Source organism: Prunus avium, chromosome 6 (assembly GCF_965620075.1).
Source record: "Prunus avium chromosome 6, drPruAviu1.hap1.1, whole genome shotgun sequence".
Lineage (NCBI taxonomy): Eukaryota > Viridiplantae > Streptophyta > Magnoliopsida > Rosales > Rosaceae > Prunus > Prunus avium.
The window spans coordinates 27,830,182-27,901,388 of NC_142289.1; the positions used below are offsets into that span (position 1 = coordinate 27,830,182).

Consider the following 71,207-nt stretch of genomic DNA (forward strand, 5'->3'; position numbering starts at 1 on the left):
CGTCACGTGTCATCTCTATCTTTTAAATCCCTCTATAAAACCAAAGGCTCAACTCAGACATCTCATACCATATCCTATCTATCCTTTCATTTCTCAAATTTTAGATTTCATAGTCCACTCTCAATGTCGAACATGAGGAGATGCTTGGAGAGGCAAGAGCGAGAAATTAAAGTAAGAAGGCGCAGACAAGCTGAAGAAGAAAGGGAGGAGGAAGATGATGATGAACAAGTTTCCATGGCAATGGGTATGCTTGATCTATCAAGGCAAGGCCGCCACCGTGGTTCACAAGTTAGCTGTGGCCCGAACGTGGACAAACATATGCATTCTTGGGGTAAGAATCTTTTGGAAGATTACTTTATCCCAAATTCGTTGTACTCTACTGTTTATTTTCGAGGGTGATATAGAATGCAGCCCCATTTGTTGAATAAAGTCATGCATGATGTTTGCAAAGACAACGCATACATCGTTCAGAAGTGTGATGCTACTAGGGTTTTGGGGCTTCTTTCGGAGCAAAAATTTACAACTTCTTTACGGGTGCTGGCGTTTGGTGCATCTGCAGACCAAGTAGATGAGATTGCTAGGATGGGAAAGTCCACTATCCTAGAGAGCTTGGTCAGATTCTGTGATGCAATCGAAACTCTCTACATGAGGGATTACCTCCGCAAACCTACGTCTAGGGAACTCCAAAGGCTTCTACAAAAAGACGAAGCTCGAGGTTTACTAGGCATGATTGGAAGCATCGACTGTATACATTGGCAATGGAAGAATTGTCCAATTGCCTGGCAAGGAGATTATGGGAATAGGAAAGGGCAAATAAGTATCATTCTGGAAGTTGTTGCTTCATTTGATTTTTCAGAGTTGCGAGATCTCAAAATGACCTCAACTTGTTCAATCAATCCCCGATGTTCAATGATATGTTGAGAGGTCAAGCCCCTCAGATCACCTATGAAATCAACAATACCGTCTACTGGGGTGGGTATTACCTAGCAGACGGAATCTACCTGAGGTGGACAACATTCATCAAAACAATTCCACATCCCCGATTGGAGAAGGAAAATTATTTACTGCCTATCAAGAGAGTTATAGGAAAGATATGGAAAAGTGTTTTGGTATCCTTCAAGCTCGGTGGGCAATCATTAGGGAGACTGCTCGTATGTTTAATGAAGAGTTGCTTCAGAGCATTATGATGACGTGCATCATCCTCCATAACATGATTGTGGAGGATGAGTATGATTATGATGCTCCAGAGTTGTTCGAACCCGATCCCATGAACACAACATTGACAAGAATTTATGAAAGGCCCATGGGAGCAAATGGACAACCACTGGAGCACGAACCGTTAGTTAGGGACGATCGTTACAATAACCGTATGAATGATCGTTATACGGAGATGGAATCTTCTTATATTCATGAACGACGTCAAATTGACTTGATGGAGCACCTATAAGGTGAAGGCTTATAAGCCTAGTAAGCAACATATCTTGGTGAGGTGGCAACCTCCTCCGAAGGGCAGATACAAATTAAACACTAATGGTTTTAGATCTGAGGATGGTGCCATTGGAGTTGGGGAGTTGTCAAAGATTACTCTAGTGCCTGGCTTGGTGGCTTCTCTGCAAACATGGGCGCTGCAAGCTAAATTATTGGCTCTTTACCATGGAGTTGTTTTGGTGTGCCACAAGGAATGATTCCCACTTGATATTGAATCTAATTCTAAAATTGCTGTGCAAATGCTTTCTTCAGAGTTGGATGAAAGGCATCCATACTACAGTTTGGTGACTAGCTACCAGAAGATGCTTAGGTCCAAAGACTCTAGTATCTCATTAATTATAGAGAAGGAAAATGCCTTGCAGATAAATTGGCAGCTCTGAGCTCAAAACTAGAAGATTTGAGTGGGGTTGCTAGACCCAGAAGGTTGTTTATGTAATTTTGTTTCTAAGCTTCGGCTCCTTTAGAACCACACACAAAAAAAAAAGTGGAATTTGAAACATGCATTTAGATTCAGCAACACTTCTTTCATATATTTTTACTATTATTATATAAAGTTGTATATAGATATTTGAGACAAAAAAACAAGCATAAACCCCATGCTAAAGCCTAATAACAAGTAAAACCTGTAACTCCAAACTATACCCTATTAACAAGAAAAACAAGATGAAGAAAAATCATAGAAAAAGAAAACTCAACGAGGAATTGATCAAAGAAAAAATTGGGAGTGTACCTTCACAGATGGAGAAAGGATGTTCGTCTTCTGCAGAGAAAAGCTAGGGTGTATGCAAAGAGAAAAACTAGCGTCTGATAAAATCCTTAGGGGAGAACACACTACACCCATATTTGCATGGACTTTTTAAAAATTCATACAAGTCTAAATTGAATACACCCAGACTTGTAGAAACTCTTTTAAAATTCGTATAAATCCAAATTAAATACACCTAGGATTTTTAAAATCTTTACACTCTAGAATCCTAATTGAACACACACCCCAAACTAATCTTAACTTAGATAGAGGGGGAATCAAACTTGAGTGGAAGGAAGCGAACACACTGCGTCCTAACCCACATATGCCTTGAACATGCAGATTGAGCAAAACTATAGATTACTAACCAAAACTAAAATTAAAAATTTATTCAAGATGTATAGGAAAATTTGGACAAATCATCAGCCACACACAAATACTATTCAGTTTAGGAACTCAAAGGCAATGGAAGGCTCTCGGCCCTTCCATCAGTAAGAACATTGCTGTATTGAATAAGTCTATAATAAACGCACAGAAAGGACAAACCAAAGTTTACAATATACAAAATCATTACAGGGGAATTAAAATGAGTGACAAATCGATTGTCCATAGATTGAGTTTTCTAATAGAGTAGAACATAAAAATGTGCGAAGCTTTTCAAAAGTAGTAAAAGAGAATATTGGATGGATGCGAGTCACAACCACAGTAAGAATTTACAGGATTATTACTGGAACCGAGTATACGTATTTTTCTTCCATGTACACCTCAGAAACTTGAACCGTTGAATACAACTAGCAGGAGTTAAGATTTATAATCAATGATAATTTCAAAATCCCCAGGCGTAAAGAATACAAAGATGATATGACACTGTAAGAACAACTTGACAGGCTTGCCAAAAGAAATCTCAGCAATTCACTCCAAATGCAGCAAAACAAAGAATCTGCAGGATTCCTCCTAGAACATTGCAAAGTGTTCCGAAATTTTACTTCAATATACACCAAAAAGATTTGAACCCTCAACCACTGGAACCCCCTTTCATATAGATTTACTTTGATTTTCTCAAAAGTAATTGTTCCTTACCACAGTAGAAACTATAACAAGAAGCGAAGGAGTCAAGATCTGCAGGAAGGTAGCGTGACGCCTCCACAACAAACAGCAATTATAATGTACAGAAGCACAACAATCAAGCATGTCAACAGGGCCCTGTCACAATTAGACAACCTTCAATGCACTGAACTGGAAATGGGAATACTAATCAAACAAGTCAAGTAAATATGATATATATCATGTAGCTTTTATCTTTACAACATTTGGCAAGCACAAGGGCCATAGCAGAGTGAGTAAAATCATTTAGTTTTTTATGTGCCTAGTGATTTCGGAGTTGGATATGTAATCAACATATTTGATCTTGTTGTGAAGTCGATATCTTACTCCTTACCACTTAATTAGAACAGAATAATCATGTTCAAATTGAAACACAAAAAAAAAAAAAAAAAAAGCTGATGCATTCAAAAAATTGCAGTGGCCACAACTTGATGATTTTGGGGTTAAACAAAACCAAAATGTCATTTTCAGATGGCACTGGGCATAATGGACTATAGCTTCATAATAAACTCAAGAGCGTCACATTGTCACTTGTGAAATTAAAATTCATATGCATGGGGTGATAAGGAGGACGTGTAACCTAAGAATGTGTCTTTTTCGATAAACTAAGAAAATCCCTAGTCACCATTAGGAAAAGAAAAGGTTAGTTATCTTAAGAAAGATAAGACCGGAAAAATAAAATTCAGCAAGATGGTTTGAATTCACTTGAATTGCAAACTATGTTTGGTCACTGAAATCAGGGATGGAATGGATTTGAGATTCCATGGAAATTGTGAGGAGTTGGTTAGACAAAGTATAAGAAAATGAATTTCATTCCAAATCCCCTCAAAGTTGGGGGAGAGCCATTCCTTCCCTGAGTGGGATAACAAAGTTCCTTAAAACAAAACCAAAGGTTGCTCGACAATTCCTACACCCCTCTTCTCTCACCTCCACCTCGCCTATAACTTTCCCCAATCAGTTTGCTGTTGATTCTCCACCACTGAAATTGTTTCTACCTTCAACATCACTTGGGTCCACAGTCCACTCCCTTCAAATCTGCATCCCATCTTCAAATCCATCCCCCAACACCTCAGTTTCAAAGCCTAACACTTTTTCAAAAAAATTCCAATCAACATAATTAAAGTTATGGCCCCAACAAAGGTAGGAGTTTTCTTTTCCTTTCCAGAAAACAAAGGTCGGAGTTTTTTGCTGTTATGGTTATTGATTTCAGGCTAGTGATTGCAAATGTATATTAGTATTAGGGGCCTAACTCCCATGCAATTGGCTTTCCTGTTTTCCCCCCTTTAGAAATTTTCACTTCTGTACTTTATTTCTCAATGAAATATTCTTCTAACCTTTATTTGGTCTGAGGAAAAGACTTCATCAAAGATAAATTTTATGTGAATTTTCTTAACTTATTGTTGAATTCAAACTGCCCTTTTTCTTTTCTTTTCTTTTCTTTTGGGTCGATAGGATTTTAAGTTTTGGGTCATTGCTGTTGCATTCAGTGTATTCAGTTTCTTACCTTTTTTGTTTTCAAATTTGGGTTTGATAATTAATAAATTTTCTCATGGGGAAATTATCATTTTGTTTAATAAATTCTCACTACACAGATGAAACTTTCCCATCACCGGGTCTTTCTCTTTAACTATGTTTGTTTACCTTTTCCCGGCCTTGAAATGGTGAGCTGATTCAAGGTACCATTAATACTAATCATTTCCTATTATTTTCAAAACTTGAACATATTCCTAAAGATATAAGTCTATGTCATTTGTGTAAATCAAAATAACTTACAAGAGCTTGGCATTTTTCATCCACAGAGCTCGACGAAGCCGTTTGGACTGCTTCTTGAAGTGAAATGCACTATCTTGCATAGTTGCAGTTTTGTCAACAAGAAGCTCAATTCGGTCACCCCTCTCCAATATCTTTTCTATGTTGTCCACCATTATAGTTCGTATCTAGACATACCAAAATTTAAGTGACTGTTAGAACAAACCAAACACAGAACAAGAAATGCATCAAAGGATGAAACACAAACCTAAACAATAGAAGAAAAAACGAAGGGGCAGCAAAATCATAAATTTATTGAAAAGGGAAAACAAAAAGTTTATAAAGCCTACGAAATACCAATATCACTTGAATGCTACAAAGCATATAACTACTTTTATATAAAATATAGTGCATTGAGACTGCAAACTAGCTGTGAAAGTTCAATAAACAAGTGTCTAAGAAATCTTTGAATGGACAACACCAATTGACTTGCTTTCTAAATGACACATGTGTTTTCCTCAAATACTTGTTTAAGCAACAGGCAAAAATGACATGTAGCAAGTGAAGCTTCCTTATTCCCAGACAAAAATAATTGGCAAATAATAGAACAAACAAGTTAGAAAGACCAAATGACAATCAAAATTCCAGAGAAGCACATAAGACTTGCCTCACCAACTTCGCCTCTCACACGGTTGAGAGTATCAGCGCTAGGATTGCTGGAGAAAAACTCCATCTGCTGATGCAAAACCCTCGAAAACTCGTCGTTCATTGCATAAGCAGGAGCATATGGGGCCACTCTGCCATAATTTTTCATAAATCTCATATGAATATCCTCCAAGTATGAAAAGGGTATTCTCCCTGCAGCAAAACAAATACACCAATATACTCAAAATCCAGAAAAAGAAAGCACCAAAATTGAATTCCCAAAGCGAAATTGAAGAACACAATTGAAGAAAATACGTTACGCACTGCCGAAGGTGTCGTTGGCCATGCAGAGAAAAGTGAGGCCATCGGATTTGAGTATGTGGAAGATGTACCGATCCTGAGAGAAGCAAACCCTAGAATCGGCCTCCGATGGAAGCTTTTCCAAGATGCGCCGAGCCACTGCCCCTGTGTTCCCTGTGACCGCGCTGAACTCGGCCAACACGATTGTTCCTCGAGCCACCACCGCATAGAGAATCGCCATCGCTGCTTCGGATCTTCGGGGCTTAGGGTTTGAGGCTCTGAAAGCTCTCTACTTCGATCGCGATCGAAGTCTCATGGAGCTGTTTGAATTCTGATTTACTGCTTATTTTATATTTATCTTTTTTATATATTTTTTTAATTTTTTTAATTTTTGTTTTGTTGTTTTGCTAATGTTATTGGAAGAGGAAAGGGAAGTTGAAAGTTGAAAGTTAAGGCGGTGAAGGTGATGAAGTTTGTTGTCACCGGTGAGTCCACGGGGCGTTAAGGTATAGTGCTTGATAAACTAACAGCGGATCGTACAAAGAGTTGGTGGTACTTTCTCAAGATCGAAAGTAGGGATGGCAACAGGCCGGTTCGGGAATAGGTATGGCAATATCATCACCGTCACCGCTCCTCATCCCCACACCCATACCCGCCCCAATCTATGGTAAGAAATTTCGGAGAATTCCCGTCCTTGTCCGTATCAAGAGATTGTCTCTCAAACCCGCCCCGAATCCCTAATTTTTATTTATTAAAAATATACTGCACTCAATTTTGACCAAAAAAATCAACTCAATTAAACCATAAAATTCAACTTAACTACTCAAAATCATCTCAACAATTTGACAAACTACTAGAAATCATATTATCCACAATCAAATCTAAATATTTTGTCCCAAAATTCTTATTCTACCGCTAAAATTAACCAATAAAAACACATTAAAAACCTACAAAAATAAAAGATGAAATAAACAAAAAAAAACCCTTGTAGCACTGTAGCTTCATCAAACAATATGGGAGGAAGTTCTAATAACAAATCAGGGAGAGCACATTAAAAAAAAAAAAAAAAATTCCATATGTTTCTTGGTCAACCAAGAAAATCATGAATTATTTCCCATATGGTTTGTTGAAATATATATTCTATATTCGATATTTATTATTTTAATATATATATATATATATATATATATATATATAATCGGGCCGGGTTTGGAGATGAGGATAACAATATCATCCACGGCTCATCTTCAACTGGGGATTTTTAAAATTCGGGATCCCCGTACCCACCCCCAATTTTCCCTGAAATCTTCGCCCTTTAGGGACAGGTTTTGGCCACTTTTTCGTTAAATTATGGCACATAACAGGACAATGTACTCTTTTTCAAGGGCATTCTCGTTATTTATCTCAATTAGGCATTCTCTTCACTACATTTGTTGGCAATATAGTGCATGTTAACGAAGCAAGATGTTTCAGGTACTGTATTTGTTAAAAATGATGAGATTGCCCTTGAAAAGGGTCCCTCATGAAGTTTGAATGCCAAATAACGACAATGTCATGAAGTTGGAGTGATTGATTGTTGGTATACGAAATTAGAAAAGTTATGGCGCCATTTCTTTATTGAAGATGTTGAAAAAAAAAATTTAATAACAGAAATAAACTATACAAAAAACACAATTGTACGAACTACTAAACTTGTTAATGTTTTTTTTTTTATATAATAAGGATAATATGATTACAAAACAAACCCACGAGGACAACCCACAGCTAAAGAATTCCAATTACCAGCTCTCACTGCACGATTCGGTAATTGATCGTGCCAGAGATGACGGAAAGGAATATGATGCCCAATGCATCTACATTCCAATCCCTCCTTCTCTAATATCACTTTGTATTAGAAATATATATATCCTATATAGTTTCTGATGCCTCATGCAACAATATGAGTTTTCTCGAATAAATAATCTCATGTTTACCTACCCCACTTTGTCAAACCCAAGCACAATATGCACAAAGACGTCGCCGTGAAGACATGGACAATACCACCATGGCCAAAGTTGAGTGGAGAAACTGCCATCACCCAAAAACACACTACAACAAAAACGTAGCCGCACATATGGTGATAATGATTTGAGCAAGTGCATTTCCGATGTTTGAATGCTCACAGAACCGAGCACATTTGTGTGGATCTATCTTAATGGGCTTGTGAAACCTACTCTAGTGTTCAATACCTAAAATGACTATAATCATTGAGGTGTTCAATATACACTTACAAAATGTCCTAATTAGCTCTACAATTTTCATTTACACCATAAAACCAAATGATCCCTCCTCTCCCCTAATGAAATAATTTTAAACTTAAGAGACTTTAGAAAAAACTAGAGTGCTACTAAACGAACCCTAAAATTAACCGAGTACTCCCTATAATTTAAGTACACCCTAATATTTTAATCAAAATATAAAATTAACTGAGTACATCCTATTATAATATCAAAAATACCCCCGGTACACCCTAATACACTCTATCACACAACACCTTAATACCAATCCTAAACCAGGTTTCTCTTTTTACATGAATTCATGCCCTCTTTTCATATTTTGAGTTTGCATCAAAATCTTTAATTTCGTATTAAACTGTTGTGGAAGTAGATTTGCTAGCTCCTTCAATTCAAAGCTTGATTATTGTAAAACTATTTTAACAAAATATACAGGACAAAACCAAGAGGAAACATTTGAACGTATCATGGACTTAATAATGATGGGGTATTCAACCAAATATCACATCCATTCCATTTCTTTATTGAACTGAGTACACCATCTTGAGAAGTCCATGGCTAATCTATAATGTCTAAGTGAATACCCCATCTCCCATTTTCTCCATTGTAGATTTTCTAGCTTTACTGCCAGACAAAACCAAGAAGAAACATTTGAACGTATCATAGACTTAACAATGATGGGGTATTCAGCTCCAAGAATTGCCTGGTTCTCCTCAACTTGGGTGATGGCAGAAGACTTTTCATGTTCGGTAAAATTATCAAACTTGGTTCTCTTCCGTTTACAACTAGTCAGTCAATAAAACATCAACGTTAGATACTTAAAGTAATTAAGTACTGAAGCTAATTAACAAAACATTTTAACGAAATGTACCCCATCGTTGCAGAACTTGCTGCTTAACCCACCAAAACTTCTCTATATTTCATTAGGGTTGAATATTGCGAGTAGAGTGCATTTATTAAAATTATATTTGTTTCATAATTCAATATATCCTTTATGGTCATTTATATTAGAGTAAATTAGAAATTCAATAAATAGTTTGGTAGTAGGGTGTACTCAATTAATTTTAAGGTTTGTTTAGCAACACTCAAAAATATTATTCAATTGCAAAGGACCCACTAGTGTAGTGGTTTGGAGTATTTATTCCCTCAGGCAAGGTCCTAAATTCGAGTCCTAGCATCCGTGTAGTGTGTGTGAGTTTAGTATGTTATCGCCCCTTTCAATAGGAAAGGTCCTCAAAAAAACAAAAAACAAAAACTATTCAATTATGAATATTAGGGGGTGTATCTAATTCAAACTTTTAATGACTTTTACAGAGTTTAAAAGTTTGGAGATATTCAATTTCGATTTTTAAAGAGTTTATAAAAGTCTAATGGTATTCCAATTGTGACTTTTAAAACGTAGTTAAAAGTATTTAAAAGTTTGGTAGTATCCGATTGTGACTTTTAAAAAGTCTTTAAAAATTTGGTGGTATCCAAAAAGTTAATAACTTTTTAAAAACTTATTAAATGAATGACTTTTCCATACTTTTCATGCTAACTGTTAATAGTAAAAATCTTGCCAATTTACAAGTGACTTTTATCAACTCTATGAAAGTATTTAAAAATTTGTCAACTCTATGAAAGTCACTCACTTAAAAAAAATCTTTATAAATATGGATTGACTACATCCCCTAAATAAAGTAGAAGAAGAAACCTAGCAAAGTCAACCCCCCTCAAAGACCCAACGACCTCCACCTCTCACAAGCACCACCGTCACGCACTAGCACATTAATCTAGAGTCATTTATATATATAAAGCAAAAGGCAGAGAATGGTAAAACATTCAAAATACCAGAAAATGCCATTGGTTAATGCAAACATTAAGAATTGAAATTATTAATTAAATGAGGATGGTATGGTAAATTCACACTTTTTCATATTAAAAAAAAATTAATTAAAAGAAAAATTAGATAATATATCCTATTTTTATGGAACACAACTACCCATTATTATTTTTAATTCTAAAATAAATTTAAATTTAAAAAAAAAAAAAGCCTCTTACAAGCGTGGAAGCGCATGCGGAGAGGCTAGTACACTCTAATTGTTGTGATTCATCACTTTTCAATTAGAGATTAGTCATGCTAACAACTTTTATCCATACTCTAAAAGGCATATACAATTGTTTCTGAACTGTATTCAATTAATATTTTAATGGTATTTAAGGGAGTGATGGACTGTCGTTGAATTTGTGGATTTTGATGGATTTCTATCACTCCGCGTAGACTTTGGTTGAGACTTTAATGGAGTTTGGTTGATTAGTTTAAAAGACCATGTCAAATGATTTTTATAGAATTTTTAGTGACTTGGGGGTTTGTATCCAATCCATGCTTATAAAGATATTTTTTAAGTGAGTAATTTTTATAGAGTTTTAAATACCTTAATGAATTTGATAAAAGTCATTAGTAAATTGGCAAGACTTTTGCTATTAACAATTAGCAGTCCCGTTCTCCTGGACCCCTGTAATCTAAGGTGTTTGTGGTCATCCACCCTTGGATCTAATCTAAGGGTGGAGAAAAAACTTATTTTAAAATCCATATTTTTTACTCTATTAGTTAAAAAACACATTTTTTGGAAAAAAAAAAACAAAAGAATGAAAGAAAAAAAACACGTTCTGAAACCTTGGAGTGCAGCCACTGTGGAATTCGACCCCTTTATCACCTTCTGATTCTTCCGACATTGGGGCAGCAGATTCTTCTGATTCTTTTGCTCTGTTTTTTTGGGTTAGTTTTTTTTAGCTTTTGTGGATGGATTGTAAAAGAAAGAAGAGCCAATTTGGATGTTATGACTTTTCTTGTTCTTCTTCACCACTTTGATTCAATTTTTCTGATTTGAAATCCTAGATTTGAATGATCGAGGAACCCATATTTGAAATCATAATTTTTCTTGCTCTTCTTCACCTTTGATTCAACACATCATTGATTTATCAACCAACCAATATCAATTTCTCAACCTAAAAAAAAAAAAAAAATCGTTTTCATATGAAGATTACTCTCTTATTAATCAGAAAACAGTAGAAAAAGCAATAGAAGAATAGAGCAATAGGAGAGTCCATATGAGATTAAAAAACTAATTGGCAAAAATAGAGCAAGTTTCCAGGCTAAGCTAAAGAGTCGACCTCTACCATGGGGTCGGAGGAGGTTGGGCAGCGACTCCGCAAGTTTCCAGAAACTTGTTTTGTTTTTGGTTTTTTAGTTAATATATTGTTCAGTAAAAGAAAATGAAATAACCTTTTATGTGTTTTAAAATAAGTGTTTTCTCCACTCTTAGATTAGATCCAAGGGTGGGTGACCACAAACTCCTTGGACTACAAAGGTTCAGGAGAACGGGACTGTAACAATTAGTCTTAAAAATATGCAAAAGTCATTTGTTTAATAGGCGTTTTAAAAGTCATTAACTTTTTGGATGCCACTCAACTTTTAAATATTTTAAACTACCTTTTAAAAGTCACAATTGAATACCACTAAACTCTTAAATGGAAATAATTAAATACATTGGTTTTTCAAGTAAAATAAATGGGCCAGGTCGCTCGGTTATTCGGTTTGTCGGGTGAAAATACCAGTCCTACTTTCCACTAGTTCTAATTTTTTTTTTTTTTTTTTTTTTTTTTTGGGTGCAAAGGAGAGCTAGCGCCCAAACAAAGAAACAGCAACTATAAGGGAATTAAACGAGAACTAGCCACATTGCTAGTATCAGCAGCAAGGACAGTACTAAGAAAGGCAGGCTCCGAGTCAAAAATATGAGGTCCAAGAGGGAGATCATAGCTTTTGGTAGCCAGAAGATCAGCAGCACGATTTTGCTCACGGTAGATATGGGTAAGAGAGCAAGTCCAGTCATCATGAAGCTTCAGATGACAGCAGTTTAGAAGACTAAAAAGAGGATGATCAGACACAGGAGCATTCTGAAGGAGGGCCACCACATAGCTAGCATCACATTCAACTTCCACAACTCTGAGACCCATATTCCAAGCCAACTTGAGGCCCCAAAAAACACCCCACAGTTCAGCCTCTAGGATTGTCCCAACCCCAAAATTCACAGAAAAACCATTTAACCACTTGCCAGTGGAGTCTCTCAAGATACCACCAGCACCAATACAACCCGTTTCAAAATGATGACAAATCTTCCAATCAAAATTAATTTCTAAAAGTTTTGTTGAATTTTTTTTTTGTGAGGAAGAGGATGGAAGTTGACATAAAACTGTTCAATAAACTTATGTTTTTGGGTAAAAAGGTCTAATAAACTTATGGATAGTCATCACCCTTTTTGTTGGATGAAGAGCAGCATAAAGGTTCTACGTAACAACAAATATGAAAAGAATTTCAAGATTTTTCATCATAACCATTTTCTTCTTTTCTTTGAAAGACAAAAGGGATCTAGCAAAAAGGAAATGAAGTAGGAAATAGAGATGATATAATTTGAAAGCAAATATATATGCTTTAATGTGTAACACATGTTTTAATATTACGTGGTTGATACAAATCTGAAAATAAATAAATCAAACAAGAAGTGAAAGGATAAGACAATCTGAATGACAAGAAGATTAAATAAAAAATGGTGATTTAGCCCATACCGCCTCTTTTCAATCGGTAGTTGGTTTGGTTTACATGATTGAATCCCCATAACATTTAACAGATTAACTAACGGTTTGGTTAACGGAGGAGGTAAATTGTAGGATTTCCGGGAGTTTGAGTATGTACTGTAAATGTCTCTAAAATTGGGTATGAATTTGAAAATGACCCTATAGTTTAGGGGGTTTTATGTAGTTTACCCTAAAACAAATATAGTGATTTAGCCCATACCGCCTCTTGTCAATTGGTAGTTGGTTTGGTTTACATGATTGAATCCCCATAACATTTAAACTTGTTTAAAATCCACTAAAATTCCTATTGAATGCACTTATAAAGATCAATTTATCAAAGTCGTCAATATCAATGCTAACTAGTAATTGGATTCAATTTTTTACGCGTTAGAGTATCTCTAAAAACCTCTTCAACTGCTTTAAAATGCTAAAATAGATGAGCCATGTTAAAAAAAACTCCCTTCAACAGAATCGCCAAAACAACCCCCTTTTCTGCACTGAGAACTACATAACCTTTTGTTGGTTGAATATAAAGCTAGTGCTTCTGACCCCCTGTCTTTTTCTCTTTTGATTTTTAAATATTTTTCCTCAAGGATTCTCATTTGGTTGAATGCGTCAAGGATGCTCACAATTTTAACTTTCAACTTAGTGCTGTCACTTTCCAACCAAAAAAAAAAAATTAGTGCTGTCACCTGTTAGAGGTCGTACAAGCATAGTCCATTTTTACTTATTTAAATTAGTTTCATTTGTCCACAAGCATATTTCCAAGTCCTTTTTCTTGGTCAACTGATTTTTCATTAAAACATGCACAGATTTCAAATGAGAAAAGCTTTTGAACTCTACCAACTCTTTTTTATTTAATTTTTATTTAATTAAGGACAAAATACAGCTGGCCATCTTCAAAGTAATGTGAATAGAAAGTCTATCCAGGAAGAGAAATCAAATGAAGTCAACAGGCCATGGTTCTCCTTCAAACATTTTTATTCCAAGAATTAAATTTTTACATTTAAATATAACTATTTATTTCACATATATACTATGACCATGAGTGGTTACAAAGAATTCAAAAATTTAAAGAAAAGAGGAATTTTTCTTTATCCTCGAGATTTTACTACACTCAAGATCGCGTGTTCGAATCTAACTCCTTCAAATATCTTTTTTATAACAAAAAATTAATTAAATTAGGCCTATGCTTGCTTCCTCAAATGGATTGATATTGACTTGATAGCTATCCACTGCTGCAGGCTTAGATTAAAGCAAATTCAATTGTTCCCATTCCCATAGAGGTTGTTCAAAACCTTCAATAATCTCCCAATTAATACAATTAATCCCTGCAGACGTCTCTGGGAGATCAGCAAGCTCTCCTGAATATGAATAAGTTTCATCCGATGAGCTTGCTTTCTCCACCATTGGAGCCTTCAGAGAAAAGGTGCTTGTTCCACCCATAGACTCACCCAATTGATGCTTCGTCTCTCCACCTCCTTCTAATGGTCGTCTGTCAAATGCTCGACAACTCCCAGATACCACGTACACCCGGCACAATCTGAATTCATTCCTCAAGTACTATAGAGGAAAAAAAAAATTATATTAGAATGTGATGTCGGGATTCGAGCAGGCAAAGTGACGAAAAAATGGAGGCTAAATTTCAAATTTTGACCAAGTTAAAGGTAGAAAATGAATTTTTCAATTCAATTCAATCCTAAACACCAAACGTGGCGACAGTTCATACCTTGGGGAAACTAGTACTAGTGGTAGTGGTAGTTGGGTTATCTGCTTCAATGGCTCTGTACTCATTCATCTTCCATTTGGTTTTCCTTCCAGTTGGAGCTTTGCCTTTATAGAAAACCATGGTTTTCTTCAGTCCAATGACCTTGTTATCTGAGGAGTAAACATACCCAGGAGAGCCTGTGGCCTTCCAGTACCCAGAAGCTGTGGTCCTGTTGGGCCTTCCTCCTTGGGCTTCTCTTTGTTGTCTTGGTGTGAAGAAAAACCATTGCTCTGTGTCTCCATGGCACAACTCCCCTGAAAACTCTGCAACAGAAAAACAGAGTGAACCATTACATAAGCTCTACTTGTACCTTTTTTTAATGCCCATGATTAAAATATATATATATATATATATATAACAGGCCTTGCTGTGGCTCCGCCCCTATTTATTTTAGGCCGAACCTGGCAAAAAAGAAAGAAGAAGAAGAAAACAATGCTGAAAGGTTAATGGAGGGGAATTGTACTTGGAAGGTCCCATGGCTCTTGGCTGTAAATGTCTACGACTGGGATTACGCGACGAGTATCGTCTCGCTTCCCTTGGAGCTTGTTGGGGAGGTAGAAGGAGACCAGTTCTTCTTCCGTTGGGTAGAAGCGATAACCTGGTGGCAGCTCCGCCATTGTATTTATTTGAATTTCTCTCTGTTTGTGTTTGATTAATGATACCATGTTTTGTGTTTGGAAGGGGAGCTATTTATAAATAGAGGGAGCACAAAATTAGATATGATGAAGAGAGAGAGAGAGTTTCCGAGTGAAATTGGAAAAAATGGGGCTTGTGTGGAAACTTCCACGCGTTTATGAATGGCAGTTTTGTCCTATTTCTTTATTTTATTTGTTTATCACTTAAAAAGGTGTTTTTGAACTAGTCAGCTACTCTATTATCTGCATCATTAAAACCCCAACAATTTTAAGGGTCCAAATCCAATGGTCCATATGACGTAAACTTTTCCAACATTATTACCGCTCATTTTAATAAAGAAAAATTTGTTTACATGCTACAATTGAAGTTCATTTTGTTTTTATTTAGAGTACTGCTATTTCTACACACCTGTCCTATTTTTTCATTCACCTTAACTTCTCACCCATCATGTAAATTTGAAAAAATAAAATTCTATCTTTCCACTCACCTTTTATTCATAAAATACCTTTTAATTATTAATTCAACCAAACACCATCAACTCCTCTTTGGTAACATAAGATTTAATTGTAGAAAGAATCATCCAAACCATCTTTTTATCGATATTCCTGGTTACTAACCAGGAAATCCCCATTAAACAAAATAAAAGAGTGAATTCTTTCTTCCGTGAAATTAGTTAACAAGGTCTTGCATCTTTCTATATCTCCCAAAAATCACCCCCACTAAGTTTGTCGAACTGCTCATTTTGGTTCCTCACATTCAATATCGATTTAAGTCGACCACCAAGTTATGATTGCACATCAATAATATTGTATTTATTGTCAAATTTCGTCAAATTTCTCGTTAAAAAGGTCACATTTTTTTTTTTTTGTCAACGTTTGGTTTCAAAGAAACCAAAACGGGATAGATTGCAAACTGAGCCGGAAATACACGAACCAGGTAGAAGCAGCTAGACCTCAGTACAAGGCTAGAACCAAGCTTCTTACCCAGTCAAATTAAAACGAACAACAAACGCTAAGAAACAAAAAGAAAAGCCGTAAAACAGGAAGCTGAGAAAAGCCACACCCCCAATAACCAATTGGCAAGGCACCCAACGCAAGACCAAAACCACCAGAGAAGTCACAGAAACCAAAGAACCGAGAGGAAGATGGTGATGGATACGCCATCACAGCTACAGAGAGCGCTACCATAATCCGAGAGGTAAGTGTCAAAAGCACTTTAAAAGCATCCTCAACAGCAATAGTATTACTGAGGAGAGACGCACCAGAACGTAACACGGTGGAGAAGATCCAACAACGAGACAAAGCCGCAAGGGATCGGAGGAGAACATTCACAGTAGGAAACAAAGACAAACGCACAAAAGCATAGCTGCCGACACCTCCAAAAAGAAGACAGAGGCATAGAGTAGAGGGGCTGATAGAGCATAAAAGCATCTTTCTGTGAGGAATTGTCAGGAAAATGCCCCAACCATGACAATTCCAAAATTGTAGATTCATGGACCTCTTGTGGCTGTCAAAGGCCAGCCACCACCGCCGTCAATAAGACCATTCTTAACCCTCAGTTCAAGGATTTCCAACTCTTTGGATGGACTCACCACTACCTCACACAGCGATGAGTCATTGATTGCAGACTTAGCCACACCAGTGGAGCCGTGTGCCCGTTTGCGCCCCCCTTTAGCACCAGCTCTAACCCCCACAGTTCCTCTAGTGAGTTTTAGAGAGCAGCCTGGGTTGAGCGACGGAAGAAATTTTTTCCTTTTTGACGGGGGGTTGCCACCTTCAAGGATAAATTTCTTCTTACTACGTTTCTGTTGTGTAGGCTGCTCCGTCTCTTTTGTGGGGTCAGATTCAGTAATCAAGGATGTCGTCTTGTGGAGTGCGACATCTTCCACAACCGCATGAATAATCTCAGACTCACCAATAAGGGTGGGGTCTTTACTGACACTAGCCAAGGAAAGTGCAGGGCCCAATAAAAAATTAACATTTAGGGTCTCAGTATTAGTTTCAGTTGGCACGCCTAGAGCTTCCTCTACTCGTCCTTTAGTTGAAGCACTAGGGGAACATGCATGCGTGATAATGGCCATTGAATTTGAAAAAAATTCTTTCACGACAGCATGTGAGCCCATCACTCCATTGGGAACCGTATCAGCGTGTTGTCCCCCAGCCGAATGCAAGTGGTCAGCATTGTCGAGTCTGTCCGCGCGTGCACTCCCAACGGGTCGGAGAGGAACAGCCGACTGCCAGGGAATCGGGTTCGGCCGGTGACGAGCATCTTCCACAGTCCTCCGCTTTCCCAGAACTTCCATCTCTACCAACTGAGAAAATGGTGTGCTACGAGAGTGTTTTACAGGGAAGAGTGGAGAGGGCCCCCTAGTGGCTCTCACCGCCAGCTCCGCTCCATACTTCATCCCTTCCTGAGCAACAACAGTGCCAAGAGTACGAACACATGGCTTACCCAAGAGATTTGCATGGCCAAGTCTGCCACAGCGGAAGCAGAAACGCCGCAGTCCCTCGTATTTCAGGTTGATCCAAGTTCGCTCTTCGTTTGCTCTGGGTAACCAGAAACCAAGCTGAAGTGGTTTTGTCGAGTCAATCTCGATTCTCATCCGTAAAAAGCTCCTGGTTGCTTTGTTTGGATGAATTTCTGCAAGTGCAAAGCTTTGTGGCCATGGCTGGATGGAGAAAACGTCGTCGTTGACATGCCAGGGACCTTTCTCAATAAGTTTCTTAGCCACCACAATAGAAGCAGCAGTAATAACATATACATTGGGACTAGCCCATGCAATCTTGACATCGTCCGAGTGTACGATGTTGCGCCACTCACGTTGGAGGGCATTCTTCACTCCACCGATCTGAGGTTCTTTCTCAGTGATGAGGAAGCCGGCAAGAGTAATGCCACACCTGTCTTCTGCCAAGTCCAGATTGTTTTCAAGGTGAATGGTGAGCTGATCTGCAACTTCCACTTCATTCTCCGTGGTCGAAGAGAGAGAGAGAAATTCACAGCAGCAAAGCTACCAAGCTCGAGCCATAAGAGACGAGGGAACCATGTCCATCAAGCCAAACACAACAAGAAAGAGAAAAAACAAGAGCGAAAACGTGGAAAATCTGGTTGGGGTGGAGGTTTTGGAGGCTGGGGGCTGGGTGGACTGATTGGTGGTTCTGGGCTAAGGAAAAACTGGGAGTAAAGTACTCTGTTTTGCTGAGCAAAGAGACCAGTAACTCAGAGGAGTTTCCAGACTGTGTGTGAGAAGAGAAAAGCTAGAGTGGCTTGGTTGGGGAGGTTGTGGGAGTTCAATCTCCATGGTTGGAGATTTCCGGCGTAGTTCTCTTGCTTATGTGTCCTTTGTTTGAAGAAGTCCTCTGTGCACGCAGCGTGTGTTTTTATTGCTCTATTTTTTGAAAAGCATAGGTTTAAAAAGGTCACATGTGATCATATGTCCATGCTCTTAAGGGCAATTTTGTCAAACCTCCCCGTACATTGAAGAGCATGCACCAGTCGTACAAATCTCTAAAGTACTAATAAGAATACTATAGAATGAATAAAACAATTAAAAGTTCCATTAAATAGCAAAAAAAAAGAAGATTTAAATCAGGGTTATTTATACTAACACCCTCTCTTCTTCCCTCATTTTCCAAAAAAAAAAAAATTAAAAAAAAGATTTTTCCTATTTGTCTTCGTTTTGTTATGATTTTCCTCCAACTATCACAGACGGCTGCGTCTTGGCGTCGGATCTCCATCACCATTATTTTTGCAGTTTCTTTATGTTTGGAATAAGTCACAGAGACTCTTTGGGTTTTCTGTGTAGTTTTCACCTCTCCTTTTGTGAAAGCTTTTCACCTCTTCTTTATGAGAGCTTTTCATATCTCATTTGTGAGAGTTTAATTTGTATTGTTATGACTTGGTTTTTTTAAGCTTTATTTTTTATTATTATTATGAGTTTGCAATCTTAATTGAGATGCCTATGCTAGAGTTTCTTCGATCCTATGTGATCATTAGTGGAGACGCATCAGACTGTCTCAATTTTGATGTTAGATCGCTCCGTTATTGTAATGGCCCTTTGTGGCTAGTTTATATTGGCCCTTTGTGGATAGTGGCTTTTTTGACTGAATTATAAATGCAATCCTAGAATTTCTATTAAAAAAAAACACTGTAAATTAGCAAAAGGAAAATCTTATAAAAGGTCAAGCAAGCACCATCGATCAAACAAACAAAAAGCCAAGTACGCACTTAGAGTGCGAAATTCAAAAACATCAACATCAATATGGAAAGGAGAAATTAACAAATATATTGAAAGAGAAATTAAAATGGGGATCAAATTGAAAGAGACATAAAACTATAACATCTGTTGTAGCTTTCTTTTACAAGCAACATATTTCATGCCATTAGCACCATAGATTCATTATTTTCCTATAAAAATATGATAATCAAGTGCAAAGCAAAGTTAAATGTCAGCTATCAAAGACCCAGTCTTGTAGGACAATGAAGGGGACATAAATCTTATACTGCAGCGTACCTAAAGTGTAAATCTCGTGTGCCATCAAATCCCAATCCTTGCACGCGGACTTGGGAAACAAATTCTCTTCGTTTACCTCTTCCTACCCGCGTCAAGGTTTATTTGGTCTTTTTGGGTTTGTTTTTTGTACGGTTTGAAGTATGATATTACCAAAAAATAAGAATACAAAAATGAAAATAAAAATTCGAGACCCTCATAAGGGGAGGAGCTGCCTCTAAGACCATCTCCAACCACGTTGGGGCTAAACTCAAATTTTCACCCTCCAAAATACAACTATTCATGTATTTTCAGGACTCAAATATTTTTTTCCTCCAACCTTGCAGACTCATAATTTGAGTCCGCAACTTTATTAAATTGTTTAAGAATTATTAACCCTTAATTTTTTTTTTCTCATTAATTTTTCTCGACATTATTTTTGTTTCAACATTCGTGACTTAATTTTCTAAACATTTTAACCTAAAAAAAATTAAAATTCCAAAACATAATAGAATTTAACTTTTAACCAAAAAACAAACAGCATATAAGATTTTTTGAAAATATAGCAGTTGTCCATCAATAATGAAATGTGAATCTACTTTTTCGCACAAAGTTGCTGCCCAAACAGAAATTGTCAGCGGGCCCAGCCATTTTGGTCAGCACGTGGGCTTCCTTCCAGCCAGGAAAAAATAAAAAAGTGCAGATTTTGGGCCCACAAAATTATCAGTCCAGGCAATAAAGGGACTGGAATTCCACCCAAGATTTGAGATTTCTCAAATTTTCACCCTTCAAAATACATGGGTTGGAGAAGTTTTTTGGACTCAAAACTCAAAATTTGAGTTTCCACCCCTTGGGTTGGAGATGGTCTAAGAGCGGTTCCCAATCCCCAAATTCGTCTTCCAACGAGCTAAAGTTGCCAGGCTAGCGGGCTGGGCCCCACGAAACCAGACCAACCCTCAGGCAAAATGAGCTTGTGCTCTAGACGTTAGCAATAATTTTTTTAAAAAAAAAATCTAAAAAAGTACAAAAAAATTTAGAATTTTTTTAAAATAAATATTTAGTCAGACTCTTCACTTCCCACACCAAAACTCTATACAAATTCATCTCCTTATATCTCATGTGAATAGTTGTTGCCATGACAATGGGTGAAAACACCACAAGCCTTTTGCAAGGGTTGCCACTATTTATGTGAATAGTAACAGCCATTGCCTTGCCCTTGCCCTTTGCCATGGCAAATGGGTGGAAATGCTCTAACCCAGGTCATGGTGGGGGTGAACACAAAATAGGGGTGGCAATTTCCGATACGACCCGATACATGACTCGAAATCCACACGAAAAATTAACGGGTCAATCCGCACGATTAAATTTTTGGGTCAACCTGCCATCATTGGCAGATCCTAGAATTTTTCTTCCTGGGGGCAAGAACTTGTAAAGTCTGGCCTAGCTTGCATTGGCTAATAGAGCCTACCAACAATTTGTAAGTCTTACCTAATACAACCCAAGTCTCAGCCATTCCTTTTCCCCTTTGCCCTACCTTAGTTGAGGCATTTTATCAAATAGTTTGCCCACATTCAACAGAAAATATCATGAAAACTTGGCACCTTCATAGGTGTAGAACAAGATTGAGTGGGGGCTAGTGCCTTCACTGGCTCCTAACTAGATCTGTCACTGCCCGCCAAGACCCGTTTAATAAATGGGTGGGTTTCGAGTCAATCAGCCAACCTGCTAAAATACTTATGAAACCTATTTATTGAACAGGTTATGCCAACCCGTGTAATACCCATAACTTGTTTCTTTGTTTCTTCTTCATCTTCTTCATTTTTCCCTATGTTTTTTAATTTCTTTTTCTCAATCTTTATACATACAGAGTGGTAAAATATAATCACTATTTTTTATAAAAATAAAAAAATAAATTTCAAACAACAATTACTTGATTAAATTATCTCAATTAAGGTTTTTTGATTGTTTTTTTTAGGACCTTGTGAATTTGAGATGTGAGTCTTCCGTTGTTTTTACTTATTGCCCAATACTCAATTATGCAAGTAATTTTTGTATGAGACATGTAAGTTATCCCTTCTTTTTAATTTTTACCCAATACCCAATTATGCAAGTGATTCTGAAAAGAAAAAAAAAACATAATAAACTTTCTTTGTCTACCTTTTCAGCTTTCTATAGTTACTAGTTGCTACCACTTATTGACAAAAAAAATAAAAAATACTAGTTGCTACCCCACATATTGGAGAATATAAACTAGAGGAATGCAATCAATTCAAGTCAATTTATTGGAAGGCATTTGAAAACATTCTTATTTTATTACGATAAGATATCAAATATAGTGATTTTGATAATTTGTTAAACAGGTTATTGACCAAGTAACTTGTTTAATAACCTATTGAACCCGATCTGAACTCAACACGGGACGTTTATTAAATGGATCGGGTTTGGGTAGAGCATTCTTGACACGTTTGTTATCTTGACACTACATGACGCGAATGATTGCCATGCCTAATACAAATTCAAATACCATGGTCTTCTTAAGGAGTTCGGATTCTTTACAAATTTTTTTAGAATAAAAGTAAAATTTCATTGATATGCCCAATTACAGGGAAATGGCCAAAAGAAAAGCCCCGTGAACAGGGAGGGTTCAAGCCATAAAATGAATACACAACAAGCAACACAAGGGCCAGAACAATGAGCCAAAAAATTGACCAATAAACTAGCTCACTAGAAGCCAAACCATGAGGAAAATAGGGCAATCATACTGTTCAGGAGTAGCGCCTAATCGGAACCTAGGATGCCAAGTCGGCTAGGACTCGAGAAGGAGACAACATCCAAGAAAAATGGCATAACCACTTAGCTACCTCTTGACGCTCAACCACGCACGCACCAGAGCACCATCTCATATCAACCAGGACCCAAGCACCGAACCTCTGCAATTCTACAGCAAGGCTTCTCGTCTCGAAAGTAAAAACCCTAATCCTCACCAGAAGAGACATTCATGGCAGTGAGATATATCCACATATCTAAAACGGATCTTTACAGAAAGAGACCTCTGCCAAATCTAAACAAAATCTAGAGGCACGACTTAAAAAAAACTCGATATTGATGAGTAGTTTTAAATTTGCTATCAATATATATTATGGGGCCTTATTACTAATTTTGTATAGGGCCCCTAAAATTTAATGGCCACCCCAAGTTGGAAGTATTGTCTATATCAACTTTTATTTTGTATAATTCAGTCAAAAAAGCCACTAGCCACAAAGGGCCATTACAATTTGGGGCTCCTCTACTACTGATTATGCAGGATCGAAGGAACTCTGTCATATGCATCTCAATTAAGAGTGCAAACTCAGAACAACCAAAACAGATAAAGCTTGAAAAAACCAAGCCATAACAATACAAATAAAACTCTCACATAAGAGAGGTGGAAAACTCTCACAAAGAAGAGGTGAAAACTCTCACAAAAGGAGATGTGAAAACTATACAAAAAACACAAAGAATTTTTGCGACTTATTCCAAACATGAAGAAACTGCAAAAATGATGGTGGTAGAGATCTAACACCGTAACGTAAGTGGAGATTCGACGCCGAGACGTATATGCTTGTGATAAGTGGAGAAAAATCATAACAAAACAAAGAAAAATAGGGAAAGCTTTCTGTCTTTGAAAATGGGGGAAGAGAGAAGGGAGGAATGGAGAATGGGAGTAGGGAGGAAGAGAGGAGGTGAGAGGGGAGGAAGAACAGTGGCTTCCTCCCCCCAACAAAGTGAAAACGGTTCTAGAGTGTTTTTTGGGAGAAAGGATGCTAGGGTTTTCGGGAGAGTTTATATCAACATTTATTTAAGCACTAACCAACCATGCAAATCTTATGATTCTATACATGATATACAAATAATATTTGATCGGATCGGATGGATATAGTGCCAAAGAGAAAAGAAGGGGATATTGAAGAAGAGGATGAAAGAAGAAAATCTTCAATCTATGTTTTAAGTTATTCACTAAATAGGACTGAGGGTTCACATATATTTATTGCTTTACAAGACCCAATATGAGGAATGAACTGTCTATCTAATTGATTTGTGGATTGTCCCACACTTACCCGACCCTACGAATTATTCTGCAGGATTGAATCCTTGTTCTTTCACCGTTGGGGATTTTTTATTTATAGAAAGATACACCGTACGGATTTTTGGAACCATGGCAAAAGTTTTACCTTGATCTTTTTGTGTACCAAATTGAGATCCACAGTTTTCATTTATAAATTTTTGGTGGACTTTTTTTAGAAGGATACAATTTTCATATAAGCCCAACATGGTGATAGAAAAGTTAGGTGTAATTGTAACTACGGATTTTGAAAGGGAAAATGTTAGGCTTACCACATTTTTCATACCACATTGTGTACCACCTCTCTAATAGAGGTGGAGCCCATGTGGGCCCACCTCTATTAGAGAGGTGGTATCAATGTGGTATCAAAAAGGGAGCATTTTTGCTCACCACTTTAACCATAGGTGTACCCTCACCATTATCCTCAATGCTTTACACGTGTCCATAGGTATAATCATGATTCCATAAATACAAAGCAAAAGTTAACTATGATTATGTCTATGAACAAGTGTCAAATATTGAGGATGGTGGTGAGGGTACACCTATGCTTAAAGTGGTGAGCAAAAATGCACCCTATGAAAAATGTGGTAAGCCTAGCATTACCCTTTTGAAAGTTTGGTGTTGAACCTTTGGAAGTTGGTGAATCTGTCACAAGAAAGCTCAGAGACATCAAAAGTAACTTATTTATACAAAACAGAAGAACAACAATTTATATAGTTATATCATATATGTATACATTTAAACTATATATTGAAGAAAGATAACAGTACTAGTCTGCTTGATTATACTTAATTAGCAGTACTACTCGTCTAAGATTTGGTTTAAAACCCAGGAGAAAAAAAACACACAATAAAACCACTCCCCACAAGCTATATAGTGGACAAACAAAAGCAAAGTAAAAACATATAGAGAACTGCTGAGCTTATGCCATGCCAGCTTCACACACAAGATACTTAAGGTATGCCAATGATAGGGATGAAAGGAACATAATAGCTTGAGGGTGCCAAGCCCCACTCTGGAGGCACAGGCAGATTAACGGTCTTCGATGAGCCAAACTTGTTCATGGCTTTGCAAGCTGCCTCTTTTATGTTCAAAGGGCATGATGTGGTGAAACCGAGAGGAGTTGAAATGGTGTAGGAGTTAGGCTCTTGGGTCTTGACAATCTCAGAAGCCATGACTTTCCTCGAAGCATAGAGCTGGTCTGGCCCTCCAAGAATCCTGGCAAGGCAGTTCATAGGAGATTTTGAGTTGCCTAATGGGAGCTTAGTCTCAAATGAACCATCTTTTTCTGTTGTTGCCATTGCCAACTTTTTCACTTGACCACACTTCACCAAAACCTTAATTCCTGAACCATAAAAAAAAAACGAAAACAAAAACCACATTTTGTACACACTTAGGGTTCATGAACATAAAAATTTAAAAAGAAAGAAACAAATATATATAGAGGGAGGAATATTAAGGACAAAAAAGAACCTGAGAAATCAGTATTCTTATGGCAGTCAAGGCAAGTGACCTTGGCCTTCACAACTTGGCATGTGGAGAGCTGAATGTTTGCAAGAGCCAGAGCAAAGAGAAGTGTTGTTGGGAGCACCCAGGAAAGCGCCATGGAAGCAAATTACTCACAGAAACAAAAGGCAAACTTATTTGAAGAAAAGATGACTATGTTGAAGCTTATATAAAGAGAAGATGTGAACAAGGCCTATTAAATGAATGGCCAGTTAGTAGTTGGTCTGACTGAAGGACCTTTAAATTTTACTTGTCCAGAATTTATGGGCACGTGACTTTCTTTTACATTTTCCTGGTCACCCTGCTGAAGCCACCCTCTGCATCAGACATACAGATGTAACATCTCTAATGGCTAGTTAATTAATATATAGGTACTTACTCTTGATAATTAAAAATGGGTCTCTGAATTTTTGATGTAGGGGACCATGGTACATTGTATATTTTGTCCTGCTTTGTACATGGTACAATGTTTGGTTTAACAGTTCCTATATTATTGCTCCCATTGTCAATTGAAAACCTTTAATTAGTATGTTGATTTGGCTCTCTCTCTTTTCTCTTTTTTCTTTTTCTAGTATAAGCGATCAGGGAAGAGAATTTACACAAATATTTATTGAGTGCTTGGGAGTTTGGAACCTCTGCTCACATGGATGGAGGAAAAAGAGCTCAACCAACTGAGCTATACCCCACTGACAATCTCTCCTTTTCTTTGCCTATCTCGTTCTCTTCAAATCTCATCCATTAAAGCTAACTTGAACATAATAATTATTATTTTTTGAAAGCTAACTTCATTCACCCAATGAGCTAGGAGCTATTTTTTTCCGTAAATAAACAATTGCAAAATACCAACTTTGCTAGGAACTGAGCTTTTTACTTTCTTAACCTCAACCAAAAAGTACCTAAATTCCCCCATCCCCACTAATTGGAACCATCCAATTAAGCTAACAAACTTGCTTAAACGTAATCTAAAGTCAAACAAAGAAGGGACAAGCTTTTTCAAATAAAGAGCGACTATATATATTTCAGATTCAAAAGTCTTGCTTTAACTAAAAAGATTGAGAGTCTTATTCCATTGTAAACAATAATTTCAATGAGAAAAGTGCACTGCTGGATTCTTCTTAAATAAAATTAAACCGTTAACATTTGAAAACTGAGGAAAGCTAGAGAAAATGAAAGGGACAGAAAAAGAGAGCATCCCTTTATATTCACCAATAAAGAACATATAGCAGCTAACAGCATCCAGCCATATGTGACAATGGTTAGTTTGGAGGAAGGACAAAAAGAAGAAGAGATATTTAGTTATATACCAATTCTTAGAATTTATGATATAGATAAGTCCTACATCATTTTATTTTTATAAATAAAACTAAAATAAAAAAATGACAGCTGGACCTATTGAATTTAATTTTGATTATTAAATTACTTTGATGCCCTATGTAGTGTTTTGGGTTTTTTATATGAGGTTTGGGGTTGGGCTTGTTTTAATAAATCGATGGCCGTTTTGTAATTTATAAGAAGTTAAAAGCCTCTTTGTTCTGTTGTAAATGGACTTTGGTGTGTTTTTAAAGTCCATTTCATATAGGGGTTTTTTTTTATAAAATAATTTGATCCCCTATATTGGGTATAATAGTGAATCTCCCAAAAAAAAAAACCCAAAAAAATAGTAAACACCCATATTCACTGATTTTAATCCACTTGGATTGTCAGTAGGATCCACAAAAAACAGTGGCGGAGACAGGATTTCATGTGTAAGGGCCTCTTAAAAAATATTTATTAAAAATAAAATAAAATTGAACTCACAATACATTCCAAAGTAACCAAAAAGACCAAAACATCATACATTATATATACCTTTTTTTTTCTTTTGGTAATCTACAAATTAATTGAAAGATCCATTGAATTTAATAGAGAATAATTAAAATTTTCACAAACCCTAACAAACCATAGGCAAAGAGAAAACTAAAAAAAAAAAAAACAGAGAAAGATTAACAATCTTAATTAAGTGAGTCAACTCAATTGAAACTTGATAATTTGGCAATTTTGTTTTGTTTTTTTTATTTTTAAAATTGATAATATATTATACGGAGAATAAGAGAATAAGTAGTCACAAATTTAGAGAAATGGGTGAAAATGACTCTTAAGTTTGAAGGACTTGTGTAAAAAATAATAATATGTATACTAAATTTTTAGAAAATTAATCAACGGGAACCACACTGGTCCCTTAGTGGCTCCGCCCCTGACCACATACCAATATAAATTTCAACATCTACCTCTTTCGAAGCATCAATTCGATTTTAGCACAACAAACAGGGAAGGTCAAATTAAATACAGTAGAAAGAACATTAACTTCACTGCAGGAAGGTTGTTGATTATTGCTTTCTCAATATTTATGTATCTTCTGAAAATCGTACCCAATCCGCCGGTTCATGCATTAAGTTTTCCTTCAAAATAAAGTCTGTAAGGAAAAATTTAGCTGCCTCCCCATCAACTACTGCCTGTGTCCTACATTGTCTTCTAAATTTTTAATTCGGCTTTGAGCTCTCTAAACTTTCAAAACATTTAGAAAAGCTAGTTCTTGTGAGTTCACCTCTTCAACTGGAACTTAACACACACTATGTTGGACTGTTGTTCAATTTAACAAGTTCAAAGTCCCAATAGTAAGTTTGTCAAACATCGAACATACATTAGTTCAATTTAATTAAAATAGTCCAGTCAAATCCAATCCAACTTATCTAGGAAATAATGTAATAGTCCAATTGTAACACCTTTTATGTTTATTAGAATATTAGTTTGGCCTTTGATAATCTCCTTGTTTATGATTATTGCTTTCATGCTACGTGCAGAGGAGCACAAACATAAATGTGGGACAACCAAGATTTTACCTGTAAATTAGATCAAGAATTTAATTTATAGAGTTGTGACTGGTGTGGTCCTACAAGGCCAAGTGGCCAACCAAACAACCCGAAGATCTTTGCCTCCAAAGTAATTAACTTGTGCTGGGGATAATATAGGTCCTAGCTTAGGGCAAGTGGCCAAGGGGAATTGGGTTGTGGTGTCCCTCCATTAGCTGGTTCTTCAAGATAGGTTCCCTTTGGTCTAGACATATCTTATTAACTGACCCACAATGTTTGAGTCACATGATCTCCCCAGCATAGCATATGTTCATGGTTTTTCTTTTCTTTGGTTTTCCAGGGTCGAGGTATCCATGTCAAGATATTTTTATTTTATGGCATGTGATGCCATAAATGTGGTTCAGAATTTTAACCTGGGAGCTCTAAGTTATGATACTGTCAGAGTGGCTAATCAATACATTTTACGTGTACAAGTTTCCAAATTTTATTAGACGGCAAACAGCCTTAAAGTTTTAAATGATTCATGACTTATGGAAATAACATTACAAGCAAAGCAAGTTTTTATATTCTAAAAACGTCGTATTATAGTTTCGTTATCGATGCTGTTAATGCTTAGTTGAGTTGTACATTACAATCTCTCACTAAGACGTGCTATTAAAGCTTTGATATGATGTTTGCGGGAAATGATAATCTACCTCTTGCTTATAGCGGCTTAAAACTTTTGGATCTGATATTTTCTAGCATTGTAACTTTTATGCATTATATATAATACTAATAACCGAAAAATCGGTTTTTCTCCAGTACTGCACTTAGTGCAAACACTCTTTCACATCGTCCAACTAGTATATTGTAGCATGAGTCTCTGATTACCCGTCCAAGTGCATGCTCTACCACTAAAAATATAAACATTAACTGTTCGCACTTAATGCGAAGAAGAAAAAACTGCTAATAAAACGTCATATGAAAGATACTCTTGTATATAGCTCACTGGCTAACACTAATATATCAAATAATAGAGTGATTAGGGCAGATGTCATGTCTAGATTAGAAAGGTAACCTTCACTTGGCATGCATATATGGTAGGAAACAAAAATTAAATGAACAACGAATTCGGGGATGATGAATATTGCAGCCCCATTTTCTTGTTGAGGCAAGAAAGATTATTTATTGGGGAGGTTAGATGTCCTTCTCCGCACAAGGTGAGTGTGTTTGTTTCAAGTTTTAGGGTACAATGCCACCCATGATATCCATGCATATTCCCCCGACCATTCTCTTTAATAATTGCACTCTCAACTTGCAAGTATATATGTATATCCGTATTGAGGACTTATCGGGCTACTAACTTGGAATGAGTCTGAGCTAGAATTCTAAGAGAATGATAAAAAGAGTGAGGGGCCAAGGCCACTGCCGGCCTAGTTTTCGCTTCTCCCTTGCAAACTTGGTTAATAGTTCTACTCGAAACATTTCTAACGACAATTCCATGCATTCTATACCTAATAGTTCATCCAGCCATTAATCATTCCAATGCACAACGGCATTCGGTCCCAGATCTCTGAATTAAACATTACATATACTGCAGCACATAAAGGTAGCTAGAAATAACTGAAGTTGGCACCGAAAGGAGAGTAGGTTATTGCATGTTAAGTTGTCTAAGCTAGTGTAAAGTGTTGCAGTTAATGTACCAGACATTTGATTTGTCAGTCAGTAGGAGGAGAACCTCATTTACTCATTTAACTGAAATAAGATACAATTTACTCATTTAATTGGTTTTCAATCGTTTAGCACTTGAGCGCTATATATATATATATAATTTAATCAAAATACAATTTACTCATTTAACTGTAATAAGATAAATAGACTAACACAATGGTACCTATAAACAACAAAAATTCACAATGTTAATCAAATGGCTAAACATTATAGAATTATGATAATTTTTTCCAAGGATGATCCTTAATGATGAACTAAAATGAACTGTTTGAATCATTAAATGACATGGTAAACTGAGCTTGAATGAGTAAGTATCCCTGTATTAATTTAATTACTAACGGGTTCATTTGCACATAAGAAAATGCAAAAAAAAACACTCTAGTTGCTCTCTCCTTCCGTGAGTTCCAAAGAAAAACTCCACAGAGAAGGGAGGAAGAAGAAGTGTCATTGCCTCAAGGACAGACCCAAAAATCTGAATTTTCGTTTTCCAACTTCCTTCGTTTTGGCAGTTTTGAAAACCTAACTTCACTCCAATATTTGATATTACAAAGTACTTCACAGATCAAAGGAACATGAGAGCCAAGTAAGGCCCATGAACTGAAATTTCCAGAAAAATACAAAGTTTCAAAATTGTCTCAAAAGTCTCTTTCCACACTCCTCAAATACCATCCTTCAGGCTCGAAATCATACTCCAGCATCATATCCTTGGCCTAAGCTTCCCAAAAACAAGATTTGGATCGAAAGTTTGAACACCCAAACCCAAAAATTTATCAACACACCCAAAATCCGAAAATCTTGATTTCAAAAATCTTTTTTTGATTTTCTTATGCCTTAAAAGGTTCATAAATCATTCTCCATAGCTCAACTAGTATAAACAAAATGAATTAGCCATTTAGAATGCTTTTGTTGTAAAGGTTGTGGCTAAAGTTCATTTCCTAAGCATTAGATTCATGTTTCCTTCACGACTGGCAAACCTTTCTATCTCAGACAACTCTAATGAGTTAGCTCAATTAGTCACGGAAGTCAACGAGTCAAATGGCGATCATGTACATCTCCAGCCTGGCATTTTGTTTCCCAAGGTACTGTAAGTGATAGGTTCTGACTATTTCTCCAGAAGACCAATGTTTCAAAACATTAACTAGGGGATTATCGGGGACTCTCTGATACGATGGTCTTGGGATACTCCCCAACGATCACTTGTCCCTCCTCCCTCACACGTTCCCCTGGCTTCTGTGTCAGAGGCTTTTGAACAATCTTCTGCCATAGTAGAATTACAGGTTAGGCCTGTGACAATGTGACAACTAATAGCTGATGGGCCTACGACTGAGCCACTGTTTGGAAATGAACGAGCACTCGTTATCTACCCTCCTATGCCACAACCGACTCGCGAATTTGAGGTGGACCGCACCCAGACTGGATGTTCACATGGATTTAAGCCCAATATGGGTGAAATAAGTAGAAAACGGGCTCGTGGACATGGTTTGGGCTAGACGGGCAAAAAGGTTAGGGGAGATGGGCCTGGGACTGCACTAGGAGGCTTGTTAAGACTGGCTAGATTCACAAGAGAGGCATGCAACCCTAGGGCACATTTAGGCAAAACTAGGATGCTTAGCTCTTCTTTTGGATCCAAAACTAACATGTAGTCTAAGTCAAGAAATATTAATGAGGAAAAGCTCCAGGATGTTTGTATTGATGCCTCAGATGAGCTGTGTGAGGTGGAAAGACACTTAGAAAGCTTGGGTTCAGAGGATCTATCCCACCTCCAAGGCAGTGGTGGCTGGCCTTATGCAGCCACACGAAAGTCATGATACAACTTATATGGAACTGTCAAGGCTTGGGGATTGCCTTGATAGTTCAGATTATGAGGGGGATGATTCACTCCCACAATCCCTCTGTGGTGTTTTTGATGGAGACCAAGCAGAATTGCCACAGAATGAATCAACTACATATACAGTTTGGGTATCAGGATGGGGGGTAAATGTGGATCCTATTGGCCTTGCCAGGGGTCTTAGTTTATGGTGGAAACCGAATGTTTCTGTTCAAATTATCTTTGCATCCAAAAATCTGATTGATACTGCAGTATTGGGTGCTCAGATAGAAGTCCAAATGCGATGCTCCTATTTCTACGGCCACCCTTACAGGGAGGAAAAATATCATTTTTGGTGCGGAGTCTCAAAATTGGGTGTTGATGTCAGTGAGCCATGGGTGTGTTTTGGTAATTTTAATGAAATGATCTGGCACCGTGAAAAGTTGGGTGGTGCTCCTTTGTGCAACTCACATGTCAGATATATCTCCGAAACTTTCTAAATGATAATGATCTCATTGATCTTGGTTATGTGGGACAAAAATTCACATGGGCAAGAGTTGATGATGGGGTTATCACTATACAGGAATGACTTAATCACGCTCTTGTCAACACAAAATGGATGGAAGTTTGGCCAAACTCGAGGGTGTTCCATAAGCCCAGAGTAGGGTCCGACCACTACCCTCTTATTCTTGAGTGCGTCCCGCCTTGCAGTCGACCCCGCCGTCTTTTCAAGTTTGAGTTAGCATAGGCTGAAAATCCTAAATGTGGGGAGATTGTCAGCAAGGGCTGGCGTGAGGGAATGGGCCCATCTCTGGCTAACAAATGGCATTCCTGTTTAAACTCTTATAGACGGCATCTGATTACCTAGGGCAAGTCCCACTTTCCCAACAATAACAAAATTATTAACAAGCTGATGGGGGAGATTGATATGCTTCAACATGATAACTCACTGAATGTGGAGCAGGAAAAAGAATTAATTACCCGGCTTTCGGAAGTATGGAAGAGACAAGATTTTTATTGGAAGCAGAGGTCTCACATACAGTGGTTAAATGATGGGGATCGCAATACTAAATTTTTCCATATGTATACAGCTATTAGACGTAATCGTAACTGTATATCCAGAATTTTGGGTGATGATGGTGTTTTGTATGACAAACAAGAAGATATTGAAAAAGTTTTCAATGACTACTTTGTGAAGCTATTTGTCTCCGATGGCGGCCGTTTGTGGCATGGTGTGTTGGACTGTATACACCCTGTTGTAAATGATGATTGGAACTGTGATCTGTGTAAACCTATCGAGATTGAGGAAGTTAAAGATGCAGTTATCCAACTGGGCTCTCTCAAAGCCCTTGGCCCAGACGGGTTCTCGGGCTTATTCTACCAGAAGTACTGGGAGGAGATCAAAGATGTCATTGTTGGTACTGCTATGAGTTACTCTGAGAGCTGGGCGGCAGTACAAGGTTTTAACAATACAAATATTGCCTTGATTCCGAAAGTCCTAGATCTTGAGCTCAACTCGTAGTATGGACCTATAAGTCTATGTAATAATGCTTACAAAATTCTATCGAAGATTATGGCTAACCGGTTAAAGGGTGTTCTTCTTCATCTTATCTCCCATCACTAGAATGCCTTCATACCAGGGAGACAATTCTAGGATAACATTCTTGTTACATATGAGGTCTTTCACTATCTCCGACTAAAGCAAAGGGGAAAGGTGGGAGAACTTGGGCTAAAGCTGGATATGAATAAAGCCTATGACCGTGTTGAGTGGGATTTTCTTGAAGCCACTATGAAAAAGATGGGTTTCGGTAATATTTGGATTAATATGGTTATGAGATATGTATCTACGGTGCTAGGAAGCACGGATACGCTGGTTGAGGTGCGTATCCCGTGTCCGATACGCTGGGGGATACGATACGCTGTGGACACGTACGGATACGCAATGGATACGTATCCGAGTCAACGGATACGGTCAACAACAAAAAGATACGCGTATCTGACATTACAGATACGCGTATCTGACATTACAGATACGAGTATCCGATGTTTAGGATACGCGTATCAGAAAACGTCTCCACTTCTTCTTCTTTCAGATCTTCCTTCTTCTTCTATCTAAATAAGAAGCCCAGATCTTCCTTCTTCTTCTTCATCCAGCGGTGCCCCCACTCATCAATTCTTCTTCTTCATCCTTAAGAAGCCCAGATCTTCCTTTTTCTTCTTCATCCAGTGGCGCCCCCACTCATTAGATTCTTCTTCTTCATTCTTCATTGTCGGCGCCGTCGGGTTCTCTTCTCTATTTTCATTTTGTTTTCTCACGTGTGCTTCTCTGTTCTGATTGCTGGTCTTATCCTTTGGACAAAAGGATTTTGTTTGTTTAATACTCACAGTTTCACCCACACCCCACGTGATCGCTGATCTTATCGTTTTAACAAAAGGATTTTGTTTTGTTTGTCTTATTAAAAGTAATGATATTATAACCAAGTGGAAGTATGTTAAAAGTAATAATATTATCATTTTTATGTTATTTAAAATATGTTTTAAATTATATATATTGTTATTTTTATGTTTTTATATATTTTTTAAATTGCCGTATCCATGACGTATCGTATCCTACATTTTGGAAATTTACCGTATCCCCATGTCGTGTCGTATCGTATCGCCGTATCCGTATCCGTGTCCGTGCTTCTTAGCTACGGTGTCTTTTTCTGTGGTCATCAATGGCAAACCGGGTAGCTCCTTTATACCTTCTCATGCACTTCGTCAGGGGGATCCTCTATCTCCCAACCTTTTCATCTTGATTAGTGAAGTTCTCTCACGTAATGTGGATGATGCTGTGAGTCGCGGCTGCCTACATGGAGTTCGTATTTGTCGGAGTGGCCCAACCATATCCCACCTCTTATTTGCTGATGATTCCCTCTGTTTCATCCGTGCTACAACTCAAAACTGCAGTGTTTTGAAAAAGATTGTCGATGACTATTGTATGGCATCAGGCCAAGAGCTCAATGTGGATAAATCCTCCTTATTTTTAAGCCCAAATGTCTCTAATTCTCTTGCTATGGAGATCTGTAATACGCTGGGGATGACACCTACACTTGATCCTGGCACATATACGGGTCTGCCGTCTATATGGGGGAGATCCAAAACTGCAGCTCTGAACTATATTGTTGATCGCTTTCAGAAAAGAGTACAAGGATGGAAATCAAAGTTTTTAAATCTTGCTGGCAAGGAGGTCTTGATTAAGGCTGTGGCTTTGGCTGTGCCAACATACCCGATGTCTTGCTTTAAATTCCCGTCGACCACATGCAAACAAATTAATGGTGTACTTAGTAATTTTTGGTGGAGTAATGGTGACTCCAATTCTCACATTCACTAGAAGAGGTGGGAGGTTTTATGCCTCCCAAAGGCTGAGGGTGGATTGGGTTTCAGAGAACTGGAGAAGTTCAATCTTTCCCTCTTGGCAAAACAATGTTGGCGTATATGGCTTAATCCTGATGCTTTTTGGGTGCATGTTCTGAGAGCCAAGTATTTTCCTGATGGAGATTTGCTAAAAGCTAGAAGGGGGCCTTGTCCTTCTTGGGCATGGGCTAGCTTACTGGAAGATCGAAAGATTATGTCAGACGGTGCCATATGGCAAATTGGCAATGGGTTGAAAGTGAAGATCTGGAGTGACAACTAGCTGCGCCATAAATCCATCATGCGTCCTAAGCCAACCATCACTCTTTCCGGTCCTACTCCAACTTTGGTTAATGATCTCATTGATCAGGATTTGAGAGAATGGAATTTGGCGGGCATTTCTAATGTCGTTGAGCCTACTGTCGTTGGACCTGGAATAAAGATGGTATGTTTTCTGTTCGTAGTGGTTATCACTGGGCAATGGAAATTTTGGTGGATGTGTGTAGTGTGCCGGAACATCACTCCCACCAAATAGATAAAAAATTATGGAAGTCAATCTGGAGCATGAAAGTCATACCGAAGATTAAACTTTTCCTTTGGAGGGCTCTGACCAATTCCCTGCCCACTCTTCAAAACCTGTTTCATCGCAGAGAAAGGACTACTCCAATTTGTACTTTGTACAATACATGTGATGAGTCAGCTGAACATGCTATTCTCTTGTGTCCTTGGACTGCTTGTGTATGGTTTGGTATCTCCTTAAATTATTGTGTGAATGCTCAAAGCGTGACTTCCTTTAACAGATGGCTTTTGGGAGTTACTGCTTCCTTGGCTCTTTTTGAAGGAAGGAACAAGGAGATTCTAGTCTTGGTGGGTATAACATGTTGGGAAATTTGGAAAGAACCATGCTCTACTCTTTTTGAAGGTCGCCCCCCTTGTCTTTACTCTGTTATTACAAGAGTTACTTCCTGGAACTATGTTCTTCTTTGGGTTTAACTTCTTTGGGTTTAAATTAGGTTTCTTCGTTTCCTCTTTCCAGAGAGTTTCTTCATTTCACATGCAAAAACATAACCAACATGTGCTTGAGGAAGGCGAATCCTATTCCCGTAAGGTGATTCCTCTCCTAGTTAGTTTCTCCATGGAAGAACTCTATTTAATCCACCCATCTCTCTTCAATCCATCCATTATTTTCAGTTTCTCTCATCCTTTTTTCTCATATCATATTGTGACCCTAAGAATCAATCTCACACTAAAAAGCTCACAAATTGTCCTTGAAATTGATGGTGACCAAGAGGGGAGGAACATGAGAAATTGAAAAGGTAATCATATTTATAATTTTTTATTTATTTTTATTTGTTCCTATCCATCAAACTATTTTTTCAATTTCCTGATTATATACACAGACAATGACTTTGCTGTTAAGAGACTTAGACTCTGCTTTATAATTGACCAAATAGGATTATGATCTATATTGTTTATCGTAAAATCATTATTCACACCCTCTATGCGCTATGGGCACAGGCATCCCAGGTAATTCAGTCTTATGGTTCTTCATTATCTGCATATGGCCTTTTTTTCCTAGGTGCGCATTTTGTATGGGCTTTTAGTTTAATGTCCGCTATTTCAAGAGTTTGTTGCGCTTCTTGTGGATCAATGTCACTACCCTTCTCTGCATCATTTACTAAAACCGTGATCTCATTATTGCCTATTCTAGCAAAACCACCCATCAGAGCCATCATTAACCATTGGTCGTTAAGGCGTATTCTCAAAATACCGATATCTACAGCTGTGGCAACAGGCGTGTGATTTGGTAATACACCAATTTGTTTTTCAATTTCCAAATTATATACATAGACAATGACTTTGCTGTTAAGAGACTTAGACTCTGTTTTATAATTGACCAAGTAGGATTTTGCTCTATAATTGTTTATCGTAAAATCATTATTCACACCCTCTATGCGCTATGTAAAATCATTTTGTTTTTTATTTTTTTGCAATTGTATACTAAGGAAAGGGGCCTCATTTAGTTTATTGCCTAGGGCCACCCAAAAGTTTAGACCGGCACTGTCCACAACCTTATGTTAAGGGTAATGTGGATGGAGCTTGGCACAAGGACTCACTACAGGGTGGTGTGGGTTGCTGCTTGCGTGATTCTGAGTGTAGGATGTTGGCAGGTATGAGTAAGTCTATTCTTCAATACGCTGCAGTTGAGGTGGAAGCAGATGCTGTATTGGAAGGGTTACTGTTGGCTAAGGAGGAAAACTGTCAGGAGATTATTCTTGAAAGTGATTCAATGGAAGTTATATCTTGTATGGGAAACGAAAATCTGCGAGGCAACTGAAGAATTATCCCGCTCATCTTGGAAATCAGGAGGCTCTCTTCTTGGTTCACCTCGGTTAAATGGGAATGGGTATCTTGCCAAGCAAATAAAGCTGCGCATGCTGCAGCAGCTCTATCAAACATGAGGGTGCGAACTATGCATTGGGTCTCACAGCCTCCTCCCTCATTGGTTCTGGTGTTGGCTAAGGACGGTTTGCCGTGCCCCCCCTAGTAATTAGTTTATTGTTATAAGGTAAGTCTGCTTGATGTAATTTCAGTTTCTATCTCCTGGGAGGTGTCTTTGGCCTCCCTGTGATTTGCTTGTATTGCTCTGGGGATTTCCCCTGCCCCCTGTATGTTTCTTTCTGGCAATTTCCTGTTTAATGTAGCTTGAGCCTTTTCCGGCTCTTTTTCAATGAAGTAATATTCAGACCAAAAACACTCGACATACTTAATCAAGCCATGGCAATTATTGGGGAGCTAAGAAGTATACTCCTGGTTGGACTAGATATCAATTTCGGGTTTAATTAAAGAAAATGATTCATCTTATTCGGAAGGATGCCTTTTAACTGGTTGTATTTTACTCTTGTTCATGGATTGTATTTGCAAGACTCTGATCAAGAACATTGTTCATGACGGCCAAGCTAGCCAGGCCATAAATCAACAGGCTTTCAAGTTGCAAGCAAAGAGTAGAGAATGGATCTAAAAAGATACACGAAACCAAACGATAGTAGGGCAAATGCTCAAGTCAAGTTAAAAATCAAAGCCCAGAGAAGACCAGACAGCCTAACAAGGCCAAACAAATAGGCCAGACCACAAAACAGAAACAAAAAGGACTGCACCTCAAAAAAGCTAATGCGCAAAACTAAACAACACACAGGAAAGGTAATTAAATCAGTAAACTAGCAAGATTCCAGAGGAAGAGAGATGGAAGAGGGCTTAAATGTTGAAGATACAAAGCCGGCATCTGATGGCTGTAAAGAGACTTCTTGATCACCAGACTCGGTTAATTTAACGGTGAATTACTGTAAACTGTAAATTTACCCCTAAAGATTCATTCACTTGATTCGGACGAAAATAGCTTAATGATCTTGCAACTTAAAAGATCTAGCTCACAGGCACAATCTATTCATGCATGTTGCAAAGCATTTCATCTATTTGACCTTCAGACTTCATGTCACAGCAAAAGATCCAAACAATTACAAGCTGTGCAATAATTGTATATTTAGTTCACCTGACACCGATGCTGATTCCAAGACCTCCAAACTTGGAATAACAATTTCAATCAAGATCTAGAACTCATCTAATGGCCCAGAATCCGTTCAGCTTCAGCTCAAAGATAATGACAAAACATGAAAGTCCCACATGAACATGTACAACAAAACCCTTCTGAAGCACACAATCAATAAAATGCAGAAGATAAGATATTATTCAGCACAAAAGATAAATAAAGATCCAATCCCGCCACAACTTTTCCTGCACAAGATTTCAGAATGAAGCATGAAAATTCTGTAACACAGCTCGAATCAATTCTCAGTCGTTATCATTTTTAAGAGTTCGTGCTAAACATAACTAACAGGACAAATCATGAATACAAAACACTGCAACGTTAGGCCCCCCAACATTGTCCTCACACCAAACTCTTTCAGAATCTTTTCCTAGTACATGCCTAAGGCCCCCCACTATGCCTAACAAAACAAAATGATTGCATAAAAGACACATTATACCCTCACTTTGAAATGACTACAGCTGCTCACTCCACTCAGGATTAAAGGCTTCAAGACACTGTAAAGGAACGAAACGATTATCTCCCTGAAAACCAGTTCAAACTCTTAAATTATCTCCATGCACCGACTCTTTCAAATGTACGACTTACTATGTTCCAAATTCCAATATACCTTAGACAATCATCTTGATATTCAAACATGAAGGTCTAAGCTCAGGAAGAGAACTGCAAGAGGGTCCATCAACTTTGGTTCAGCCTTGCAGATTTATCCTCAAAACCCTCCATAAATTTCACAATAATAGTTAGAGGTTCAGAGCAGTCCAGGCCTCTGGCCATAATCCCATCTTCGGAGAAATCCTTACGAAAGACAATTTTGGTAATGCATTTTCAGAAAATCACTTGCAGAATATAATTATAGATTATTATAAATAAACTCAATCCTAGACATGTATTTATAAAAAAACCCACACACTATTTAAACATAGAAACACACCCAAAATCAACCCCAAAATCAACAATTGTATATTTTTTGGGTGTGTTTATAAATGGGTTTTGAGTGTGTGTAATGATGGGTTTTGGGTGTGTTTATAAAGTGTTTTGGGTGTTGGGTTTTTTTATAATTTCAGCCCCTATTTTGGGTGTTTTAGTGAAACTCCCATATAATTAATGACATTAAAATTGCCTCCAAGCTAACAAATCTGTTTCAAAAACAAATAGTTTCTCAAATATTGAGTTTGGCAGGCACACCCACCACAGTACTGCATATTACAAAGTTTCCAGCCGGCCAAGCTGATGAGCAGATATCCAAGATAATAAACTCCTTGAGAAACTCTCGAAGAAAAATAAAGGCTCGCAAAAGTGATTCTAGCCCATCTAGAATCACTCCCAAACGAGCCCTAAATCAGGACCGCAAAGAGGAAAAAGCAACATCTTCACTTTTAAATGCAAAGCATCTATAGGGCAGCACAACCCCTCACTAACTTCCAAGGACACAGAAATAATGGATATATGATGAAAATATGAGGATATTCCAGAAGAGGCATCTCAACAAAAAGTAATATGTATTATGCGTTAAAAACGTTTAACTAAGTAATAATCATTGGTATCAGTCATATGACTCATACTGCAAAACTACGATATCTTGCAGCTACTTAAAATTCTCCAATAAGTTTGATATGCATAAGAAGCTATCAATGGATTGTCTGCAAAAGGCCATGATCTAAAAACCTAGTAAAAGAGTGGTATCGAGAACACAAAAACAGAAGCTGAAGTGCGAACCTTTTCCCCAAATTTGTGGCGATATCAAGGACACAATACAAACAGGTGAAGCGTGAACCTCTTCCCCAAATTTCTATACTTTCTTTTGTTTTTCTAAATCACGGTTTCATTAAGATTAACATTCTCTTATAAAAAAAAAAATTCAAATTAATATGCACAGACTCTTATTTCTTTCCTTTCCCACTTTATTTCTTTTAATGGACCCAACTTTCAAGTCATCCATCTGCCCTACCAGGTCATTAATATAATAAAAATGACTGAAAAATCCAAACTCAACCCCAATAAGTTAAAACAATATCCTCAGATATAGAATAGTTTGGTAATTTCAGATAAAGTGCTAGTGGATACTACCATAAAGCAAATACCAGTGAATCTACAGGAAAAAGCATATCCTCTTAGAAATATCACCTACGAGGAGCAAATGAGTTTTAAAAATAAAAACACAAACAAACAATTGGTTCTTGGTCAATATAAAGTCTTTAGAACTCTACTTTAGAAAGATCACAAAAAATTCAGTATGCTAATTTAGCACTATGATGTGACCAGGCATAATCCAGTTAGTAGTCACACCTATTTTCAAATTCAATTCTAATTCTTTAGATCTCTGCTTTAAAAAGATTTGAAAACACTCATTGCCCTTAATTGGAATTATGACATGCGGCGGGGCACAACCCAGTTGGAAATGACACCACTTCCTTCTGTAAAGAGGAAATATCAAATTCGCTTCCTTCTCCATCCCTTTCCAAAATGCAATAACCAACCAAAAAAATGGAATAAATAACATTTAGGGAAGATCTGAGCAAGTCATATCATTCTAATTCACTTTCTAATATGTTCATGCTAGTACCTTCTATGTATTATCGTGGAGTGAAACTAACCACAACATGCAACTCACAGAGAAAAGGAAGAGAGAAAATTCTAGATATTTTGCGACCAAAAAGCTTTTTAGTGGGTAACAAAAAGATTCATTGTTGACAAGCCACGAGTAATACATTGACACCATTCTACAGAATTATTTTAAAGAATACACACTATCAGTTCATTGTCAATAGTTAAGGATGTGAACGACAGAGAACTCAATCCTAATGAGTGAAACTTTGGTTTCATCATCACTGAATACAAACAGTATCATCATCATCTTAAGCTAACATAAGTCATACATAAAACAATTTTTATGTATTTTTGGCCCAAAAAACACTTGTGGTCAGCAAAGGACAATTAGAGTTCTTATTGCATCCTATTGATGTTGATGAACTGATTCTCCACTGTCAAGGTTAATATATGTCAAAGTTAATGTTTTATGAGTGAACCCTCTGCTTCAGCAACAGACATAAACAATAAGCAAAACAACTTTAGAATACCATGCCTCTGCCTTCATTACCTCAGAAACTAGAACATGAATTTAAAAAATTTAAAAATTACTCAATAATCACTCTATTTCTTCCAAGATATACTAAACTTCCCTGAAATTATTCAATACTTTAATCAACCACTTGAAAATTGGCTACTAATTTAACATTAAAATAACAACAAATAAACAAACTCTGAAATTCTTTTCCCAAATAAAAGAGAGGAAAAGTTATAAAGAGTTCGTCCTCAATCAAGAAAACCTGTTTGCCGCCACACCGCATTGCGAACCCGCCTGAGATCTCTGCCCTTCAATGTTCTCCCCACGCCTTCCAGCACCGAACACGCAAGCATCGGCGTGTGGGACGAGCTCCTGGCCACAATCTCATGCGGCGGCAGCATCTCGCCTTCACCTTCGTCGTCATCATGGTCGTCGTCCACGGCGTCAAATTCGCGGTGCTTCCTCATCGCATTGGCCAACACCGGGACGTTAACCGGCGCCGACTGGTGGTACTTCACAGAGGACAGAGCCGGGTGGTTAAACCGATCGTGAGGCGGCTTCGGAATCGCCGGGATTAGCTGCGAGGGCGAGGACGACGCGGAGGATGAGACCGAGGACTTGTGGTAGAAATGGGATTGGGGTCGGTGATTGGAAGAGGAGGGCTCTCGTTCCGGGAGAGCGGCGAGGATGCCGAAGCTCTCTGGTTGAGAAAATCCCTTGTGATGGTGGTGGTGGTGGTGGTGATGGCTATGGTGGCGCGGGGTTGAGGAGGTAGAAGAGGAAGGGATTGAGTGGTGACTGGGTTCGGCGGCCACGTCGTTGCTCCAGAAGACATCGTCCTCGTTGAGCTCGTCGCCGATGGAGGTGGCAGGGGTAGGGTTATTGGGCAGCGCGTGGGGATACGCGCCGAGGAAGCGTTCGGAGGGTGTGGTGGATTTCTTGGGGCGGAGGCGGGTCGGGTTGGGTATGTCCATGTGGGTTTAGGGTCGGGTCAGTAAAAGTTGGAGCGGCGGAGGTGGTGTTGTGCTTTTGTCACCAGAGGGAGCGAGGTGGGGGTTTGAAAGGGAGAGGTGGGGAGTGAGAGAAGGGAAGGGGGTGCGGGAGAGAGAGTGAGAGGATTCTTATAAATATTTATGAAATAATTAAATCTTTTCATTAATTACAATAAAAATAAAAGATTTCAGCTAGGGAGTGACGTGACTTCAACCCGCACAAATTAAGGGAATTTTCAAAATATATGAAAATTGTACCAAAAAAGTTTTTTATTTAATTTTAAATTCATAAGATATGCCAATAATATTTTAAAGGATTTACGGGTTAAAGGTCTTACACCAAAACTCAAATGTAGGGGTCATCAATTGGCCTACAGGCCCATGGGCAGATGGAGGCCCGCCCAGCTCATTGAGTAAAAGCCTGGCTCGGCTCAATATTTAGTGGGTTGAACTTTGCCTTCGGTGTCTAAAGCCCAGCCCAGCCCATGAGCTTGGCCCTTTAGAGCCTATTAAGGCTCGGCTTATAGGTCCATATATTTTGTATAAATATAAATTTAGTTTAAAAGTGAAAGGAAATAGAGACACACATAAGGGGTTTCGAACCCCTACCACTTTTATCCCAATCAACAACTTATCCACCATACCATAGACAACTTAATGATTATATGTTACACCATTTGACATTTATATATGCTTCATCAAACACCTTGCCACAACTGAATTTAAGCCATATCAATAATGTTGGAGCTACATCAAACTATGTCAACTCAGAAGGCACTTCTTCCATGTCCTTTTTTAGAGCTTTACGGTGAAGAGAATGTCACAAGAGTTCATATGAATTTTTGTTGTAGTTTTCTAAATTTAAATTTATGTATTGTGAATTTGTGAAATGAACAAAGAAAAAAATGAAGACATAAACATATAGATAAATGTAAATAGAGAACTATGAAAAAAAAAAAAAAGAAGAAGAAGGAAACATAGAAACATACCAAAACATAAAAAATAAAGAATTGACAAAAAAAAAAAATCAATATTAAAAAAAATACAAAAATAAGTAGTTGGCCCATTTAGACCCGGCCCGATGCGCTTTTTCAAGCATAACCCATGGGCCGGGCTTGGATTTTGAATTTTTTTTTTAAAATCCGACTTGGCCCGTTATTTTCTCTCTTCTCTTTAAAGCCCAGCCCAACCCGGCCCAAGCCTATTAAATTTGGGCCGGACCGGCCCATTAACGAGGCCTACTCAAATGTACACTTCATGACAATTAACTCAAATTTTAAAGGATTTACAGTTAAAATTTATCATTTTGTTTGAGTCTTCTCCATGTACACTTCATGACAATTAACTCAAAATTATGAATTTAATGAACAAATTATGCTAAGTCTTAATAATGATATATAATTGCACATAATCGTACATCAAAATTAACAAAATTATATATCATTTTTCACTCCATAATTCAACAAGTCTTAACTTCTCCTTTAAAATTATATATAATTTTAAACTTGAAAATCTTGTTTTTGTATTTTAATAGCACTATTCAGCAAGACAACCAAATAAAGCTCTTGCCAAGTTTAACTGTACTAACACAAAAAATGTAATTAAGTTTCATAACCATGTTAAGGGGAATAATCACGCAACATTATTAACCACTTTATTGCCAAAATAAATATAGGAATTGAAAAAAGTGTGATCATTAGCCAAAATCTAGAAAATTAATTTCAACAAAGAAAAAAAGATATTTATTTTTGTATTTTGAAACAGTATATGCATATGCACGTAAAATAGAATGGGCATTTTTTGTATACCAATATGTATGCAATCAAGAAGGCATTTTTCATGAATTGGCATTTATAGATTAAATAAAATAAACAGACACAATACAAACTCTGATTTCTAAAGAACAAAAAGACCAGGTAGATAAGATCATGAAATAGATTTCCATTTCCATTTTTGGTTATTTATTTATTTATTTAAAATTTGACAAAACTAAACAAGTGGAAAATGATAAGTTTATGTATTGTCTTATTTCACAAAATTCAAACTAAGTTAATTTCTTGGAACCACATACAGTTATAGCAATGCTCACACTTGCATAATATAAAGTATTAATTGGTAGCACTTATCTCGCGGTATATGATATTGGACCCTCAATATGTTGTTTCCATCATAACTCCCGCTTGAAAATAGTGTAAATTTGTATTCCATAAATAAGATAAGTTTTGGATAAGATCGTTAGTGCAATATATATGTATAATTATATAAAATAATCGTAAGACACCACATATAACATAACTTGATCCATTTTCTAGAGCCAAAGATAGTTGATATCCAACATAAGTAATAAAATGATTACAATATTAATATACCAACGCTATTGAAATAAAGTCATTAATTAAACATATTAATAAACTAAGTTGTAGTCTAAGCTTTGTAAAATATCAATTTGTCATTCCAAATGAACGGCTAGTGTAAAGCTTCAGAGTAAATTAATTAAAGAAATAATTTATTATTATTATGTTATTCGAAATAAAAGAAATATATTAATCATACCTTAAATTTCATCATAGCAAACTCTCAATTATAAAATACAAGTGTGAAATTGAATAACGTACACACTAAAAACCATAATACAACATGTTTACAAAAAAAAAAAAACACGCCAACAAAGAAAAATTTACAAAAAAAAAATACTACAACATGTTTTTGAGTTCAATAAGTAAATAGAATAATCAAGTTGTTTATATATACATACATATAACAGAGAAAACTATTTTAAGATTCGGAAAAATCGTACATATTTGTTTATCTATGTGTAACAAACATAAATCACTATTTTCTCTTTATTACAGATAAGAAGTTTTCAAATAAATTCAACATTTGCAAAGACAATTAGTGATCAAACACTTTTCCAGAAAAATAAATATAAAAATTTGTGATAAGAAAAGAAGTGCCGACATCCACACCAAAACTGCAGTATATATATCACGAAAAGATGCAACAAAACAAACAAATTTTTTTTTCTTGAAACACTAATTGTAATTGCCCAAATGTTAGCAACAAATTATAAAAATATAAATGTACCAACAATATTTAAAGCAACTAAAATTGTAGAGACAACATGAAAGCTTCAAACTGTATCTATGCAAAACAAATCGTAATTTTCAATTTGAAAATCCAATACAAATGCAAAAACTTCAATCAAAGAGTTAAAAGGTATTAAAGCAATAGCAGTACGGGAAGAAACAACTTTAACGTACAAAGGCTTTAGATTGTTATAAAAATTATAGTTTTCCTTTTCCGTGAAGCCAAATACAAAAACCTTTATATTATAAATGACATATAAACAAATTGGAAAGTTTTTAAGGTACAATGAAACTGAAGAAAAACAAATCAATAGGTAAGTAAAAGCAAAATAAATTATAACTAAGAAGAGGTGAGCTTGGTACGGTGAAGCACGTCAAACACGTTGTCCTAAAGCCTTTGTAGCCTCCCTACGTGCAGGTATTGGCGGTTTACAAGACTCCAAGATACGACCCCTAATACACAAGCTCAAGATTCGCTATGAGCACGTTCATAGATGGATATAGTTCTTCAAGTCACAGAGCCGTTGCCCAAAAATAATAATATAAGTAGAGAAAGTATAAAAGGTAGAAGAGGAGAGAATCATATTGTGGTGATGATTGTGGTATGTGATATTCTGATGGTATATCAAATGTGAAGGAAGAGTGGCATTTCATAGGCATCCAAGAACATGTAACCTTCACCACATTAAACCAGAAAATTAAGGCATTCAATATAGAAATAATACCTGAAAATTAAATATGTATAACCCTTACAATAAATAAGATAAGACAACCAAAATAATTAAATAAATAAATAAAACAGTTAAAATTTTAAAACCTTTTAAAATTCCAACATTTTCACCTATATTTGATGAGATTTATATCGGGAATCACAAAAAAATTGTGACAAGCATTACAAAAGAAAGATTAAGACATTGTGAATGCAATGATGTTGGTCCAAAAATGTAAGAAAAAACTACAATCTACGAGGGATGCTGACTTTGATATTTGTTTGGCGAAGTATCAATATTTTGTGGCAACAATGATATTGACATTCCTAACATGGATGATTTATTTGTACCACAAGGGAGATCACGACATAAAGCTCAGAAAATTACAAACCGCCATTATTATCGTGTAGACCTATTTCTTACTATCATTGATAAGAAATTAGCGAAATTGAATAATCGCTTCACTAAGGTAAATACTGAATTGCTTCTTTGTATGGCATGTTTGAGTCCAGCTTATAATTTTGCACCTTTTGACAAACAAAAAATACTCTGTTTTGCTCAATCTTACCCTCAAGAATTTAATAATTGAGACCTCATGAATCTTGAAGATTAACTTGGGCTTTATATTGTTGATATGCAGAGCAGCACTTACTTTTCATCATTGAATGGAATTACTCATTTGACAAAAAAATTGGTGAATATAGGAAGGAGTAGAATATACAACTATGTGTATTCACTTCTTACATTGGCTTTGGTTTTACCCGTTGCAACTGCTTCGGTTGAGACAACTTTTTCAGCTATGAATATTGTGAAAACACCATTGTGTAACAAAATGGGGGGGTTGAGTGATAGCTTGGTTGTTTACATTGAAAAAGATGTTTTTTCTTGTATTAGTAATGCAAATATAATGTGACATTTTCATGATATGAAATCTTATCGGCAACAATTGTAGGTTAATTGTAATGTTTTTTTTCCAATTAATTATGAATAACATTAGTATTGTTTAAATTATAAGGACATTTAGTTGTCTATCTTTTTTTTTTGGAGAGCTTTTAGCCTTTAAATATTGCACATCTATTGAAAATTTCCTGAATCCGCCAATGAGGGCGGCACTTGAAAAGAAGAAAATGGTGCCGCAAAAATATACGTTCTTGGAATTAAAAGGAAGTCATTGGCTTTATAAAAAGATTTTGCTATAAGACAAGCGGTCTGGGGAGAATGACAGGTGGATCATGCCATGAATTTTGAACTTGTGCCATTATTACTTCTATATTTTAATTTTCTCCAATATCTTAACATATAAATATAGACACGTACACCCATTTTCATTTTGAAACTTGTAAACAATTTTATAACATGGATAAACAAACATTTTGCATCAACAGTTTCTATGTGACATTTTATAGCATCACAATTGCATGTTAAAAGGAATTCATCATGCATGATGCACTTAAGAGTCACATATTCGGGTTGGATAGCCAAGATTTATCTTTGACCACTGCTTTTGAAGTGTTTTCCACACGCTATACGTTTTTTTAGGAAATGCTAGCCAGCCATATCCATCTCCTTATACTTCCCATTTTCACCTTTTGATTATCTCCTTGGACCCGTCAAAACAATAACTTGTATTTATGTGGTGGCTTTATATATGTCCCTTAGGTGAGATGATCTCTTATCTCTTGATCGTTGGATCAAGCTAACCAATTTGATCGAACAATTAAAAAATAAGATCTCACCTAAAGCCATATATAAGATCCACACTATAGAATTCTTGATTTATGTAAAGCCCAAAGCCACAAGGCCCATCCATCCAGAGCACAGATTTGAACATTTAAGATAGATGCATAAAGATTTGGAGATATCTATGCGTACCTAATACTCAGAAATACTTTTATTCAATAAAAGTTCAGTAGCTTTTTTTTTTTGGCTGAATTAAGCCATGTGTTTTTTAATTTTCAATTTACAACACGAATATTATCACAAAGATTATTTTTTGGGATTTGAATCTCATCATGTATGGAACATAAAAGACGTCTTTATATTCATCTGGCATCGTGTATGGAACATAAAAGAAGTCTCTATATTTGTTCTTTTTTTTTTTTCTTCCAGTAGTATTGAATAATTTCTGGATTTTATATATTATTGAACCAAAATCTTTATCCAATTCGCAGGCAAAGAGATATGTTCTATGTCTACTTGGGAAAAAGGAGGAACTCGCAAAGAAAAGAAAAGAAAAGAACTAGAGGAGGAGGACAGCAGACAAGTAGTGTGCCTTGTCATGGGATGAGCGAACGGCGCGGCAGAAGCAAAACACACATTTCGCTTGTTCAAACACAACCCGTGCAGCCCAGGATCCTTTTGGATCCCAATCAGCCTTTGTTTGTGCCTAATAAATCACGGCCATAAAATTTGCCAAAAGGACCTTCCTCGGCCTTAACACCTATTCATAAACTAAAACGTGGCGTTTCATCAGATGTTTGGCCTTCCTAAAAAACAAAGGAAAAGCTGCGAAGGTATAATCATCTCGGCCTCGACCGCGACATTATGGGCCGAGGCCGAAGGACGAAAGAGTCACGACCAAAGGGATTAAGAGTCAAATCGCCACGTGGCAATAGGGTCCCATGCTTCATTTAATGAAGTAACGCCTCTGACTAGCAAACCCACTAGCCGCAAAAGGGCATTTAATGCACGAGGGAAGAAGGGAAGTGACTAAAGTCAGGGTTTGGTGACAGAAATCAGAGTGGTTAGGCGCAAACATACTTACAAATATTCTTACAAATTGAGGTCAGATCACCAACCACCAAACAAGGGCATTAAATGCGTCCCCACAGCCAGAAGCGCAAAACCCACGATCAGGGCGGCGGTCGAGATTTACCAGGATTTATGGGGTCACACCACCATGCTTCACGATCCCAAATGTCGATTGGACTACCCACTTGTTCTAATCAGGCTCCACCATGCAGATTTTCAGCCTCGATTACTCCTCCAAGAGCTCTTCCTATAAATATCAAACTCGAGCTACATTCAAAAGGGTTCAAACACCAAACCAAAGCCTCCCACGGAGGAAATTATATTTTCCTGTAATGCACTTTCAATATTTTTACTTACTTTCCTAGGAGTAGTGTTAGATTGTAAGGAAAATCCGTTCATCAATATATCATACGACCCTTGATTTTCAAGGCACCGGAGCACCATCTCTGTTAATCTCTCATTCACCCCATATATCATACGACCGTCGCTCCCTGAGCAACGCGCCGGAGCACCGCCCAAAATCCACCATCAATACCACCACTACACGGCCTTGTAGCTCATGCCGTGAACCTGACGGCCGAGATCAATTCCTCTCTCGGCCACAATCGTTTGATTAGGAGTCGAACCCAAACAGGCGCACCACTTAACCATTTCATCTACATCACCATCTCGACGCACGGTAGACCGTGCAGGCACGCTCGTGCACAACCGCACCGCATCCAAAAGAAGGACGTCACGTGTTAAACGCATATCCCCTCGGCCCGGAGCTCCAGGCCGTGAGATTTGCGCAGCCAACAGCCTTCTCCCATTTCATGATATTCATGACTCTCACAACTCTGCAAGAGGTTCACCATCAAGTGTTGTCTCCCATGAGCGCCATGCCCCATAGTTAGATAACGAGTTACACTTCCTTGTGACAATACAATCACCCCACATCCGGCAATGAACCCTCGACGCCCATATATCAAGCGTTGCATAAGACATGTCAACTGCATCGACCACGTCGCATGCCAAACTCGTGGCTCGCTCATGTCCAAGTCAAGACATAGCGATCCAATACACAATCGATTTACCCTCACTTCTGTCGATCATTCTGTTAGCAACCAACATAGTCCACATCCTCAAGCTGTCATGCTCGCATGTCGCCCAAGCCTTGACGACATATGTATTCCAAATGTCCCACATAATCATCTATGCATTGCATGGTGTTGCAACCTATGCGTACTGACATCTGAATATTTTCCTTCCATATTGGACAAGGCCGAACCCAAGCCAAGTCCATTGAGTATTGTCAAATGCCTCACTTGCCGATGGTATAGCGAATGCCATACGTTGACGTCACTCTTCACAACGATACACAATACGAATGGCCCCGGGTGTTCGTACTATCCTCGGGAAGTCCTTTCCCTCGAAGACATAGATTGTCCTTCAACAATCTTATACCTGCCCCTATGACTACCTTCAATGTTATAAGGATACTCGCTTAGTGCTACAAGGATGTAAGCACCAAGGGTGGTGGAGAGCATGACACCATGTCACACCTTATATAACATTTTATGCATTTACCCTTTTGTCAGGAGGAAACATCACCTATACACGAGGAGTCATAATTGAGCACAACTTTTTCATACGAACTCCGAATGGCGAACTGTCAGTTGCGTTGGATGTATCTCAACATCACGAACGTCCTAATATTCTTAGCTTCCTCAGATTCCTTATGTAACCTTCGAAAATACCCAAAATACCTTTCACGTGTGCAACCTGGCCAACACAAACCATTCTAGCTCTTAAGCCCTCGCCCTTGCACACTTAGACTATCTCATAAGCGCATAGATGTCCCAATGGAGTTACGATATCACTTGCTTATGTGCAATCCATGACACTTGAGATACAAGAGAAAAGGCAACGCATGCTACCATGCATTGATAATGTGCCACCACCACTTCCACAACCACAACCACCAGAAAATTATGCATTCGTAGCTGAACTGCTAGTGCCACAAAGCTTCCAGCCATGGATCGATAACAGTGTTAAATTCAGAGAGACGGGCCAGCGGCCCACTGCTAACAACACCGATATTGTAACATCCCACATCGATCAACGGAGAGGGGGTGATGTGCCTTATATGTACATGCCCGCCTCCATCTAGCACGAGGCCTTTTGGGAGCTCACTAGCTTCGGAGTCATGGGAACTCCGAAGTTAAGCGAGTTAAGGCTAGAGCAATCCCAGGATGGGTGACCCATTGGGAAGTTGCTCGTGAGTTCCCAGAAACAAAACCGTGAGGGCAGAGAGGGGGGCCCAAAGCGGATAATATCGTGCTACAGCGGAGCTGATTTGGGGTGTGACAGATATTGTCCCCAACTTAACCACCTACAAAACCCAGTAGGTGTGGGGTTTTATCATAAAATGTCTCGGTGTTATTAGTAGTAAAACCATTCATTATATATTGTATTTTATTTAGTCAAGTTTTCTGATGTGGGACTTATATTCTTCAACACGCCCCTTCACGTAGGACCACCATATAGTAGGCCACACGTGGAGCCAAGTCCACATCGGAGTCAATCATTTAAGCCCAACACGTGAACACCATGTATTGGGTAAGAGGTATGGGTAAACATTCAAGCCCAACATGTGAATACCACATATTGGATAAGAGTAAAGGCCCAATTCAAGCCCAATCAATCACCCGCTTTGATACCATGTTAAATTCAGAGAGACGGGCAAGCGGCCCACTACTAACAACACCGATATTGTCCCCAACTTAACCACCTACAAAGCCCGATGGATTTGAAGTTTTATCACAAAAGGCCTCGGTGTTATTAGTAGTAGAACTATTCATTATATATAATATTTTATTTAGTCAAGTTATCCGATGTGGGACTTATATTCTTCAACAAACAGTCCATCATTAGCAGTTCAAGTGTAAGAAGAAAATTTGGGACAAGAATTGCTCACACCTTGTGTTGATTTTGTACCGTCATTTGCAAGTGAGGAACTGAGTATCTTAGAATGGGACGAAAGTTTGTGGAAGCCATTCCTCCTACAAAGCGTTGATGATGTACCAGAACTAGTAGCTTGTGGGTGCCACCATGCAAGGGGCTGAAAATGAGGTCATATATATTGCAATGTGTTGGAGGATTGGGTGGACTTCATGATAGTTTCAACTTAAGGAAATTTTAAAATAATAATAATAATAATATTAGATAGCTATATGTTTTGAAATTCGTTAAAAAAAATCTGTATGTATAGAAAAGAACAAAAACACACCCCTGGAATTTAAATAAAATAAAAGAATAGAAGGTATACAAAATTAAATTTGTTAACGTCTGTTTACATAGTAGATACTTTGGTTCTCTCTTTATTAGCCTATCATTAATGCCTGCATTTTTTTGGTAATTGTTGCTTGCTTACACGTTTTCAAAATTAAAGACATTAAAGGCCAACTTTAAATAAATCTTTTCAAACAAATATTATACTAACAAATTAAGTACACTAGAAAGCTTTAAACAATATTACTATTCAAAAGCTTAATAAAGTTACTATTCAACGTTGAACAAAACCCTTCCAAAACAATTTTAAACTATTGCCAAGTTGATCTGCAAGTTGAACAAAATATTATACTATCTAGGGCTAGTTTCTGCCTTAGAAGATCAAACCACACCTAATCAAATTATTGAAACCACTTCTAGTGAAACCACTTCTTAAACTAAGACAAATATGACAAAGAATTAGAATATCATTGCCATAATAGAATTCTTAGTGCTCTCTCTGATGATCTGTATGATGTTTCTCAAGATACCAAAAATGAAAAAGATCTGTGGGATGAATTAGAGGCTGAATATGAGATAGAAGATGCAGGAATAGATCGTTTTATAATCTCGAACTTTAATAACTATATGATGGTTGAGAATAAAACAGCAAGTGAACAAATTCATAAGTACCAAGATTTTTTGAAAAAAAATAGAACTTAAGGGTACTAAGTTTAGTGAAGAGTTTAAAGTTCCTTGTCTCATTGATAAATTACCCTCAAGTTGGTCAAACTTTGCAAAAACCCTTAGGCACAAACAAGGAGATTTAACGTTAACCCAAGTATTAAAGTCCCTTAGGATTGAAGAGAAACATAGATCAAGTAACAAGCATGAGGAAGGAAAGACAAAGGTGAACCTAGTGGAAAGTTCAAACAATAGGAATCGTTTCCAATCTAGAAGGAAATTTTTCAAGAGGACAAATAGAAATAGCCAACCAAAATCATAATCAACTCAACCGAAACCAAAATTGCCAGCACAATAGACCCCATAATAATTCCAATGGCAATATGGATCAACCATGCTTCGTTTGTGGGAGAACAAATCACTGGGCCAAAGACTGTCATTACAAGAAGACCGAGCCCTACAAGCCAAAGTCTAAGTGGAACAAAGGACAAAGGGGTCCAAAAGCCCAAGTGAATGTGTTGGTGGATCAAAAGGATCAAAATGAACTTAATCTAAGGTATAGTTTTAAGCCTCTAGTTAATGTCGCATATTTAAGTAATAGTGATTGGTGGTTAGATTTTGGGGCAAACGTACATGTGTGTTTTGACAAACGATTTTTAAAAAATTATCAAAACTCAATTGGAGGAAGTGTAACCCTAGGAAATGACACCGTCGCACAAATATGTGGAATAGGAGAAGCAGAATTGAAGATGACATCTAGGAAGACTCTAACTCTTAAAGATGTGCGACATGTTCCTGACATGAGGAGAAACCTTATCAGTGGATCATCCTTAGTACAACCAGGAAACAAAATTGTAATGGAGTCGAATAGGATTGCTATTACTAGAAACAATGTCTTTATTGGAAAATGATATGTTTGTGATGGATTGAACAAAATAAATGTAGTTTTTTAAGATAATAAAATGTCTCCTCAAGTTTTTAATATTGAGTCTTGTAATGTATGGCATGGAAGGTTAGGACATGTAAGTTTGAGCAAAATCAAAAGGTTGATGGATCTTGAGCTAATCCCTAAGTTTAACATAGACCTTAAGCACAAATGTACAAATGTGAAGTGTGTGTTCAAGCCAAACAAATAAGGAATTCTTTCAAACCTGTAGAACTGAAATTTCAATCTTAAATACAAAACTAAGACATACCCACCTGCCCAGTAACAAGTTCTTTGATCAAATAAACCATGTTCTGTGCATCCTGCCACAACCTACATCCCATAATTAATATCAGAAAATCCCTAGATCAAAGAAAAAGGGAGGTAACCAAAATTGATCATATATGGGTCAAATTTTCTGTTGAAAAATCAAATGAGGTGCAAAAGAGAAGAGAAGAGAGAACATACCGGCTAGCAACATAGATGGAAGCAAAGGTGGCGGACATGGAGACCAAGCATTGGAATCCCGGATTGGAAAACAAGTACAAAAACTTGATTACGCATGAATTACAACAATTGATCTATATTAAATTGAAATTTAATTAGGGTTATTAGAAAAAAGTAACAATTGGGAAAAAGAAGAGAGTTGTGACAGAATTGGGATACGTACTTCTTTAGTAGAGACGGAGATCTCATTGGCCTTTTCCTTGGCTTCTTGGCGAATGAACCTCACCATGTGCTGGATCTTCTTTGAGACATCTGCGTTGCTAGGATTTAAGGGCTGGTAAGAGAGGAAAAGAGAAATCTATGACCAAAGAAAGAGAGAGAGGAAAGGGGAGAGAGAGAGAGAGAGAGAGAAATCTATTCCATGAACACATGAAATCGTGAGAAAAATAAGGAAAAGGAAGAGGTGGTTAAGAGGGATATGGTGAAAACGAGAGAGAGGGAGAGATCCTTACCCATTTGTTTGATTTGTTGAGAGGGGAGAGCATGATTCAATAATTTGCTGGGCAGGGAGAGAATGAGGCTCAGAATCGATTGTCTAGGGTTCCAGCTTTATCCCTGTTGTAGTTGATGGCATCGCTGCATTGATGGTGTCGCTACGTCGTAGTGATGTGAAGATAGGGAGATGAAGACCTTAGAGATGTGATAGAGAGGGAGAGAGAGGGTTTGAATGCAAATAGGGAGAGGGCGTCATTGAGAGGGAAGGCACTTTTCATGGAGCAAGGAATGAAAAATTAGGTTGACAGAGAACTTAAGTTTAGCGTGTCTTTGAACCACGTCGTTGTTTTTAATAAAACCGACGTGCTTTTGACAACTTAAGTTTAGCGTGTTTTTTATCGATGTCGTTTTATTTATTGAGAATTGACGTGCTTTGATACCCTACCACATTGCTTATATAACTACTGACGTGGTTTGTAGTAGTACATCTTGTCAGAGAAGTTCGTCTATGTGGGCTAGTTTATTTTAGATGGATGTATCCATTCGAAGGATATATGAAAGTTCTAAAGGGGTACGTTCAGAACCATACTCATCCTGAAGGTTGCATTGCTGAGCATTATATAGCTAAAGAAGTTGTAGAATTTTACACCGAACATTTATCTGATATTAGTATAATTGGAGTGCCATCAAGTCAGAAGATAGGAGTTTCAAAGCCATTATCAGGTTACACAGTGAGCTTAGTTGATCGGGACCTGTTGAACCAAGCACATCTATATGTCTTGGAGAATACGGAGGAAGTCCTACCTTATATCGAGTATGAGTTTTATTCTTTAAGTTTCCATTTTAAATTATTCCTTATGTTTATCTTATATGTTTGGGACCGTAATGCTTGAATTTTTCGTGTCATGTAGGGAACATATGATCCACATCAAGACCGCTTATCCAAAATTTAGAAAGAGAACAAAGTGGCTGCAAGATAAGCACAATAGCACTTTCATTCAATGGCTACGCTTTAAGGTATATGTTATTGAATAACATATTTGACTTTTAATTTTATTCTTTCTATGTTAGATTGAATTAAGATATGATTAATTTGCAGGTTCAAAGTGAACTTAATGGGGAAGACAATCATGCTGTATCAGAAAATTTGAGGTGGCTAGCAGTTGGTCCAAACATGGCAGTGCCATCATATAGGAGCTATCTTATTAAAGGTGTTAAATTTAACATCAAGGCACAAGATGATGTGCGGACAGTTCAAAATAGTGGAGTTTATTTACTTGCACATACCATGTAAGTTGCTAGTGCCAAGGATAAAAACCCAATTGTCTCAAATATGGGTTTTTATGGTGTCATTCAAGAAATTTGGGACCTTGACTACCAAAAGTTTACAATCCCAGTCATTAGGTGTGATTGGATAGATAGTACTTCCGGCCTTGTAGTCGACGAACTTGGATTTACCCTTGTAGATTTGAGTAAAATTGGACATAGGAATGACCAATTTGTTTTGGCTTCTCAAGTCAAACAAGTATTTTTTGTTGACGACCCGATGCATCGTAGTTGATCGGTAGTGTTATCAATGCCTAATAGAGAATATAATGATGTTAATGATGATGATGTCTTAGGTGATGTGAGAATTGAGTGTGAGCCATTTACTAGAGGGATGCCAAATGTTGGCACATTTGATGAACTGGTGGGTGAGTTTGGGAGTCAAAATATTCGAGATGGGTGTGAAGATATATGGATTGAATGATACTCTTGTAATTTATGAAATTACTTATGCCCTAAACGGCAGTGTATGACATTAATTTTGTAATAAATTGTAATGTGTTTTCTTCACTTTCATTATGCAGGTTTTGGCCACAATACAATAAGTACAAAAAATACTGGTTCAAGATTACAAAAACGACGATCCTGATAAAAATGTGAAAAATAGACGTCTGAAAGACGTTTTGGAGCATTCAACGGCTGCAATGTATTTACCGACGTCTAAAAGCAACGTAAAAATAAAGAACCACGATGGTATTGTGAAAGAGTTATTAACTATAGCACCTCGGAGAAGCCTACAGAGCCGACATGTAATTACAAATAACACGACTCTAATCCCATAATACCGACGTCTAAAAAATATCTATTACCATCAACATATAATCTACGTCGTCTTTTAAGGCCACAAAAGGCTTCCGCGTCAAGATATCTGACCTGAACGTTACAAAAGATGACGTCTTAGAATATGAACTCGTCCGTATCAACTCAAAATTCGTCGTTTTAAATCTGTACCACGTCGCTTTTTATCTCATAAATGAAGTGGAAACTGAACAATTCACGACGGTATTTGAAATCTAGAGGTAAATTTATCGACGTAAAGATCTATTTGGACGTCGTTTATTTTATTCTTATGTTGTGAAAAAGGTTTTACACGGCGATTGACTGACAAACTTTGCCGTTTCAGATGTATTAGACGACGTTTATTCTGGTAAAGATGACATATAAAATCCGAAACACGGCTGTCTTTTATATGTGGATGACGTTGTTCATGAAAGACAACGCCGTCTATTGAAATAAATGTGTCGTAAGTAATGATCCTAACCTATTTTCGACGTCGTTTATTTTCAGATCATGCAATTAACATCTATTTACACTGAGATTGACTGACAAACTTTGCCGTCTCAGATATATTAGACGGCGATCATGTTGTTTAAGATGACGTATAAATTCGGAAATACGACTACATTTAATTTTCAAACGACGTTTTCGATTAAAAACAACGTTGTCTGTAGACATAAATGCGTCGTAAGGAATGACCCTAACCTCTATTTCCATGTCAACATTTATGGAAAAAACAAAGTGGAAAATATATTTCACACGACGATTATATACATAGTGGTGACGTAGTATACATTAATAACGTCGTCTGTTGTTTATTTAAAGACGTCATAATTGTATTTCACGTTTCTTGTTTGATCTTGTGTCGTGAAAGGTATATATAACGGCTGTGAGTTTTAGTTTTCATCGTGGAATCACTTATTTACGGCCATGTTCTGTTAAAATACGTCATGTGTTAGTTTTTAAATGACGTTTGTGTGTTAAAATTGGTCGTCTATCCTTATCTTTGACAATTTTTTTCGCTCATTTTTCAATATACAGACGTCGGTTGTTATTTGTTAATGAAGTTGTTGATTTTAACAACGACGGGGATTTACCGTCGTGGTTTTCTTCTGTAAAAGATGTCGGTCGATTTCATTACGGTTTGAAAACCGGATACATGACGGTGAATTCCCATCGTCTTTTACCTTTTTTTTAGTAGTGAACACTAAATCTTTGTGTTCTTTTGTGTTTTGCTTACTCTCTTCGTTGTGTGTGTATTTTATTCTCAAGGAGTTTGTGTATGATCCGGTTACATAGTCCATCAACGGCAAGGTCTTGGAGTGTTTGCACAGTCATTCCCTTATATGGCATTACTTTGGTTCAAAGGTATTTGGCCAATGCTCAGCCAAATTTCTCTTTGGGGCTGGTAGAGGTGACTTTTTTTTGGAATTCACTTCGATATAGTTTTATTACTTAGATTTCCTCAAGTACATTTCATATACCAAACTGCTCAATATTCATGTATTTTCCATCTGTCTCTTCAATCTCCTTATCAACAAGACATAAACCTTTTGTAATCTATGATTTAACTGAAAACTAATCCTTAGTAAATCTAGCTTTCCCCCTTAAAATTAATTTTCTCTTACATCCAACCCACCACCTTATATATCTATAAATAAAACCCAATTTTTATAGTTAAAAACCCATTATCCAACTCAACAAATAACCTAATCAAACTTAAAATATGATTTATTGTACAATTTAGATAATAGGTAAACTATTATTCATAAAAGATAATAGGTAGATGGAAATCAGCCCCATAATTAAAACAGAAAAAATTAATTGAAACAAAAATTCTGGCGGGAATCTCCACAATAAATTGGGAAACGAAAAATTAAAACACCACTACGTACATAACACATTGAATTGTAAATATGGGTATTTCGGGAATTTAAAAATTATAACAAATCAGATATTGAGCTTAATAAGGTAAGTTGATGAGTGTTCTAAGAGAGCAATACAACATTAAGTAATGGCTAATAACTCCTGCTCTCACAAACCCTAGCCACACCCTGGTCCCCTTTCTCCTTTCCGACAACCAACCGCAAGGAAGCTAGGGGGGAGGTGGCTATTGCCCCCTCCTCCCCACCACCCATCTTCCCTTTCCTCTCCTCATCTCCATTTCTTTTCCCTTTCTCTTATCCCCTATTATCCTCCCCTTCCCCTCCCCACATAGTCTAGATCTGTTTGGATCTAGGTCTGTTTGTCTATTTGTTTTGTTTGATTACTTTTGCAGTGTTCTAGGTGGATGGTGTTGTCTTTGTCTCAGTGGTGGTGACAATAGTGACGCTGGATTGTGTCTCTCCTTGGAAGAGTTGTGACGCCTGGTGGTTGATGTTTTGTCTCTGTTTCAACAAAGACGGCAGCATCGAAGCTGGTGGTAGTTGTTGGGATATAGTGCTCTTTTATTCTCTACGCCTACCGAAGAACTGTGCTTGGTCATAGGAGGTTTTCTTTGTCATAAGGTGGTGGGTGGTTGTCTCTCAACAACAAAGGGAAATCGGGGAGGGAGGGTCTAGGTGGTTGTTAAGTTGGGGTTCTGGGTTCATTGGGAGGGGGGTCTATGGAATTTTTTTTAGAGAGAGATTTTTATTTCATTTTTCAGTATAGGGTTTAGGGTCCTCAAACTTATACCCGATTTACACTTATTTAACACAACACAAAGGTAAAATACAATTAGGATACTAGAAATGAGTAAAGAAAAATAGAAGAAATGAAACAAAACAAGAAACCAAAGGTAAACACAAACAACAATTTCTATCACCCCTTCATCACCTATGTATTAGCACTTTATCACCTATTTGGGGAACCTAGGACGGTTATGGACAGTTTTACCCTTACATTTAACGGCAACATGGACAGAATGTAACGGTAGGACCAATGGACCAAATAATATAGAGTTGATGGACTATTTGAACGAATAATTTAATTGAGGGACCAAAATGTAAATCGGGTATAAGTTTGAGGACCATTTGAGTAATTTTTATTAATAGGAACAAAAAGTTATGAGTTGTAGGTAAATAAAATTCAATTATTTACCAAAAAAAATTTCAATTTAGAGGGGATAAGCCAAATTTAATATATAATTTATTTACTTAACTGGATTGTTTTATCCCTGTATTTCACGGCAACACTGACATAATGTAACGGTGAGACTAATTTGTCCAATAATAAAGAGTATGTGAACTATTTGAATGAATAATATTTTAGCTAAAGAACAACAATGCAAATCGTGTATAAGTTCGGGGACCATTTGAGTCAAAAAATTTATATAGGCCATATATTGTTCCAAAGTAACATGTTTGTGTTTTTATTTCGAATGCCTTTGTTTTTAATTTTTCATTACTATTTTTAATTTTTATTTTCATTCTTTATTTACCATTAAACTTTGCCAAGCTTAAATTGGATCGATATAGCTCGTTCGAACTCAACTTAATTTATTTTTTAACTCATTGGAGACCAGCTCGACAAAGAAACAAATCAAGCCAAGCAGAATCACTATTCTATTCTATTCAGCTTCACACATTAACACCTCTAACTAATATATTTTAGGATTAAATAAACCTAGAACATCCCTCATTCTATATGTAATAATCGTGATTTTAATAAACATGATAATACTCTCTCAAAAAGATTAGCATTTTATCTCTTACATACGCGTGTAAGAGATAAAGATTATGTAGGAGATAAATGCTAATCTTTTTTCCTTATTTTTTGCCACAGATAAAGATTATCTCTTACATAGCATTTGATCCCCGATTAATAAGTTGTATAAATCCTACTTCGCCTCCCATAAGAAAAGCAAACCCTACTTGTTCACCCTTCACTCACTCTCCAAGTTATTAGTTTCTAAAACCTGAAACTTATACTTTCACGTTCAGGCCCTTTCTTATATACTTTCTTCTATCAACAAGATATCAAACCAGGAAACCCTAAGAAATAAGCAACTTCTTGATTCCAATATGGCTGAGGATGGTTATGCTTATGATCGTGTGCCTCCAGGCTACCACTTTTGCCCCTCGGAAGAAGAACTCCTTCTCTACTACCTTCGCCCTAAGGTAAACGGTGAGGAGGTACCTGGGGAAAACCACGTCGTTTTTGACTTCAATCTATACAGTGACCAACCTCGGAAGATATGGGATCACTTCCAAACAACAAGACAAAACGATTTGAAGTTGAGCAACGACCTCTACTTCTTCACTGAGCTTCAGACAAAGACCACAAATGGCTCGCGTGTATCCCGAACTGTTGGGGGCGGCACCTGGAAAGGCGAAGATGGGGGCAAAAAAATATGTGCTCCGGGTACTGACCATGTTATTGGCATAAAAAAAAGATTTCGCTATGAGAATAAGGGGTCTGCAGAGCATGGCAGGTGGCTCATGCATGAATTCGAACTTGGTCAATCCCTGATACACAATAGACAAGTAAGTATATGTTGTTTCTTTTATTCTATCTTTGTGTTCATGCCAAGAATTATGTTATATTTTCTTTGGATTTATTTGAGTATATTTCACTGCTTCGCTTTTGTTATGTTGTTCTTTGGAGAAAAATTTCATGTATTTACAATCATGAAGATTTGAACATTTAGGGATTTGAATCTCATCGTGTATGGAACATAAAAGAAGTCATTATATTCATCTGGTTTGATATGTTTGCAGAACATCCAACATGTATCTATATTTGTTCTTCTTTTTTTCAGTATTGATTAATTTCGGGATTTTATATATTATTGAACCAAAATCTTTATCCAATTCGCAGGCAAAGAAATATGTTCTATGTCTACTCAGGAAAAAGGAGGAACCCGAAAAGAAAAGAAAAGAACCAGAGGGGGAGGACAGCGGACAAGTAGTGTGCCTCGAGACACAAGAGAAAAGGCAACGCATGCTACCGTGCATTGATAATGTGCCATCACCACATCCACAACCACAACCACCAGAAAATTATGTATTCATAGCTGAACTGCCAGTGCCACAAAGCCTCCAGCCATGGATTGATAACAGTCCACCATTAGCAGCTCAAGTGCAAGAAGAAACTTTGGGACAAGAATTGCTCACACCTTGTGTCGATTTTGTACCGTCATTTGCAAGCGAAGAGCTGAGTATCTTAGAATGGGACGAAAGTTTGTGGGAGCCATTCCTCCTACAAAGTGTTGATGATGTACCAAAACCAGTAGCTGTGGGTGCCACCATGCGAAGGGATGAAAATGAGGTCATATACACTGCTTCTACGTCAGCCTTACCGATTGATTGCACCGGGCATATTGCGACCCAAGCTGATAATCCATAAAGCAATGTGTTCGGAGGATTGGGTGGACTTGATGATAGTTTCAACTGTACTCCCTGGATCAATTCTGTTGAGTTAGAGCCAGCATCTGGGATCAACACGACTGAAGAAGACAATTTAAAGTTGTAACAAAATATTTTGCAGGGGGCTTGGTCCCCAATGCTATTTCTTGTATTTCTTCATGTTTCTTATTAATAAAACTATGATCAAGGGGACGGGCGGGGGGCTCCCGGAATGTGTTGGTCCCCTCTTTGAGGGTGGTGGATGTTTGTGCATCCGATGACCGATACTGAGGAGCTAATCTCGCCTAATCCCTTGTTCTATTAAAAAAAAAATATTTTGCAGGGGTTGTGTACAAATTGGGTCCTTTAATTTGCTTGGTGTTTCGCCAATTACATGAAACTTGAAATTCTTTGCTGAAGCGTTACATATACAATTGTTTCTAGACATAGTAATGAGAGCATTAAACGACCCAAATTGGTTTTAAGTATGTTTCTTCTTTTTTTTCACCAAGAAAGAAGGAGATTTATTCATCAATAAAAATGTTAACGTGCCAATAAGGGTGTAAACTATCCCAATCACAAGAAACTTACAGGATTTATAAGCAAAATCAGCTACCAAATCTGCAGCTTGATTACACTTAGGGGGGTGTATTCAATTAGGATTTTAAAAGACTATTTTGGGATAAATAAGTCTTGTGGTATTCAATTAAGACTTTTAAATAATCTAAACAAGTCTTGTGGTATTCAATCAGGACTATTAGGATTTTTTAAAGAGGGTGTCCAAATCTAGTGGTATTCAATCAAGACTTTAAACAAGTAATAAAAAGTCTTTTGATATTCAAAAACTTGCTAATTTCGAAGGATTTTTTTTAAATAGGGAATTGGTGTGACTTTTTAGTGGGAGGTATAAATACCAAACCCTATAAAAAAATCCCACCCTAACCCATCAGACTTTTCACGTGAGATTTTTTTTTGTCTGCTAGAGAAGACGAACAGCTCTTCGTGAAGATAAACAGCTCTTCAACAAGGTATTGCTTCCTTCTCGTGCTATGTCTTCTTGCGTTTATTGTCTATATATTTGTTATATGCCATGTTTGTATATGATCTGTGTCTATGGCCCTTCGTGGGTTTGCTACTATCTTTTCCATGCTTCGTGGGTCTGTGTCTCGCAACAATTGTTGCTACCTATTGCATGAACAAAACAGGTCTGGTCCAATATAGTAGAATTCGTATTTCTTCAATGACTTTATAATAGCACTCAAGAATGACCAGCCCAATACAGTAGTTTGATACTCTCATCGACAAATACATGAGTTTCTAGGAAATCAGTATTTTCCAATTCGAAGATTAACCCCCACAAGGATTGCCAACATATGTTAGTATTTTCAGTTCAACAGTAACATATGCTTATTATTGTAGCAGACCAACAAGATTGTCTTTTATTTTTATTTCGAGTTTTAGGGGGGTGTATTTTATCATCCTTCATCCAGACCAACATATGCTTATTATTGTAGCAGCTAGTTGAAATTCATATGCTTATTATTGTTGTAGTGATTAGTTTCTGGACAATTAGAAATAAATTGAAAACAATAGTTTTCGTTTAGGAATATAACACCCGACATACACATGGACAATTAGAAAGAAAATAAAAAATAGAAAACATGAGTGAAATTCTTTTCTTTTATTTTCTTGTTTGGTATGATATGTATTCTTGTGAAATAACTAATAAATTTCTTACATATGTTGTAGTAGTAATTTAATGGGGGATTCACAACAAGGAAATAACAAAGGAAAGGGCAAAGAGAAAGAGAACTATGAATCTTGGACCATGGACGATACCAATGAGTTGTTGCACCTCTTGGTGGATGCTATCAATAGTGGATTGCGTGATGCTAATGGGTCACTTAGCAAGCAAAATGTAGAAAGACTGATACTTCCTCGTCTTAATGCGAAAATTACGTTCCCAAAAACTTATAATAATTACTTGAGCCGAATGAAGTGGTTTAAGAAGCAATATAACAAGATGTCTACGCTTATGCGTAACAACTCTGGCTTTGGGTGGGACCCAATTGCAAAGACGTTCACTGCTAGTGATGAAGTATGGAAAGATTACTTGAAGGTGAGCTTAGTTCATAATCTTTTAAATATATTAATAGCTTACTAGTTTAGTACAATATATTATTTGCAATATATTAATAATGAATAATTTGTTCTTTGCTAGTCCCACCCAAGTCTAATAAGGGAAAGCACAAGGTTTTACCCTGATTTCAAGGTATGTGATAATTATCTAATTATAATAATATTGTTATTATAATATATATTTTTCATAATATGGTTATTGTGATATATGAATAATTTTAGGATTGCATCGGAGCTATTGATGGTACACATATTCTGGCAATGGTGAGGGGACGAGATGTAAGCAGTTATCGTAATCGTCATGGAAAGATATCACAAAATGTATTAGCAGCTTGTAATTTTGATTTGGAATTCATGTACGTTCTTAGCGGGTGGGAGGGTTCAGCTCATGATTCAAAGCTACTAAATAATGTATGTTTTGGAACTCTTGATTTTGGACTTGAGTGTTAAGAAAGAATTGAAGTGAAACTGAGGGATATAGACTCAAACTCTTGAGCAGTATATATCGCAATATTCTTCAAACAAGTTGGGGATAGAACAAGTTGTTGACTTTGGAAGTACACTAAGTCAAGTCCGCCGCCAGCTTATGAAATGGGGTGAGGTGGAGGTTAATATGATCTCATCTTTTATTTCTTGTCCTTTTCATGTACACTAAGTCAAGGAGTACTAACTATTCTGTTTCTTAAAAGTCATGAAGAAAACGACATGCAATAAATTCCATCTTTGCAACTTGCAAGGCAAGACTACTCTGTTTTGAAGAAAACGACATGCAATAAATTTCATCTTTGCAACTTGCAAGGCAAGACTACTCTATCTCTTAAAAGTCATGAAGAAAACGACATGCAATAAATTTCATCTTTTTATGTAAGGATGAGCAGAAAATCCAATCTCATTAGTTAGCATCATACAAATAAAAAATCCATGTGGTCCTTCCCAATCTTATAAATTCTTATGATATAAATCTTTAAAATCTAAACATAAAAAATCCTGAATATAAAAAATCTTTAAAAAAGTCCTTCCAAGTCATTATGTTCCTAAATAGTCTTTTAAAATCCACTGGACTTATTTATCCATAAATAGTCTTTTAAAATCTCAATTGAATACACCCCCCTTACACACCATCCGCAGCTACCAAATTTATTCATCAATATATAACATGCGCTCTTTTTTCTTCTGCCCCCCTTGGCCAAAAATCCCTTTACCCCGACTGTTAGAAGGGGCCGAGGACGATTTCGCACCGTAAATGTCAGATTACTATTCTTGGCTCCAGAACAAAGACTTGGGAACCTGCTGTTGTGTTTGCTTCTAAAAGTCTTGCTCTGGTTTCATGGCCTTCAGCATTGGCGGACCTACATAGAGTCTACACTTAATTTCTTCTTCAAGCTACAATAAATAAGATATTTGGCTGACAAATAAATAAAACCTTAAAGATTTTAGCCCAAATTTCCCATATGTAACATATCATGGCCAGAAATCCATTGTAGGTTCTTGAAATTGCCTCTTTGCTCAAATGGTATACAAATTAAGTAAATGTCTTTGTCCTTTTACTTTCATTTATTTTTATATTACTCCATTTACTTAAGTTTACAATGTAAATAAGGAAGTACCCCTCATTTGGATTCAAATAAAAATACTAGAAAATCAAATTCCCACTAAATCAAAATATGAAAAATCAGTTTTAGTGCAAAATACGATTTAGGCTAAAAATGATGGCTCATTAAGTCAATATATACTTCATACTAAAATCCAATAAAATCAAGTTTTCTTATTTGATGTGTAAGGAATAAAAGCCGCCAAAAATTATCTTGAGAAAATGATTATTCCGAAAAACCATTTTTCATACTTAGTCAATATTTCACCTCCACTAAAAAATTTCTGGATCCGCCAGTAATCATGGCCCCAAAGTTGACAAAATATCAAAGTCCAGTACAAGAAATAACTTAGTTTGTCCTCCCCCACACATGCATTTTGTGTTCATAAAATAAATAGTTATATAAATATATAATATTGCTACATAAATAAATATTATAATATTATTATATAATATTTATGCCCACACTTTGACAAGATGCTGGGTCCGCCACTGGCCTTCAGGATTTAGATCATCTACAGTTGTGACTCGTCACCTGACTCCAGTAGAAAAGGAGAAATTTAAATGTGATCAGTGTGTTGAAAAAAAACAACACTATAGACACAAGTTAGGCGTTACATGGGATACCAGATTGGGAAATGGAACAGAGGCATTTAAAAAGAGAATAAATGGGACACATGGGTGGCAAAGCCATTCTGAGACTCCGCGTTGCATTGCGCCCCAGAAAGTGAGGCTATTGGAGCCTTGTCCTACCATGAAATGTCTGTCACGCCCCAGCTTATAGGTTTACGTAACCTTGGATTAAGACGTGATTCACTCCTTAATTATAGAATTTAATAAAAACTATGACTAAAATGTGAAGAAACATTTAAATAAATAAAGTAAATATTTCACATAGAATATTCAGGGAAATGACAACATCTGAAATCTTGAAATTGTTACATTATTTTACAAGTCAGAACTACTCAAGAGTTCACTAAAAGAGTAGCTCATTATTTATCCACAAGCTATGTGCACAGTACACTCTTATAAATATGCCAAAATCATCACATGCTCTAGATTTCGGGTTCGGTGCCTGCAAAATTTATTAGGAGGTGAGCGAAACCACAGCCATAAACCTTTTAACAAGAAATTGATATAATTAAATTAAGTGACATCCAATCACACAGCCAAATATCACATTATTAATAATAATGCATGAATGCTCTTCATCTAATCCCGTTAATTCATATAATTGGACAAGCAGACCTGCACGTCTCATACCATGCTTATACCACTTGGTCCTGAATACCCATTTATATGAACTAACACCCATCTCAATCATCCCAAAATTCCCCTTTTGTTAGTCATCTTGTCTAACTCCCTATCGCCAGTCCCAAATCACCCAATAAAAACCATGTGCTCTGTGGGATCCCTGAGACTTAGTACCTGCCAATAGTTAGACTCAACTACACAAAAGATTATTTCCATTACCCTCTTTTCCATCATTATTTTCTTCACCCAACATCTTCAACTAATTTCCATGACATGATATAATTATGCATTTCACATATCCATATATCTCACAACAATGTAACCATTTAAAATATCACCAATGCATATATAATTATGCCAACATTGTTCAAATAGTTAAGAGTACGTAAACACACCCAATACAAGGAATGTCAACCAAACTGTACCACGCAAAATATAATGCTCACGAAATTTAATTAAAACAATCTCTGTAAAAGGCCCCCAAGAAAACTCCTACCTCGTTTCCAAAGCTAGCTCCAAGTTAAGAAAACACACAAGCTACGACCTCTAACTCCTTCTGAGAATTTGATCACCACTTGCTTTCTCTTGTTTTCTTTCTTCTTTTCTCTCTCTCTCTCTCTCTCTCTCTCTCTCTTTATTTTTCTCTTCTCTTTGCATGCACTACTATGCAACGTCCTGTGTTTTCAAAATCAAAGGCAATAGTAAATACTAAGGCGGCATGCCAATGGGTTCTAATTGGTGGATGCATTTAAACTGATAACCTTTGCCCAAGTTTTAGTAATTAATAATTCCTCCACACCACCAGCTCATACTAAAAAGATTAATCATCAAATGGAATGACACTTGTCGAGTAATCAATCTCAAATAGAAAAGTTTTAGCACAACTAACTTACACGTCAAACTCAAAGCAAGGAAAAAATTGTCATCCCTTGCTTGTTTGCATGTAAAGCTTTTGCCAACACCAATTCTACACCATTTAGATAGCCATATGCATGAACAAATTCACCACTACTAAAATTTAAAAGAAAATCTAAAGGAAATCATTAAAAGCATTTGAATACAAGGAACGTTCAAGAACTATGTGAATAAAAGGAATTTAAATTTTGTAAACATATAATATATATCTCTATATAACAATTATTTTTGTTTAATTATCATTTAAGAAAAACTGACTTTCACAATCTATCCTCCTTAAAGAAATTTCGTCCTCGAAATTAAAACTTACTGGATTAAGAGAACAATTCTGGGTACTTTTTACGCATTTTTGTCTCTAATTCCGATGTAACCAAAGAACTTTGACCAATGATATTATTTTCGTACGTAACACTTGTTCCTTATAATCCAAAATCTATATTGGTCTTTCCTCAAATGACAGTTCTTTATCTAAGTTGAGCTCTCCCCAATCTAGAACATGGGTTGGATCAGGCTTATACTTTCGAAGCATAGAAATATGGAAAACATTATGTATATTCGAAAGTTGAGGTGGTAATGCTAGCTTATAAGCTACTTCACCAATCTTTTCTAAGATTTCAAATGGTCCAATAAATCTTGGTGCTAATTTTCCAGTTTTTCCAAATTTTTTTACTCCTCTTCGCGGTGAGACTTTAAGAAACACATAATCCCCCACATTAAAACTTAATGGTTTCCTTCTTCGGTCAGCATAATTCTTTTGTCGGCTTTGAGCAGTTAGGAGACGTTGCTTGATAAGTTTAACCTTTTCAGTTGTCTCTTGTACCAAATCAGGTCCTAGCAACACAGTTTCTCCTACTTCAGTCCAACACACAGGTGACCGACAAGGTCTTCCATATAGAGCTTCATAAGGTGCTATTTGAATACTAGATTGATAGCTGTTGTTGTAAGGCGAATTCTGCCAACACCAAATGATTTTCCCAACTTCCCCTAAAATCTAGAATACATGCTCACAACATGTCCTCTAAAATTTGAATGGTTCTCTCTGACTGTCCATAAGTTCGGGGATGAAAAGCAGTACTAAAATTTAGTTGCATACCAAACGCTTTATGTAAACTTCCCCAAAATTTAGAAGTAAACTTAGAATCTCTATCTGAAACAATCGAAATTGGAATACCATGTAATCTTATTATCTCTCGAACGTAAAGCTTTCCAAGACTTTCAGTGGAATCCGTTGTTTTGACTGGTAAGAAATGTGCAGATTTGGTCAAACGATCCATTATAACCCATACTACATCTCATCCCTTTGAAGACTTAGGTAAACCTGTAATAAAATCCATGGTTATATGATCCCGTTTCAATTCTGCTATTGGTAATGGCTGTAATAGACCTGACGGTTTCTTATGTTCAGCTTTCACCTGCTGACATGTAAGACACTTCGCTACAAATTTTTCTATATCTCTCTTCATGCCACTCCACCAAAAGTTACGTCTCAAGTCATGATACATCTTTGTCCCTCCAGGATGAATTGTATAGGACGAATGATGTCCTTCTTTCAGAACTTCCTTTCTCATATAAGAAATTTCTGGTACATACAATCTATTCAAATATCTTAATCCACTGTCTGCATGGATATTCCATCCATCTGGTGTCTCTCTAGTTGTAATCTTAGTTCAAATGTCTTTAGACACAATCATATTCTTGTGCCTCAATTATCTTTCCAATCAAAGTGGGGTGAGTTACTAAATTACATAGATATGCAAAATCCTCGTGCATACCTACATACAAGTCAAAATCACATAGAGACTCTACCATCTTCCACCTTTGATCATATAAACTGGCTATGATTTCTTGGGGATTTCGACTTAAAGCATCTACCACCACATTAGCTTTTTCTGGATGATAATGTAAGTCAAAGTCATAATCTTCTAGATATTCCATCCAACACCTTTGTCTTAAATTCAACTTTTTCTGAATGAATAAGTACTTCAAACTCTTATGATATGAGTAGAGTTCAAAATGTTCCCCATATAAATAATGTCTCCATACTTTCAATGTGTGAACAATGGCTGCTAGTTCTAGATTGTGTGTCTGGTAATTCTTCTCATGTGATTTCAATTGACGAGAAGCATAAGCAACAACTCTGTCAGACTGCATCAAAACACATCCTAAACCGTGCAATGATACATCAGTATACACTATATAACTTACACCTCTTTCTGGTATAATTAACACAGGAGCTTATGTCAATCGAGTTTTTAACTCGTGAAATGCCTCCTCACATTTATCATTCCAGATAAATTTAACTCCCTTTTATGTCAACTTAGTCATTGGATTAGCTATCCGAGAAAAATCCTTGATAAACTTCCTATAATAGCCAGCCAAACCAAGAAAACTTCGAATCTCATGAACATTTTTTGGTTGTTTCCAATTCAGCACTGCTTCTACTTTTGCAGGATCCATGGGGATGCCTTCTTTTGAAATAACATGTCCTAAAAACTTTACTTCTGTCAACCAAAATTCACACTTACTTAGCTTGGCAAATAACTTGTGTTCTCTCAATGTCTGTAGAACAATTGACAGGTGTTGTTCATGTTCTTTTTGAGATGATGAATAAATGAGAATATCATCAATGAACACAATCACAAATTGATCCAGATAAGGTCAAAAAACTCGATTCATTAAGTCCATGAAAACCGCCG

At 36.9% G+C, this 71,207-nt stretch overlaps 5 protein-coding genes across 7 annotated transcripts; 1 reads left to right on the forward strand and 4 right to left on the reverse strand.

The window, feature by feature from the left end:
- Positions 1-2,814: 2,814 nt before the first annotated feature.
- Positions 2,815-6,675, reverse strand: VAMP714 (vesicle-associated membrane protein 714). Of its 2 annotated transcripts, XM_021950419.2 has the most exons (5): positions 6,056-6,675; positions 5,754-5,944; positions 5,111-5,274; positions 3,314-3,436; positions 2,815-3,187 (listed from the first exon to the last, which is right to left on the reverse strand). In XM_021950419.2, the coding sequence occupies exons 1-4, from the start codon at positions 6,270-6,272 to the stop codon at positions 3,346-3,348; spliced, it is 663 nt and encodes a 220-aa protein (XP_021806111.1). In that variant the 5' UTR covers positions 6,273-6,675; the 3' UTR covers positions 2,815-3,187; positions 3,314-3,345. The 2 variants fall into 2 exon arrangements, with proteins under 2 accessions (XP_021806111.1, XP_021806110.1); XM_021950418.2 differs by having other exon boundaries at positions 2,815-3,436; positions 6,056-6,674.
- A 7,206-nt stretch (positions 6,676-13,881) lies between these two features.
- On the reverse strand, positions 13,882-15,360 carry NAC090 (NAC domain containing protein 90). The gene is made up of 3 exons (XM_021950415.2): positions 15,150-15,360; positions 14,648-14,949; positions 13,882-14,481 (listed from the first exon to the last, which is right to left on the reverse strand). Exons 1-3 carry the CDS (start codon positions 15,349-15,351, stop codon positions 14,170-14,172), a joined length of 816 nt encoding a protein of 271 aa, XP_021806107.1. The 5' UTR covers positions 15,352-15,360; the 3' UTR covers positions 13,882-14,169.
- A 9,215-nt stretch (positions 15,361-24,575) lies between these two features.
- Positions 24,576-25,557, reverse strand: LOC110750146 (Pollen Ole e 1 allergen and extensin family protein). Its single transcript, XM_021950420.2, has 2 exons — positions 25,384-25,557; positions 24,576-25,255 (listed from the first exon to the last, which is right to left on the reverse strand). Exons 1-2 carry the CDS (start codon positions 25,514-25,516, stop codon positions 24,864-24,866), a joined length of 525 nt encoding a protein of 174 aa, XP_021806112.1. The 5' UTR covers positions 25,517-25,557; the 3' UTR covers positions 24,576-24,863.
- A 16,356-nt stretch (positions 25,558-41,913) lies between these two features.
- On the reverse strand, positions 41,914-42,957 carry LOC110750141 (protein S40-7). The gene has a single exon (XM_021950414.2). It carries the CDS (start codon positions 42,815-42,817, stop codon positions 42,092-42,094), a length of 726 nt encoding a protein of 241 aa, XP_021806106.2. The 5' UTR covers positions 42,818-42,957; the 3' UTR covers positions 41,914-42,091.
- A 20,562-nt stretch (positions 42,958-63,519) lies between these two features.
- LOC110768312 (uncharacterized protein At2g29880-like) lies at positions 63,520-65,271 on the forward strand. Of its 2 annotated transcripts, none has more exons than XM_088254116.1 (4): positions 63,520-63,640; positions 64,365-64,731; positions 64,834-64,884; positions 64,974-65,271. In XM_088254116.1, the coding sequence occupies exons 2-4, from the start codon at positions 64,372-64,374 to the stop codon at positions 65,199-65,201; spliced, it is 639 nt and encodes a 212-aa protein (XP_088110242.1). In that variant the 5' UTR covers positions 63,520-63,640; positions 64,365-64,371; the 3' UTR covers positions 65,202-65,271. The 2 variants fall into 2 exon arrangements, with proteins under 2 accessions (XP_088110242.1, XP_088110241.1); XM_088254115.1 differs by having other exon boundaries at positions 63,523-63,640; positions 64,362-64,731.
- The last annotated feature ends 5,936 nt before the right edge of the window (positions 65,272-71,207 follow it).

Coding starts and splice junctions, on each gene's coding strand:
- LOC110750146 (XM_021950420.2), bottom strand. CDS start 25,516: ATGGCGCTTTCCTGGGTGCTCCCAACAACACTTCTCTTTGCTCTGGCT. Junction 25,256..25,383: donor TAAGAATACTGATTTCTCAG/GTTCTTTTTTGT, acceptor TTTATGGTTCAG/GAATTAAGGTTTTGGTGAAG.
- LOC110768312 (XM_088254116.1), top strand. CDS start 64,372: ATGGGGGATTCACAACAAGGAAATAACAAAGGAAAGGGCAAAGAGAAA. Junction 64,732..64,833: donor TATGGAAAGATTACTTGAAG/GTGAGCTTAGTT, acceptor GTTCTTTGCTAG/TCCCACCCAAGTCTAATAAG. Junction 64,885..64,973: donor GGTTTTACCCTGATTTCAAG/GTATGTGATAAT, acceptor GAATAATTTTAG/GATTGCATCGGAGCTATTGA.
- NAC090 (XM_021950415.2), bottom strand. CDS start 15,351: ATGGTATCATTAATCAAACACAAACAGAGAGAAATTCAAATAAATACA. Junction 14,950..15,149: donor AGAGCCATGGGACCTTCCAA/GTACAATTCCCC, acceptor TTTCTGTTGCAG/AGTTTTCAGGGGAGTTGTGC. Junction 14,482..14,647: donor CTAGTACTAGTTTCCCCAAG/GTATGAACTGTC, acceptor TTTCCTCTATAG/TACTTGAGGAATGAATTCAG.
- LOC110750141 (XM_021950414.2), bottom strand. CDS start 42,817: ATGGACATACCCAACCCGACCCGCCTCCGCCCCAAGAAATCCACCACA.
- VAMP714 (XM_021950419.2), bottom strand. CDS start 6,272: ATGGCGATTCTCTATGCGGTGGTGGCTCGAGGAACAATCGTGTTGGCC. Junction 5,945..6,055: donor GGCCAACGACACCTTCGGCA/GTGCGTAACGTA, acceptor GTTTTGCTGCAG/GGAGAATACCCTTTTCATAC. Junction 3,437..5,110: donor ATGAAAAATGCCAAGCTCTT/GTAAGTTATTTT, acceptor TAATTGTGACAG/GGCCCTGTTGACATGCTTGA.